The sequence below is a fragment of the Stegostoma tigrinum genome, unplaced genomic scaffold, assembly GCF_030684315.1.
Source record: "Stegostoma tigrinum isolate sSteTig4 unplaced genomic scaffold, sSteTig4.hap1 scaffold_156, whole genome shotgun sequence".
Classification (NCBI taxonomy): Eukaryota; Metazoa; Chordata; class Chondrichthyes; order Orectolobiformes; family Stegostomatidae; genus Stegostoma; species Stegostoma tigrinum.
Genome location: NW_026728097.1, coordinates 250479 through 322567, shown reverse-complemented (window position 1 = coordinate 322567; position 72089 = coordinate 250479). Strand labels below are relative to the sequence as shown.

General features: G+C 46.4%; 1 long non-coding RNA gene across 2 annotated transcripts in view; it reads left to right on the top strand.

Moving 5' to 3' along the window:
* Positions 1 to 752, top strand: part of LOC132207780 (uncharacterized) — a 10931-nt gene extending 10179 nt beyond the window's left edge. For both annotated transcript variants that reach the window (XR_009443812.1, XR_009443811.1), the window contains exon 2: positions 1 to 752. This exon is cut by the window's left edge. This is a non-coding gene — a long non-coding RNA (uncharacterized LOC132207780).
* Positions 753 to 72089: the final 71337 nt, after the last annotated feature.

Below are 72089 nucleotides of genomic sequence, written 5' to 3'. Positions count from 1 at the left end.
TGACTTTAGGTTACAAAGTTGAGCAAGTGGTTGAAGTTTCAGTGGGATAGCATTTTGCAGGTAGTTATTATAACTATTCGATTCAGGATTTGTATGGAAAAGGACAAGGATGGGTCTAAAGTCCTAAACTGATGCTGAAGTTATGAAGAAAGTAAATGGAATTTTGGCCTTAACTGCGAGGTGTTAGTGTTTTGAGGATCGGGACATCTTGTAACAACTGTATTGGATGTTGGTGAAGCCATATTGGTTTAGCTACTCGTATTTAAGAAAGGATATGCTGGCGTTGAATGCGGTGCAAAAGAGATTCGCTAAGCTGATTCATGGGATGTAAGGGTCATCAAGAATAGCTGGAGGAAGGGAATTTGCAAAGGGAAAATACTAAATAAACAGGTGGTGCCCAGTGTTGGGCTCATACTCACAACTCTGCACTTAAACAGCGTATGTTCCAACAACTGAGTTAACTTGGCCTTCCACAGTCAATGTTCAAATCCTGCTTTATAAGGTTACAAATGGGTTTTTCACTGACGCCGCTGCAGTCCAAGGAAGTAAAAGGTAACTGCTTTAGAAAATCCCAAGGTTCCAATGTATTCTTCTCATTCACATTGCAATCCATTTTCAGTACTTGCTCCAGGATTTAACATTCAAAATTAATTTCGTGATGTTGTTGCCCTCATCTTTAAGTGCCCTGTATAACTCCAGTCACTCGGTCGAATGGTGAAAAAGTCTGTTTCAATAAACCAATTTTTTTCAGCTACAGTCTAAGAAATGTTCCTTTATTTGCTGAATCTCACACAACATTTTCTTTCTTCTGTGTGTCAACAACTTTTGCCAATTCTCATGTTACGGACTACATTTTCAGAATCTTTTTAACCAGAGGTTTCTGGTGCAGTTGTAAGACTTCATATTAAATGGTACAAAAAACCAAACGGGCTTAAAAGATGAGAAAGGAAATACATTTTTGTATTTTTGCGTGAAGACGGTTCAGTTACTGTGTGCTTGTTTCATATAAAATGGATGATTGAAGTGTTCACAGTGCACTATTTAAATAGCAGATACGAAGACCTTGTGAGCAAGCATTTAAGACATTTGACACATTGAGGGAATTAATTTAGAAACCCAAAATGTCCAGAAAATGTGCTGGATAAATTCAGCAGGTCTGTTATTTTCGCTCTTTTCGATTCAGGATGGGTATGGAAAAGGACAGAAATGGGTCTAAAGTCCTCTGCGGGTGCTGCAAATGATTAAGAGAGAAGATCGAATTTTAGCTTTAATTGCTACATAGTTGTTACAATTTTTAACAATTATGTAGGATGTTAGTGAAGCCATTCCTGCGGAGAGAAAGAAATAGTGCAAATATCTTGAAACTAACATGATTTCACTTGTCTCATTGCCAGACCTCCTATGTTTCTTTCACACTTTCTGTTAAACAGCAAGAAGTTCTTTTCTTGAGAAGAGAAAAGCATGAGAGGTAACCTGAGAGAAATTGGAGACTCTGCAGGGATTTGAGGCAAAAATGGTGTTGAGGTTGAGGTTGTTAGAGATTTAAGAAATGGTAATGCAGTCTCGAGGCCTCTCCTGCTCCATGACTAAAATTTGGTGCAGCGACATCATCATTGAAGACAATAAGGATGACCACGACTTGTCAGTTACTGTGGCTGAACAGTCTTAAGGTGCTGAATTAAGACTCCAGTCTTTTCATTGATGTGGGTTTGAATCCCACTGTTGCGAATGTTCCTTCAGCAACTGGCATTTTCTTCTCAGCAGGATTTTGCGAGTGCAAGAAAAGAGGAGACAATACACATATGACTTGCTGCATGAAGAAAAAAAATATATACTTGAAGTTTTATTAAAGTTATCTTTTCAAGGAGCTACACAGACATGTTTGAGTGTACAGGAGACATAGAAACAAAATGGTACAACAGGGATGAGGAAGAACAGTGCGAGAGAGGGAGGGGAAAACCTATGTTAGCTCATCCTCAGCGTTTATCCAGAACAGCATTCGGTGAGAGTAACTACTGTACAGTCCTGTGGAAAGTAGGTCCCATTCTCACTTTGAGAAAAACTTATCATGCTGTATGGTACTATCACGATGCTAAATTGGATAGTCTTTTAACAGATCTGTTGATGTATCTTTTTAGCACCTTGGATGCACTTTGGGCCAATAACACTAGAAATGAGACAGCAGAGATTTGAATCACTCCAACATTACAGGAAGGTTGAATGTGGGGGACCGGTCTGTGTTAGAGTAGTTAAATCTAGAAGTAACAAAGAATGGATAGGGTTTCAGCAGCAGATGAGCTGAGATGTGGATGGAGTCAGGTGATGTTACTGAGATAGAAACAGTTAGTTTGGTGATGATGCAGGAGAAAGCTCATCTTAGTGTGAAGTATTTCATCAGAGTTGTGAACAGTCTGGTTCAGCTTCACACAGTTACTAGACAGAAGGTTGCAGTCAGTGTAGAAGCTGTCTCAGTGTTTAATTGGAGGAAATTGCTGTTCATCCTGCACTGGATTCAAACAAGTCAGGATGATGTGTGACTTGGAGGGGGTCCTCACCGTGATGGTGTTCCATAGATCTTCCACACTGGACATTCACAACAGTGAAGATTAAGGGTTTGTGACATGATGTCAAAGTCCTGATTGAGATGTGGATTTAGTCAATACCTGTATTTCACCTCTTTCTCAACATTCTTTGTCTGTCCACTCACAAAGACGCCAGAGTCTTGTATAAGTCCAGACCAGGTGGCAGCTTCTGTTCCCTGATCGACATTAGTGAATCACTGGCTTTTGTGGTCACTTTTTTTTAAATAGTGTGTCATTAATCCTACGGGGTGGCACGGTGGCTCAGTAGTTAGCACTGCAGCCTCACAGTGCCAGGGACCCGGGTTCGATTCCAGCTTCGGGCAACTGTCTGAGCGGAGTTTGCACATTCTCTCCATGGCTGTGTGGGTTTACTCCAGGTGTTCCGGTTTCCTCCCACAGTCCAAAGATGTGCAGGCTAGGTGGATTGGTGGATTAGCCATGCTAATTTGCCCGGAGTGTTCAGGGGTGTGTGGGTGATAGGGGGATGGGTCTGGGTCCGATGCTTCAAGGGGCAGTGTGGGCTTGTTGGGCCAAAGGGCCTGTTTCCACACTGTAGGGAGTCTAATCTAATCAAACTACCAGATTCATTACGAGCTGATTGCATAGGCAGCCTGGTGTTTGTGTGGACTCTCTCTTCATTGCATTGTTCTGTTTTAAATTGATTTCACAGTGTACTCAAAGGGAAACTGACATCAGGCATAATCCCAGGGTCTTATGGACACCTCAGTTTATTGTAAACAGAACATTATCAGATTTTGAACATGTAAGGAGAAAGCATACACGTATTGTGTGTGTGGACACGGTTTTAGTTAATTACCAGGACTGGCACAATGCAAGCCTTGATTGTGGGGAGGGATTCACTTGGTGAACCACAGTCCTGGCATACAAGCTGCTCACACTGACGAGAGACCTTTTAAATGTCCAAACTGTGGGAAGTGCTTTAAATGTTCTGGGCAACTGATGAATCATCAATATGTTCACACTGCTGAGAGACTATTTGTGTGTTTTTTGCAGACATATGTTCAGGTGATCAACTAGCCTCAATATACGCCAGCGAGTTCACGCTGGAGAGAGGCCATTCGTCTGCTCTGAGGGTGGGAAGGGATTCACTCATTTATCTCATTTGCTGACACAGAAGTGAGTTTGTAGGTAGCTATTGGATGTTTGGATTTTGCTTTCAATCACAGTCAGTACTGAACCATTTCAATGGAATCTGTTTCCACTGGTTTATAACTCCAGTTCTCAGTCTTTATATTTAGCATAAGAGCCAAATCAGCTTTCTGTGTGACCTGCAGTATGTTTATTTTTTAATGATATCTCTAATACAAGTTTGTTCTCATTGAACATTTCTTCCCCCTCCCCCATGTATCCTCCATCCTCACCTACAACAACAACTGAGGAGCTCAAAAAGCTTCATTGTCTCACTCATGGTGGCAATCGATCCACTGCCTCTGCTGCTTCCGATAAGGCCAAGGGGCTCCTAAATTTTGCCCTGTGTCTGAGCCCAGAATCTGCATGTTTCTCTCCTACATTGTTACAGCCAGTGTGTTACCAGCGCCTCTCAACTGGCTGCCAACCTTTTCTCCTAACTGTCTCCCTTCCTTGTGTGCTTTTTCATCTGCTTGCCCCAACTTCTGGACCTTCTGTATTCCTTGTGACTGTCAATTTGGACTTTTCTCCTTGACACCTATAATAAGTGTTTTTTTTAAATCTTATCTTAAATTCTAATTGTCATACAAGCAGCCCTGAATGTTTGCACTTCCTTTCCTTTTTGAGTGTACTTGAGCCATCTTCTCTTTGAAAGTAGCCCTTATTATTATTTATACTTTGTCCCATCAACCTGTCACTCCAGTCATTGCTGTCCAGCTTTGACCTTGCCCTTGAAGACAACTTTCCATCAATTGAGTTTTCTCATTCTGAATTAATGCTGGTTATTATCTGACATTATTCTGTACTTTCCTACACGTGATCATGGTCTCCTGAATGGTCTGACACTGACACTTGATCTACTTGGCTCCCATCATTCCCAAGAAGTAGGACCAAACGAGCGCTCTTTCTTTTTGAACTGAATGCACTGTTTTCGGAAATTTATCGTGCATACAATCCAGGAAAACTTACCCTTGCTGCCTCTTACTCTACCAATATTCCAGTCTGTATTTGAAAAACTGAGGTCTCAAATAACACTACAGAACAGGAATAGTCCCTTTAGCCCACAAGCCTCCATTAACGCATGATTTTCTAATCATGAAATCTCTTTCTTTCCCCTGCACAGTTTGTATCTCTCTATTCCCTGCCAATTCACAAATCCATCAAGATGTCTTTTAAGCATTGTGATTGTACCTGCTTATCCCACTTCCTCTGGCAATGCATTCTAGGCACATACTGTCCTGTGTGTAAAAACTTACTTTTCACACTTCCTTTACATTTTTCCCTATTACTTTAAACTTATGTCCCCTACACAAACTGTCATTTCTACTCTAGACTCCAACTATCCATGTCTCTCCCAGTTTTGTAAATTTCTACCGGGTTGCCCCTCAGCCTCTGATGTTCAAAAGAAAATAAACCAATTTTATCCAACATCTCCTCATAACTAATATCCTCCAAACAAGGTGACATCCTGGTAACCTGTTTCTGTACCCTTTGCAAAGCTGATCATCCTTGTGGTGGTTTGGTGAGCAGAATTGTACACAACATTGCAGATGTAGCCTCACTGAAGTTCTCGCGAGCTGCAACATGACCAGTTTTTATACACTTTGCCCTGACCATCTTCTCCACTAGACTTGTCATTTTCAGGGAACTGTGAACCTGTAGACCTAGATACTGCTCTATGATTGTGCTTCTCAGAATTCTACCATTTACTGTGCACTTCCCTCCTTCATTAGACCTTCCAAAATGTATCACCTCACATTTGTCTGGATTAAATGCCACCTGCCATTTTTCCATACAAGCCTCCAGTCAATCTATATCCTGCTGTATCGTCTAGCATTCCTCCTCACTACTCACAGCTCCACAGATCTGTTATTCACATATTTACTAATTTGATCACCTATGTTCTCCTCCAAATATTTTTTATAATAAATATGTTAACGACAGCGGTCTGATTCCTACAGAAAAGCACTGGTTTCAGATCTATAGCTACTCTTCATCTTCTATGACAAAGCCAGTTCTGTACCCAACTCATGGTGTAACCAAGGTCACTTCGACTTCTGTATCAGCCTGCCACGAGGAACCTTGTCAAAGGCCTTGCTAAAGTTCATGTGGATAACATGCAACGTGGCTTCCTGCAGAAGAGGTCATGTCTCACAAACTGGCTTGTGTTTTTTTTTGTTTTTTTTGAAGTCAAGAGGCTGATTGAAGGCAGCGCAGTGGATGTTGTCTGCATGTACTCTACGGAAATATTTGACAAGCTCCCTCATTGTAGGTGGTTCCAGTAGATTACGTCACATGAGATTGATCCATGGTGCGTTGGTAAATTGGATTGGGTTAGAGGACAGAGGGTGGGTGGCGATGGTGTTTTTTGACTGGAGATCTGTAACCAGGGGTGTTCCACAAGGTTTGTTATTTTTATAAAAGATTTGGATGAAAATCTAAGTTGGTTTGCTAATGCTGTGAAAATTGGTGCAGCTGAGGATAGTGAGTTAGGGTGTCTAAGGACACAGCAGGATGTAGATCAATCGGAAAGTTGGATGGAGAAATGGCAGACGGACTTTAATTCAGAGAAAATTGAGGTAATGCAGTTTGGGAGGCTAAATGCAAGAGGAAAGTATACAGTAAGTGGCAGGGCCATTAGGATCATTGGTATAAAGGGGGATCTTGGGGCCTAATTCCAGATAGCTCCCTGAACACAGTTGGATAAGGTGGTAAAGAAGAAAGTTGAGTGCACCAGTGCACTGTCATCAGTGTAGGGTAGAGGCTTAAAGACAAGCTTTATTTTTGTCTTTGTTTTCGGTCTGGATTGAGAGTCAGGCTTGCTGCCTGACCAGGTATACAGGTAAACTTCTTCATTTCAGAGGGGAATGTCAAGGCCAAGAGAAAGAAGAAGAAAATGTGAAACAAAGTTAAGGTTATGACAATAGCCCAGTTTCACTTCATTCTTTACCCTGGCCCTATCAGATGTGACGCTGTTAATCTGTACAATACAGGGCAGTGAAAGGAGCAGTTGGCCCTGCAAGCATTGATGAACAAAACTTGTTTGGTCATCTCCTTTGTCAGCTTTCTTTCTATAAATTGATTTTTATGTTTTCCCTTTCACAAGGCATCTGCTTCTTTCTCCAAACACAAATCTTGAATTCAGAATGACCGTTGGTGCTTTTAAAAAGGGACACTTGTCCAAACCATCAGCAATATATCCAGATTACCAAACTGCAGCCAATTATAGTTGTGTTTACATCAGTTGAAACAGATCTAATATTGTCAGACTTAATTTTGGTAGCAGAATTCAATTCTTTCTTAAAATACGGAAATCTCTTGCTGGGCCATCATTAGTCACCCTGGAGAAGATGCTGGTGAGTTTCCTCCTTGAACTACTGCAGTATAAACGTATTCAGGTTCACTTATTTATCTCTAGTTGAAGGACTGAGTGAATCGCTTCCCACAAATGGAGCAGGTGAATGGCCTTCTCTCGTGTGAACTTGCTGATGAGCAGAGCGAAGATGAACACCTGAAACTACTCCCACAGGAAGTGCAGCTGAACAGCTTTTCTCTGGGATAAACTCGCTGGTGTCTCAGCAAACTGGATGATTGACTGCAGCCCTTCCCACATACAGAGCAGGCGAATGGTTTTCTCCCCCCCCCGCCTTGGCGTGAACTCGCTGGTGTCCAATGAGGGCAGATGCGTGTCTGAACTTCATTCCATAGGAGGTGCAGCCAAATAGTTTCTGCTCAGTATGAATTTGCTGGTGTGATTGAAGGCTGGATGAATGAGGGAATTTCTTCCCATGCACCGAACAATTGAATGGCTTCTCCCCTCCTCGGTGCAAATCCACTGATGTCACATGAGCCAGGATGTCTGTAAATCTCTTCCCGCGCTCTGAACAGGTGAACGGTCTCTCCCCAGTGTGAATTCTCTGATGTGACATGAGTTTGGTTGTTTGATTAAATTCCTTCCCACACACAGAACAGGTAAGTGGCTTCTTCCTGATGTGAATTCATTGATGGATTTCCAGCTGGGATGGGTAATTGAATCTTTTTACTATAGTTCTCACATTTCCATGGTTTCTGCACAGTACTGTCACCTTTGTATCACTTCAGAATGGTTGATCAACTGAAGCCTTGACAGCACATTGCTCGAGCAGAGTATCTCCCCACTGTGAATGGTGTAAATGTTTTCCCAACCTTCTTGATTGATTGGTTCAATTTCTCTCCACAAGAAATATGCTGGAATGCTCCCACATTGGATGTGTAACAGGGTAAATCTTTTATGCAGTCTCCTCACTGCAATATTGTCAGCTGAATATTGTCTGTATCACCTACATACAGGTCAAACATTTCTCCTTCCACATTCAGAGGCTGAAGGGACTCAGCTCCTCATAAATTGCATGAGTCAACCATTCACAGCAGGAAATTTGATTTGTGTTTAATATCTGCAAATACTTCTCTTCTAATATCCTGCAAAAGGAGTTTACAAAAGTCATTTACTGTCATTGCAGGAAAAAATTCAGAACAGACATGTCCAGATCCTAAGGAACATTATTCTTCTCTCTTATTTCTCAATTCTGTAAACTCCTGGCTCTACCCTCCTTCCTCTTTCGACTGAAATCCAGAACTATCCCCCTATCTCTGTCCTCCTCTTCCAGTTTTCTCCCTTTCTCCGTCCTCTTCTCTCTGGATCAAGTTCCCAACTCCGGTCGGCTGACTGAAAATCAAATCAGTGAGTCTGATTCGGGGTTTGAGTCTCCAGTGGCTGTTTGGTGAATCCTCCCCATACACCTCTAGGATTTCCTTCTTAGTTACAGCCTCATCGATTTCTGCCCAAGTGAGACACGGCTTCCCTTTCCGAAAATGGCGGCCAAGTATCTGGGGAGAATTCCCGTCCCCGACCTAACCAAGGTGGCGGTTAGTAATCCTTGGCCTGATACATGGGGGCCCCAGGCCTCCCCTACGAGATTATAAACTGCCCAGGCCATCACCTCCCGCGGTTTCCATTCCTACCCCGTCTCACAAACTCCTGCCTCGAGAGCAGGACAGGGATTTTGTTGCTTGAGCCTGGAGAGCTTCTCAAATTGAGTCCCCTCCTCCAACCTGGCACCACCTGCAGCCTGCTGCAATGCCTGCACTGCGCACTGGGCCTGTGTGATTGGCCTGGAGCTGCCGTCAATGTGAATGTTTGGGGGGGGGGGGGGGTGCAGATATGAGTGGCCAACAAAACACGGGCGATTGTCCAACCAATCGGAGTGAATGACGGGCAAGAATATATGTAGCTCTCGCTCATTGGCTGAAACTCATACCAAGCGTCATAGTTCCGGGGCGGACACGACATATCATACACCCAGTGAACTGAACAACACTGCATGACACCAGGGCAACTGCACCCGGAGTATTCCGTTCAGTATTGTTCTCCTTATCTAAAGAATGATAGTCTGTCTTTGTAGTCACAGTGCTATGGAGATATACCAGACTGATTCCGGGAAGGGGGTTTCTTCATTCAGAGAGGAGTAAATCTGTGGACTTCAACTACCAAAGAAAGTGGTTTAGCAAAATATTGAACGTTGTGAAGAAGGTTTAGATTATTGTTCAGAGGGATAAAGGGATCAAAGGGTGTTGAAAGTGAGAAAGTACTGAATTGGTGATCAGCAATATCAGCATGAATGGCAGAACAGTCTCAAGGGCGAAAGAGCAATCTGTTCATGAAGAAGGTCTGAGGCTCCGAAAGCTTGTGTTTTCAAATAAACCTGTTGGACTAATAAGCTGGTGTTGTGTGATTTCTGACCTTGTCCACCCTAGTCCAACACCAGCACGTCATGTTCTTATTTTCTAAGACTCTAGATCACTATTCTTAATTTCCCTCCTAGTCATGGATAGGCCACATTTCTCATTTTATTTTTGTGCCAGATAGGAATGAACAACTGTTGCAGTTCTCCAATATTTTCTTTAAGTGTTTTCACTTGCCTATCCAATTCTATCTCCTTAAGTTATGCTCCCCAATTTATTATGGCCAGCTTGTGTGCCATGCCATTCACGGCTTCCTCTTTTTAAATTCAGGATCTTAGTCTCAGAAGCAACTCTGCCACTCTCCAACTTAGAGCCACAGAGTTGTACAGCATGGAAACAGAATCTTTGGTCCAATGCGTCCAAGCTAACCAGGTATCCTAATTAATGTGGTCCCATTTAATACCATTTGGCCCATACCCCTGCAAACTCTTCCTGTTCACGCACCCATCTAGATACCTTTTAAATGTTGTAATTGTACCAGCCTCTACCACTTCCTGTGGTAGCTCATTCCATACATGTACCACCCTCGACATGAAAAGAAAATGCCCCTTAGGTTCCTTTTACATCTTTCTGCTATCAACTTAAAGCTATGTGCTCCAGTTTTGGACTTCTAGCCTGGGAAAATGACGTTGACTACTCACCTTTGCCACGTCTCTCACGATTTTATAAACATTTACAAGGCCACCCCTCAGCCTCCAATATTTCAGGGAAAATAGCCCCAGCTTATTCAGCCTCTCCCTGTAGCCCAAACCCTCCAACTCCAGTGAAATCCTTTTAAATCTTTTCTGAACCACTTCAAGTGTCTTTACTGACAGCAACATTCCAAAATTGGCCTAACCAATATCCTGTATAGTCACAATATGACACTTCAACACCTATAATGCATTGACCAACAAATGCAAGAATACCAAAGTCTTCCTTCACTGTCCTATCTAACTCTGGTTCCACCTTAAAGGAACTCTTGAACCTGCACCCCAAAGTCTTTGTTCAGCAATGTTTTCCAGGACCTTACCATTAAGTGCATGACTCCTGTCCTGGTGTGCCTTCCCAAAATGCAACACCTCACATTTATCCAAACTTAACTCCACCTGTTACTCCTCAGCCTGTTGGCCAATCTGATAAAGGCCCTGCTGTACTCTGAGATAACATTCTCACTGCGCACTGCACCAGAAATTTTGGTGTCATCCACAAACTTAATAACCATGCCTCCTATGTTCACATCCAAATCATTTACATAAATGACATCAAAGGATGATGTGACTGCACAAGTGCAGAGATCCAGCAGGATGTTGCTTGGGCTGGAGTGATGGGGTTATGAAGAAAAAGTAGAGAGGCTGTGTTGTTTTCCTGGTGGAAGAGGAGGCTGGGTGGGGACCTGATTGAAGTGAACAAAGCTCTGGAAGGCATAGATTGCTTAGATAGGGATAATCATCTCCCCCTAGTACAGAAATCAATAACCGGGGCGGGGGAAACACTTTTAAAATAAGTAGTTGGAGGTTTTAAGTGGATTTGAGGGAAAACAAATTCTTCCAAAAGGAGGTGAGTGACTATCTGTAAGTTACAGCCTGAAAGTGTCAGAGGGAGGGTTCTGGAGTACTGACCACTTACACGTTAGCACTATCCCATCACCTCCTTTCCATTTACCCATTGCCATGTAGTTACAATTTTAATTTTAGATGGGTACCGCTCGAGACTTATTTAAAATAAGTTAACAAAATTGTCTTATTTATAGATTCAGACTTGAAAGATGGAAAAAGTAAATATATATACATTGTCTATGAATAGGAAGGGAATAGAGGGATGTAGATCTTGTAGAGAAGACAGTTTTAATATGGAAGGGCAAAATCTGTCAGCGCAAGCTTGGAGGGCTGAAGTGCCTGCGTCTGTGCTGTATTGTTGTTTTGTACTGCACCCTTCTCCAACTGCCGCATCACAGTAAAATTTTTATTGATTGAGGGTTTTCAATGTCACGGCCGTTACCCAGCAGTCCCCGCGCTGGTAAAGGTCCCTGATTAACATTATAGGCGAGCACTGCGCAGGCGTCGTGCCGTTGAGTTCTTTGGAATGTATGCGCTGAGAGTGACGGCGACGGGGGAAGATGCTCTGCTCGTTTGTCACATTCGCAGTCAGTAAAGATTGAAAGTGCGAAGGGAGCGATGGAAACCACTGTGGCCTGAGAGGGGTTTCTAAACACCTCTGGAAGGCAATGAAAACTAAAAATGAATCTACAGGCCTTTGACCCGGAGATAATGGGAACTGCAGGTGCTGGAGAATCCAAGATAACAAAATGTGAGGCTGGATGAACACAGCAGGCCAAGCAGCATCTCAGGAGCACAAAAGCTGACGTTTCGGGCCTAGACCCGTCATCAGAGAGGGGGATGGGGAGAGGGTTCTGGAATAAATAGGGAGAGAGGGGGAGGCGGGCCGAAGATGGAGAGAAAAGAAGATAGGTGGAGAGAGTATAGGTGGGGAGGTAGGGAGGGGATAAGTCAGTCCAGGGAAGACGGACAGTCATGGAGGTGGGATGAGGTTAGTAGGTAGATGGGGGTGCGGCTTGGGGTGGGAGGAAGGGATGGGTGAGAGGAAGAACAGGTTAGGGAGGCAGAGACAGGCTGAACTGGTTTTGGGATGCAGTGGGTGGAGGGAAAGAGCTGGGCTGGTTGTGTGGTGCAGTGGGGGGAGGGGACGAACTGGGCTGGTTTGGGGATGCAGTTGGGGAAGGGGAGATTTTGAAACTGGTGAAGTCCACATTGAAACCATTAGGCTGCAGGGTTCCCAGGCAGAATATGAGTTGCTGTTCCTGCAACCTTCGGGTGGCATCATTGTGGCACTGCAGGAGGCCCATGATGGACATGTCATCTAAAGAATGGGAGGGGGAGTGGAAATGGTATGCGACTGGGAGGTGCAGTAGTTTGTTGCGAACTGAGCAGAGGTGTTCTGCAAAGCGGTCTCCAAGCCTCCACTTGGTTTCCCCAATGTAGAGGTAGCCACACCGGGTACAGTGGATGCAGTATACCACATTGGCAGATGTGCAGGTGAACCTCTGCTTAATATGGAAAGTCAACTTGGGGCCTGGGATAGGGGTGAGGGAGGAGGTGTGGGGGCAAGTGTAGCATTTCCTGTAGTTGCAGCGGAAGGTGCCGGGTGTGGTGGGGTTGGAGGGGCGTGTGGAGCGAACAAGGGAGTCATGGAGAGAGTGGTCTCTCCAGAATGCAGACAAGGGTGGGGATGGAAAAATGTGATACTGGTGGTGGGGTTGGATTGTAGATGGCGGACGTGTCGGAGGATGATGCGTTGTATGCCGTGGTCGACCCATTGACTCAACGTGTTCCTGCCCCACCGAACTCATCTCCACCTATCTGGACTCCATTTTTTCGCCTTTGGTCGAGGAACTCCCTCCCTACATCTGTGACACCACCCACGCCCTCCACCTCCTCCAGAACTTCCAATTCCCTGGCCCCCAACACCTCATTTTCAGCATGGCCGTCCAGTCCCTATACACCTGTATTCCGCATGCAGATGGCCTCAAGGCCCTCCGCTTCTACTGCCCCACAGGCCCAACCAGTCCTCCTCGACTGACACCTTCATCAGCCTAGCCAAACTCGCCCTCAACCTCAACAACTTCTCTTTCGATTCCTCCCACTTCCTACAGACAAAGTGGGTGGCCATGGGCACCCGCATGGGCCCCAGCTATGCCTGCCTCTTTGTAGGTTACGTGGAACAGTCCCTCTTCCGAACCTACACAGGCCCCAAACCCCACCTCTTCATCCGGTACATTGATGACTGTATCGGCGCCGCCTCTTGCTCCCCAGAGGAGCTCGAACAGTTCATCCACTTCACCAACACCTTCCACCCCAACCTTCAGTTCACCTGGGCCATCTCAATCACATCCCTCACCTTCCTGGACCTCTCAGTCTCCATCTCAGGCAACCAGCTAGTAACAGATGTCCATTTCAAGCCTACTGACTCCCACAGCTACCTAGAAGACACCTCCTCCCACCCACCCTCCTGCAAAAATTCCATCCCCTATTCCCAATTCCTCCGCCCCCGCCGCATCTGCTCCCACGATAAGACATTCCACACCCGCACATCCCAGATGTCCAAGTTCTTCAAGGACCGCAACTTTCCCCCCAAAGTGGTCGAGAACGCCCTTGACCGCGTCTCCCGCATTTCCCACAACACATCCCTCACACCCCGCCCCCGCCACAACCGCCCCAAGAGGATCCCCCTCGTTCTCACACACCACCCCACCAACGTCTGGATACAACGCATCATCCTCCGACACGTCTGCCACCTACAATCCGACCCCACCACCCAAGACATTTTTCCATCCCCACCCTTGTCTGCTTTCCGGAGAGACCACTCTCTCCGTGACTCCCTTGCTCGCTCCACACTGCCCTCCAACCCCACCACACCCGGCACCTTCCCCTGCAACTGCAGGAAATGCTACACTTGCCCCCACACCTCCTCCCTCACCCCTATCCCAAGCCTCAAGATGACTTTCCATATTAAGCAGATGTTCACCTGCACATCTGCCAATGTGGTATACTGTATCCATTGTACCCGGTGTGGCTTCCTGTACATTGGGGAAACCAAGCGGAGGCTTGAGGACCACTTTGCAGAACACCTCCGCTCGATTCGCAATAAACAACTGCACCTCCCAGTCGCGAACCATTTCAACTCCCCCTCCCATTCTTTAGAATGCATGTCCATCATGGGCCTCCTGCAGTGCCACAATGATGCCACACGAAGGTTGCAGGAACAGCAACTCATATTGCGCTTGGGAACCCTGCAGCCCAATGGTATCAATGTGGACATCACCAGCTTCAAAATCTCCCCTTCCCCCACCGCATCCCAAAACCAGCCCAGTTCGACTCCTCCCGCCACTGCACCATGCAACCAGCCCAGCTCTTCCCCTCCACCCTCTGCATCCCAAAACCAGCCCAGCCTGTCTCTGCCTCCCTAACCTGTTCTTCCTCTCACCCATCCCTTCCTCCCACCCCAAGCCACACCTCTAGTTACTACCTACTAACCTCATCCCACCTCCTTGACCTGTCCCCTCACTACCACCCCACCTGTACTCTCCTCTCCACCTATCTTTTCTCTCCAGCTTCGGTCCGCCTCCCCCTCTCTCCCTATTTATTCCAGAACCCTCAACCCATCCCCCTCTCTGATGAAGGGTCTAGGCCCGAAACGTCAGCTTTTGTGCTCCTGAGATGCTGCTTGGCCTGCTGTGTTCATCTAGCTTCACACTTATAATCTGTGTCAACAAAACATGGTGTGGATGAGACTTCATCTCACAACCTCGGCAATTCTTACCACGGTCTCTGCATGTCTGATTGCAATATTAACTGATCCCTTACAATATCACTTCAGGATATGTTAAGAGGAAATATTGGGGACAACAGTCAGTGGTTTGACTCAGACTCGAGCCGAAGCTCATGCTGCCACATTACAAAGAACGGGTCACGACACTGTCACAGTGCCACATAATGAAACGAGCGGGAGCAGGTAATAAGTACAGTGATAGAGGGTTTGTAAGGAGCACCATCAGACCCTCAACAGGAATACTCATCAAACAGTAAACTGTGATGAAGGAACACTGAATGAGGGCACGGAGCTACTCTGTGCCTCCAGTGATGCAATCGGTGAGCGCGCGGTCCTTCTCTGACGGTACAGAGGCGCGTGAAATGCCCAGGCTGTGAGCTCCAACCTCACCCGGGCCAGCTTTTAGTGACACGGACCAGCAGGACAAGGATAAAGAGCATTTTTCAGCATAATAGCCTCTTTTGATAAAGATTGGTTTCTGGGTTTGAGAAATGTCTGGTCCTGGGGAACTGTCCCAGTGGTCAAGGAAAACCCTGCAAATATTCAACTCGCGAAGAAGCATCTATGGAGGTAAGAATGAAGATGGCATTTGAGCGCCACGACCTTTCTCGTATGGCTGGCCCTGAACGTGGTTAAATTCAGGGCAAAGCTGTTTTGCTCATTATACTTTGCACCCACACATACAGTTCATTGCAATAGTCGAAAATGAATGAGAGTTATCTAATTTTTAACATTGTCCCGCATTTATTTCAGCTTAAAGAAAGCGCTGCTGATAAGAAGAGAGTTAAACTGCAAAACCAATGTGCCTTGTTCCTGTGTTTCTTGGGTGGAGATTACTGAGTACTAAATGGATTCTACATCTTGGTATTGATTACTGTTGCATTTTTAAGGCACTTGATTAAAGCTGGAAATGGATCTCCGAGCAACTGTTCATTCGGGAATATCTTTCCTGTACAATTTTAAATCAAGTTTGGTCAGTTGCAGTCAGAATTGATCACATGGAAATTTATGCCAGATCTTCCAAAGCCATGAGCTTCTGTTTTACTCAATCTTATACAGCGGCACACGTTCACGAAATTTCGTTACATTTCAAGTCAGAGATTGTTTCTCAACGTTTTCCCTGACCACACCCTACCCCTAATCCCTCAACCACCCACAGACTCTCTCTCTCCCTGAGAATGCACTCCTTGTGCGACTGCAAACGAGTCTTTCAAAATATTTTGGAAACGGTTTTTCGGTGTGACAGGAATTCAGCTCCTATCTTTTATTTTTCGTCAATGGTTTTGAATGTCTGACTTCCAGTTATTGGTTCACTTGAAAGAGGGAACTTCCCCCTTTTTCCTCTCTCCACAACTCAAATCATCTGCAAAATGTCCATGAGGTATTCCTTTCGTTAGTGTGAGCATTTCCAACTTTTCTAACATCCCTCGTGAATAAAATCCTGTCGCGGTAAACCCCATTGGTGTTCTCTGGAATGTTTTAACACCCAAGTAAGCTCCATCATGCCCTTCCTTTTCAAACAATAGAATCACTAGAGTGTGGAAAGTGCCGATCGAGTCTGCCCCGACCCTTGAAAGAACATCCCACCCAGACCTAGCGGCCGCCCTATCTCTGCATTAACTATGGTTTAACCTACACATCCCTGACAGCACAGAGCAATTTAGCAAGGCCAATACACCGAACCTGCCCATCCAACAGCAGTGTAACCACTGAGACACTGTACGATCCTAGTAAACCCTGTCTGTGTCATATCTGATATCTTTACAACCGTGAACCCCAGTAAGCACCATCTGTGCCCTTTCTGATATCTTTATTCCCGGTAACCCAGTTTAGTGAAAGCACGCGGGACCCACGAACCCAAATGCAGTGCAGCAAAACTCTCCTCTGTGCTGTACAATCTCATTAGCGCTGCAGGAAAGGTATTTGCTGTTACTGCACTCAAATCGGGATCGGTTTATCCAGTGCCTCCCTCGGATTTCTGCTTCCAGTAAACACTTCACTCTGGAACAAATCTATCAAATCATTTTGATTTCAACGCAGACAAAAGGCGCAGCTTGCAGAAGGCATGTGTTGGCACTTTCACTGACACTCTGTCTCCCCCGGATGTAGTCCTGCCCAGCACTGAGTCAGACAGCACCGTCCTTCCTCTGACATGTCCCATCGAGAATGGAAGGACAGATAGTAATAACCCACACCTGTAAACGGAGCAGGCAATTTCAAATTCCTAAGAGAGACACAACTCAGAGTCAGAGATCACAGAATCCCTACAATGCAGATGGAGATCTTTCAGCCCACTGCTTCTGCACCTAACACCACTCGAGCTTTCCACTTCTCCACCCTAACCCCACAAACCCACATTTACTACGACGAACCATGACAGGACAATTTACCGAAACGGCACAACTTTGGGGAGAATGCGCAAACTCCATACAGAGAGTCTCACAAAACTACAGTCGAAACTGTGTTCCCGCCACCACGAGGCAATGCTGAACCACCCTGGAATATGAGGATGGTCTCCTGTGGGGAGTTTAACGCTGCTCTCCCACGTGAGACGCAGGGATACGAACCAGTCCACTACTGCTGTCTTCCACACAGCATAAGGCCCTTCAGTCTATTGCGGCTGCACTGGACAAAACAAGCACTGAACTATCCCAATCCTATTTACCATCACTTGGCTCAGCATCTGCTGGCTGAAACAAGTCTTTCTGAGTATCTATTCAAACCGGCCTGCCTCTTACCTTAAATCTACGGCTCCATGGTGATCGATCAAAGAGAAACAGCACCTTCAGTCTCCCCTGTTCGTATGCCTCATTAGTTTGCATATCTCGATCACCTTCCCTCGCAATCACCCCTGCTCTAAGAAAACAACCCCAGTCTGTCCAATCTCTCTTCGTAACTGAAACTCTTCAGCCCGGGCAATATCCTTGTAAACCCCTTTTGCACCGTTCCCTATAGGAGCACATCTCTACAAGAGGAGAATTGCAGAACTGCACACAATGCTGTCGCTGTAAAGGAATGAACAAATGAAATAAATGATTCAAACAGCTACAGAAACTGTTCCTTTCCAATAAAGATTCTTTTGCTCAAACGTATCCTGTGTCTTTTTCCTGAACCTGATGTCCCAACAATCACTGGTCCATGTCTGTAAAAGATATTCTACTCCTAACTGCGGCAACTAAATGGATCGACTGATTTGAAGGTCCACATGGTGAGACTGGGGCACGCTCACCCAGCAGCAATGACCGCAAGAGCAGAGGCTAAATGGTGTGAATATGGCAGTGTGTGATAGATTGTGCAGTGCCTCAGCGAAGTGGGAGAAGGGACGTAAAGGAGAGTTAGTGATTGTGGGAGGGAGAAAAATCTGCGGGAAGAGATGGGTTTGTATTCTGATACATCAAACACAGACATGGGAGAGAGCGGGTGTTTGAGGGAATAAGTTCATCAACTGGGAGAATATTTTCATGCGAATCAATTAATTCCTTATCGAAGGATGATTCACAAGGAGCAACATGGGAAGAACACCCATTGCTACGGCTCAGATCAGAACTGAGGTTGCTCCGGCCACCACTCAGAGTACTCATCACTGTACAAGCAGGGCCACACAGGGAGACACTCTGGAAAAGTGTGACAAGTACAATGGCTGAGGATGTGTCAGGAACAGCTCCATAAATACAACGGGAATACTTGGCGAACAGTGGACTAACATGTGAGAACTCAGAGCGAGCCGAATCTTTAACTTCGATGCCTCCAGAATCCATTAACTGAGACGATATTATTGAAATGTAATTTCAGTAACAATGTAGTTTAACATCGGATACTTCACCAGTTCCCTCACACAAGGAAGTGACCACTGCTGCAGATGGCCATATAATCCCAGTTCCCAGGCCCAGAATCAGACCAAAACAGTGGCGCAGCAGGGGAGGTGGAACCAGAAACGGGGCTGGAAATGAACAAATAGAGAACATTCTTTCCTGCCTACTATGCCACCAATTTTGGTGTCGTTTGTGAACTTACTATCCATGCCTTCTGTCAGTTGTTTCTGGTGTAGATCAATGATTTAGGTGTAGCTGTAGTGGCTGTGATTTCGATATTTGCAGATGATGCAACAATTGGTCAGATGGTTAACCATGAGGAAGCAAGCTGTGGGCTGCACGGGGACATTAAATAATTAGGAAGAAAATAAGGAATTCAATCCAGGGAAGTGGCTGGTAATGAAACTGGGAAGGGTAAGTTATGGGAGTGCTCAAAAACAGTAAGGGCACTGAGTGGATTAAAGTAAAGAACAGAGCTTGGAGTGGGCATTCACAGATCCATGAAGGTGGTTGGATGGGAAGATCAGGTGCTTGAGAGAGGGCTTGAGGACTGGCTCTTTTGAGACCATCTAGAGGCTGAACACAAGTTTGGTCACTGCACTAAACAACTGGAAAAAGTATCATAAGGCAGAAGATGGAGGGCAGAAATAGGCCATTTGGTCCATCAAGCCGACTCCACCACTCAGTGAGATCATCCCTTATACTGCTCCAACTCAGGCTGGAATGTTCCTTACAGGGGAACTTACAGATGGAGTTGTTCTAATGCACTGTCTGCTCTTGCCCATTCAGGCGGTACAGTCCATGGGCTGCGTGACTTACTCTAGTGCATCTTGTAGATGGTGCATTCCATTGCCACTGTGCCTCGGTGTTGAAGGGAGTTGATATTGAAAGTACTGAATGCGGTGCCAGTTAAGGGGGCTGCCTTTCCTGCACTGTGTCAAGTTTCTTGAGTGTTGTTGGAGCTGAACCCATCCAAGCAAATGGACAGTATCCCATTATACTCCTGCCTTGTGCCTTGCAGGCGATACACAGGCTTCCGGGAGTCAAAATTTGATTTAATCACAAAATTTCGATTCACTTGTAGCAACAAAATTTACATGGCAGGTCCAGTTCTGTTTCTCTCCAACACTCGTCCCCAGGATGTTAGAGTGGAAAATTCAGTGAAGATAAATGAAAATAAAGTCAATGGGATATGAAATCATCAGCCAGCATTCCCACTTCTGCATTATGCAGTCAGGGTGATGAAGGGTAAGGAGTCAGCAGTGTGTAAAAGGGGAATATAAGTGTAATGGAGAGAGACACTGTAGTATATACCATACAGGAGTAAATACACATGGACAAATCACACAGGGTAGGGCTGAGTGAAATATATCTATAATAAGGACATTACTATTGTAGCTCAGGTATTTTATATTATATCCATAACAGGGAACAGTCAGCAGGCACTTCGGCTTCAGAAATCATCTGTATAATTTAAGATAGTCACATAAGTGTTACTCCTAAAAGGAAAGGCATGTGCTGAGAGCATGTGCTGTGTCACAGATAAGCTCTGAGGAAGTCGAAATTACAGAACAGCATCTTACTTATGTCAACCATTTACTACAAAAAAAGTTTATTTTTTACTTCTTCGTGAAGCAAGGGGGCAAGGGATTGGGGTGCGAGGGATGGGGTGCAAGGGATGGGGAGGGAGTGAGCAAGGGAGCAAGGGATTGGGATGGACTGAGCTACAGGGTGGGAGCAATTGGTGGGGATGGATTGAGGGACAGCAACGGAGTGAGGGATGGGGAGGGAGTGAGTGAGTGAGGGACAGAGTGAGGGAGCGAGGGATGGGGAGGAACAGACAGGGAGTGAATGAGCAAGGGCAGGGAGTGGGCCAGTCAGGGATGGATTCAGGGGATCAAGGAATGGGGAGGGAGAGACAGGGAGTGGGGGATGGGAAGCGAGGGACAGAGGAGAAAATGAGCGAGGGATGGGGAGGGAGCAAGGAAGGGAATGAGGAAAGTGGAGGCAGGGAGCGAGGGACAGAGATGGAGAGAGGGAGGGAGATAGGGACAGAGAGGGAGCAAAAGCAAGGGAGACAGGGAGGGAGGGAGCAAGGAGGGAGTGAGGGATGGGGCAGGAGGGAGGGAGGGACGGACAGGAAGGGAGAGAGCAAGGGACAGAAAGGGAGGGAGATAGGGACAGAGAGAGAGCGTGAGGGAGGGACTGAGGGACGGTGAAGGAGTGAGGTAAAGGGAGGGAGTGAGGGAGCGAGTGAGGGATGGATGGTGTGAGAGAGCGAGGGACAGAGAGGGAGAGAGTGAGGGATGAGGAGTGAGCAAGGACATGGATGGAGGGAGCAAGGGAGTAAGGGATGGGGAGGGAGGCAGCAAGGGACAGGGAAGGAGTGAGGTAGGGAGCAATGGATGTCGAGGGAGCGAGAGAGTGAGTGAGGGCGGGAAGGGCCATAGCGAGGGTTGGGAGCAAGGGAGAGAGGGACAGGAACGAGGGACAAGGGAGGAAGCCAGGGAAGGGAGCAAGGGATGGGGAGGGAGTGAGGGACATAGAGGGAGAGGGAGGGGAACAGGGAAGGAGAGGGACAGAGCTAGGGATAGGGAGGGATACAGGGAGAAGAGGGAGGGATACGGAGGGAGGGAGAGAGTGAGTGAAAGAGGGATGGCAAAGGAGCAAGGGATGGGAGGGAGGGAGCGAGGGACGGGGAGTGAAGGACCGGGAGGGAGCAATGGAGTGAGGGACGGGGACTGAGGAAGGGAATGCGGGACAGAGACCAAGCAAGGGAGGGAGCAAGGGACTGTGAGGGGAGCAAGGGACGTTGAGAGAGTGAGGGAGTTAGGGACAGCAAGGGAGCGAGGGGCAGAGAGGGAGCGAGGGACAGGGAACAAGGGAGGGAGCAATGGGTCGGAGCGAGGGACAGGGAGTGAGTGAGTGAGGTTCCGACAGGAAGGGACGGGGAGGGAGTGAGGGACGGGGAGGGAGTGAGGGAGTGTGTGAGCATAGGATGGATTGAGTGAGCGAGAGACTGAGAGAGGCAATGAGGGACAGAGAGAGGGATGGAGTCAGGGACAGAGTAAGGGAGCGAGGGACGGTGAGGGAGAGAGAGTTTGAAGGACAGGCAGTGGGAGAGCAAGCGATGGGGTGCAAGGGAACAAGGGATGGTGAGAGAGTGAGGGACTGATTGAGCAAGGGATTGAGGGACTTGGAGGAAGCGAGTGAGCAAGGGGCTGTTAAGGATGGGGAGGGAAGGATCAAGGGACAGGGAGGGAGCAAGGAGCAGTGAGGGAGTGATAGATGGGGACAGAATGAGAGATGGGGAGGGAGCGATTGAGTGATGGCCAGAGCCAGGGAGCAAGGGATGATGAGGAAGGGAGGGAGTGAGGGATGGTTAGTGGGTGGGGGTGGAACGAGGGATGGAGAGGGAGGGAGGGAGGGAACGAGACAGAGAGAAAGAGAGGCAGAGGGATCGAGTGGCAGGGAGGGAGTGAGGGATGGGGAAGCAACAAGGAAGCGAGGGACGGGGAGGGTGGAGGAAGTGAGGGAGTGAGGGATGGACCGAGAGAGCAAGGGGCAGGGAGGGAGGGACTAAGGGATGGGGAGTGAGCAAGGGGCAGGGAGGGAGGGAGGGAATGAGGTGCAGGGAATGAGTGAGGTAGGGAGTGATGGACATCGAGGGAGCGAGAGAGGGGGGTGAGGGAGGGAAGGACCATAGCAAGGGCAGGGAGGGAGGGAGAGAGGGGCAGGAGGAGGGATGGGAGAGGAATCTAGGGAAGGGAGCAATGAATGAGGTGGGAGTGAGGGACAGGGAGGGATTGAGGGACATCGAGGGAGGGGGAAGGGGACAGGGAAGGAGAGAGGCTGAGCGGGGATAGGGAGGGATACAGGGAGGGAGCGAAGGACAGGGACAGGGATGGTCGAGGCAGGGGTGGGACAGGAAGGGAGCAAAGAACAGGGAGGGATGGACTGGGAGGGTGTGAGGGATAGGGAGTGAGTGACATGGAGGGGGACCGGAAAAGTCAGGGAGAGAGCGAGGTACAGGGAGGTAGCCAACGTTGGACAGACAGAGAGGGAGCGAGCGGCAGGGAGGGAGCAAAGCACAGGGACAGGGTGGCACAAGGAGGGAGCGAGGGACAGGGACAGGGTGGCACAGGGAGGGAGCGAGGGACAGGGTGGCACAGGGAGGGAGCAAAGCACAGGGACAGGGTGGCACAGGGAGGGAGCAAGGGACAGGGACAGGGTGGCACAGGGAGGGAGCAAAGCACAGGGACAGGGTGGCACAGGGAGGGAGCGAGGGACAGGGACAGGGTGGCACAGGGAGGGAGCGAGGGACAGGCACAGGGTGGTGGGCACAGGGAGGGAGCGAGGGACAGGGACAGTGTGGCACAGGGAGGGAGCGAGGGACAGGGACAGGGTGGCACAGGGAGAGAGCGAGGGACAGGGACAGGGTGGCACAGGGAGGGAGCGAGGGACAGGGTGGCACAGGGAGGGAGCGAGGGACAGGGACAGGGTGGCACATGGAGGGAGCGAGGGACAGGGTGGCACAGGGAGGAAGCAAGGGACAGGGACAGGGTGGCACAGAGAGGAAGTGAGGGACAGGGTGGCACAGGGAGGGAGCAAGGGACAGGGAGGGAGCAAGGGAACGAGATGGGTGGGGACAGGAAAGGAACAAATGACAGGGAGGAACTGGGAGGGAACGAGGCAGCCAGGGATGTGTAGGAAGCAAGGTAGCGAGGGACAGGGAGGGAGTGAGGGATGGGGAGGGACCGGCAGGGAGGGAGCAAAGGAGAGAAGGACAGGGAGGGAGGGACTGGGAGAGAGGGAACAAGGGACGGGGAGTGAAGAAGTGAGGGAGGGGAGTGGGGTGGGACAGAAGGATGGCGATTGAGTGAGGGAAAGGTGGATGGAGTGAGGGATAAGGAGGGAGCATGTGATTGGGAGAGAGCGTGTGGGACAGGGATGGTGAAAGGGATGAGGGAGCGAGGGATATGGACTGGGAGGGACAGGGAGCGAGGGACATGGTGGGAGTGAGGGACGGGGAGGGGGTGAGGGACGGCGAGGGAGCAATGGGGAGGTAGCGAGGGTGTGAGGAATGGCGAGAGAGCAAGGGACGGGGTTGGAGCAAAGGACGATGAAGGAGCAATGGGGTGGGAACGATGGAGTGAGCGACAAGAAGGGAGGGAGTGACAGGGACGGAGGGAGAGAGCAACAGGGGAAGGGGCTAGGGTACAGGGAGACGGGGCCCAGACAGCCAGATACAGGGCGTGGAGCCAGGGGGTTACAGAGATAAGTGAGGGACTTGAAGGGAAAGAGGAGGATCAGGAAGGGGGCAGAGAGAGAGAGAAAGTGGGTCAAAGATCGAGAGTGAGAGGTGAGAGCGAGGGAGGAGGAGACAGATAAAGGGTACAGAGGGGGATGGGGACGGAGAGAGGGAAAGAGTGTGATCGGGGATGAGGAGAGGTGGGGCCAGAGGGAAAAATACTGAGTGGGAGATGGGGCTTACACATTGCAGATGGTGAGAGAAGGGGGTGTGGGCATTTGAAGAGGAGGGAGAGAGAGAGACAGGACTCAAGGAGACAGGGTGTTTTGGGGAGGGTAGGTGGAAAAAGAGAAGGAGGGGAATGGAGAGAGGGATGGGGAACAAGGGGGTAGGGAGAAATGTGGGCCGGAGAGGGAGTGAGCGGGGAGGGACTGGAGAGAAAGAGGCAGAGATATCCCAGAGGTGAACGCAAGGACAGAGTGACTTATACCAACTCCTGAGCTCAGTCCCAGAATTGTCCCATTCCCTTGGGGCCGAGTCTGTCTCTCTCCAGGTGAGCTTCTTCAACACAGAGACAAACAACAATATAGTTTGCTGAGCTGCTTGGCACTTTTTAATGAACGTTAATTGCATATTGAAGTTATGGATGCAGTCAGTGGAATGGTGCCTTTTCTCTTTGGCCTGTGAGTTGAGAGAAACATTGACATGTTTCCCTGTAAACCCCTGTGGGATAAGGTTGGATAAACCAGCACTACCCTCAGTCTGTTACCATAGCGACAGGCTGCTTCATTGCTGAAACATTGAACTGAAATGAGAAAATCCCGGATGGATTGATTAATGAGTGAATTTGATTGATTGATGAATTTGGGTAAAGGGATATTTCAGCACATTCTTCAGCTGCTGCCTGAACTTAGTCTGGGTCACGGCATAAATCGCGGTGTTTGTGCAGCAGCTGAGGAGCTGCAGCATGAAGCCCAGTTCCATCACAAAGTAATCGAGGTACACAGACCGATACCCAAACTCCCACATCCGGGACCATATATAATACACCATTAACATTGACCATAACAGGATGAAATTGGCTGAGATCACAAACAGTAAAATGATGGATTTTTTTCGATTTGTCATTTCTGTGTCACACTGACCGTCCCCATTGGTGTGAGCCCGGAGTCTCCTGCGGGCTCTGCTGGTCACTAAAATGTGTCTGACGGTGAAAACATTGAGCAGCAGAATCAGGAGAAATGGGAGAGTCGGGGTTAGAATGTGGTGGAGGAACTCGATTGTGGTCCAGGCACGAGATGATTGAACATCGATTCTTTGCCGACAAAACCAGGGGGTGTTCCCCAGCGAATAGTGACCTGAGAGCATGAAATACCAGAAAATGTTCTTTAAACAGCTCAGCACAGTCACTGTTCCCAGAACCACAGCCGCCGTTTTCTCACTGCAATATTTACTTTTCAGCTTCTGGCAACAAATGGCCACAAATCGATCAAAGGTGAAAGTGACGGTGAACCAGACAGAACAGTCAGTGGCTGCATTAAGCAGGACGGCGTGGATATTACACACGAGGATGTACTGCAGGAAATAAAACTGTTCGTAATAAACAATGGGAATGTGTCTCAATATCAGGTCGAGGATAATGACCAGTAGATCCGCCACTGCCATGGCCCCCAGGTAACGTCTGACACATGGAGACAATCCACAATCTTTATAAAGCAGGACGTAGATCGTCACTCCGTTTACTGTGAGGAAAGAAAACAAATAAATTACACATCGGTCTGGAGGCACAGTTACCAGTTTGATTGAGGACCCAGTGACATTTTCAAATGTATCGCTGATTTATTGAAAAAAAAGAAGCTGAAATAACCCGTAGTAATGTCTCAATTTGTTTTATTTTACAAAAAAAACTAACATAAAATACAAGAAACTCTCCCTCCTGAAATACACAAACACACATCCATAAGGACAGACGGCTTCTAGAACATTCCCACAGACTCATTCACTCGAGAGCAGGCACAGGTCATTTCCTTACAGTTCCTGATATAGAGGGTGAAGACGTTGCTGTCCTGAAGGATTCTCTCCCAGTTCCCTGCAGACAAACGGAGGATGGAAATTTCAGTCTTTTCGTCCACATTGTGGTCAATTTTTGTTTGTGAAGAAACATGAACACAGGGAAAATGTATTCACCCCATTAACTACCTGAGGGGAATTTGCAACAGTGTCTCCTTCTCTCTGGAATGGGATCTTTTCCCTCGGGGTCTTATCTTTTGTTCAATTAACTGGCATCCAAATGATCACAAATAATGTCGGATACAAAATGTTCCGGGGAATGTCGGTGACAGAATGTTCCAGGGAATGTCGGATACAGAATGTGATGGAGTCATAAAAGATCCACATCACAAAGGCCCTTCTGTCCATCAGTTTTGGTGAGACCCACACACCCTCGCGGTGGAAATCTCTCCCCAAACTCAACACAACTGGCAAACACAAATTAAAGGCATTGCCAGATCAGCTGAAGTGGTCAGTTATCTCACATTCTCAATCCACCTCATAGAACCAGCCCAGACACCACAAACCCAGATGGAATATCTGTTCAGCATGGAGCACTGTGCAGACCAGGCTAGTGTCCTGCTCAATACAACCCGGCAATCTGTCCAGAGTGGGACACTGTGCAGGCCTCACCAGTCAAATAGATATCAGTCCAGCACGGGGAGCTGTGCAGACCACACCAGTGCATTAATATATAAATCCGGACCAGGTATCTGTCCAGCACGGGGGACAGTGAGGTGAACACCACTGAACTGATCTGCAAACCTGGAGCAGTTACCCTCCCAGTGTGTAGATCTGTACAGACCACCCCAGTGCAGTCCCTGGTAACGCTGTGTTAAATCACCTCCCAGCCTGGGGAAACTTGCAGCCCATGCTGGAAGTGACAGGATGTGGGGCTCCCATCCATTTACAGCTCCATATCTCCAATGTGCCATGACAAGGGGTGCCATGGGTGTGAAAATCACTGCCAGAGAGAGATGGTGGGGAATCACTTTAAATACGAACAAATGGGATGGGTTGGATAAACAGACAGAGACGGGGAGATTGAGAGACTGTGTCATGGAAGGATGTGTTCACAACTTTAGAATGCTGACATGTAGACATACTCCCCAACACTGAAAACACTGCATCGATCCAACATTGTCGACTGATTCAATCCGGACACCTCACCACTTCCCCCTCACCTACACCATCACTAACAGCAGGGCCATGCACATTCACCTTCATTCCCTCCCTCCCTTTCCCTCATTCCAGGAGGAACAGCCTGGAATAGGACAGAAAAGGCCAAGCAGGGCAGTGGTGTTCCCCACATCAGTTCCCTCACCCACCTTCCCCCGCCGCATGGGGAGGGCCCTGGAATGAGCCAGAGAGAACCAGGACGACTCATGTGGAGATTCCAAAATATACACGTCCCACCAACCGAGTAAGGAGCAATGTTCAGTGAAGGGTAATTCTCACTTTAACCCCACTGTCAGTTCCATTTCCACCTGGCACAGCTTAGAAACCGTGCCCCTGATGCCATCTCTCTTTTGTATCGAGCCGGTACGAATGGAATTCCCATGGTCTCGGTGGGCAGGAGGGTGAGCTCACTGCACATCGTCTCCACCAGCTCCCAGGAAGGGAGCACGGAGTCTCCCTCCTACACCTCCTCCTTCAGACAGCTCAGATACTGAAACGAACCTATAATATTTACTAGTCTCCCAAATTGTCCTTACATCTTCAATAATCAAGCACTGAAAATCTCACAGAGTCACAGTCCCCATGGAACAACTGAAACACTGTCACACTCACTGGAGAGAGCAATAACTGATGTACTCTCATGGAGTGACTCAAATAATGAAATGCTGTCCACGGAATAACAGTAATCCCAACACACACCAAATGGAATGAATGCAGTTATTAGCAAAACACAGAACCAGGGAAATTCTGATAGGTTCCCCTTATTTGTGTAAGTATCGGTGTATTTGTGTATGTATCTGTGTGTCTCTGTGTGGGGCAGGTCTGACAGTCTCTGAGATAATGGGAACTGCAGATGCTGGAGAATCCAAGATAATAAAGTATGAAGCTGCATGAACACAGCAGGCCAAGCAGCATCTCAGGAGCACAAAAGCTGACGTTTCGGGCCTAGACCCTTCATCAGAGACGGGGATGGGGAGAGGGTTCTGGAATAAATAGGGAGAGAGGGGGAGGCGGACCGAAGATGTAGAGAAAAGAAGATAGGTGGAGAGGAGACTATCGGTGGGGAGGTTATATCGAACGTCATCTTGGGGCCTGGGATAGGGGTGAGGGAGGAGGTCTGGGGGCAAAGTGTAGCATTTCCTGCTGTTGCAGGGGAAGGTGCTGGGTGTGGTCGGGTTGGAGGGCAGTGTGGAGCGAACAAGGGAGTCACGGAGAGAGTGGTCTCTCCGGAAAGCAGACAAGGGTGGGGATGGAAAAATGCCTTGGCTGGTGGGGTCGGATTGTAGATGGCGGAAGTGTCGGAGGATGATGCGTTGTATCCGGCGGTTGGTGGGGTGGTGTGTGAGAACGAGGGGGATCCTCGTTGGGCGGTTGTGGCGGGGACAGGTTGTGAGGGATGTGTTGTGGGAAGTGCAGGAGACACGGTCAAGGGCGTTCTCGAACACTGTGGGGGGAAAGTTGTGGTCCTTGAAGAACTGGGACATTTGGGATGTGTGGGAGTGGAATGCCTCATCGTGGGAGCAGATGCAGCGGAGGTGGAGGAATTGGGAAAAGGGGATGGAATTTTTGCAGGAGGGTGGGTGGGAGGAGGTGTATTCTAGGTAGCTGTGGGAGTCGATGGGCTTGAAATGGACATCAGTTACAAGCAGGTTTGTGGACTTTGGGAAGGAGATAGAAATGGCCCATGCGGGGTTGGGGAATAATAAGGTTGGAGGCTGTGGGTGGGAGGTCCCCTGAGGTGATGAGGTCATGAATGGTGTTGGAGATGATGGTTTGTTGCTCGTTGGTGGGGTCATGATGAAGGGGGCGGTTTTAGGAGGTGTTGGAGAGTTGGCGTTCGGCCTTGGCGACGTAGAGGTCAGTGCGCCATACTACCACTGCGCCACCCTTGTCTGCGGGTTTGATGGCGAGGTTGGGGTTGGAGCAGAGGGAGCGGAGGGCTGCCCGTTCTGTAGGGGAGAGGTTGGAGTGTGTGAGAGGGGTGGAGAGGTTGAGGCGGTTAATGTCTCGATGGCAGTTGGAGACGAAGAGGTCAAGGGAGTGTAGGAGGCCTAGGGGTGGTGTTCAGGAGGAGGACTTGTGTTGGAAGCGGGTGAAGGGATCAGTGGAGGGAGGGTTAGGTTCCCGGTTGAAGAAGTAAGCGTGGAGGCGAAGGCGGTGGAAAAACTGCTCTATGTCCAAACAATCCACAAACTTGCCTGCCCTGGTCGACACATTGTCTCAGCCTGTTCCTGCCCCACCAAACTCATCGCCACCTATCTGGAATCCATTTTCTCCCCTTTGGTCCAGGAACTCCCTACCTGCGTCCGTGACACTACCCATGCCCTCTACCTCCTTCAGAACTTCCAATTCCCTGGCACCAAACACTTCATTTTCACCATGGATGTCCACTCCGTCTACACCTGTATTCTGCATGCAGATGGACTCAAGGCCCTCCGCTTCTTCCTGTCCTGCAGGCCCGACCAGTTCCCCTCCACCGACACCCTCATCGGCCTCGCTGAACTCGTCCTCACCCTCAACAACTTCTCTTTCCATTCCTCCCACTTCCGACAGACAAAGTGGGTGGCCATGGGCACCCGCATGGGCCCCAGCTATGCCTGCCTCTTTGTAGGTTACGTGGAACAGCCCCTCTTCCGCACCTACACAGGCCCCAAACCCCACCTCTTCCTCCGGCGTTACATTGATGACTGTATCGGCGCCACCTCTTGCTCCCCAGAGGAGCTCGAACAGTTCATCCATTTCACCTACACCTTCCACCCCAACCTTTAGTTCACCTGGGCCATCTCCATCACATCCCTCACCTTCCTGGGCCTCTCAGTCTCCATCTCAGCTTGTAACTGATGTCCATTTCAAGCCCACCGACTCCCACAGCTACCTAGAATACATCTCTTCCGACTCACCCTCCTGCAAAAATTCCATCCCCCATTCCCAATTCCTTCGCCACCGCCGCATCTGCTCCCACGATTAGGCTTTCCACTCCCGCACATCCCAGATGTCCAAGTTCTTCAAGGACTGCAACTTTCCCTCCACAGTGGTTGAGAACGCCCTTGACCGCATCTCCTGCATTTCCCGGGACACATCCCTCACACCCCGCCCCCGCCACAACTGCCCAACAAGGATCCCCCTCGTTCTCACACACCACCCCGCCAACCTCCGGATACAACGCATCATCCTCCGACACTTCCGCCATCTGCAATCCGACCCCACCACCCAAGACATTTTTCCATCCCGACCCTTGTCTGCTTTCTGGAGAGACCACTCTCTCTGTGACTCCCTTGTTCGCTCCGCACTCCCCTCCAACCCCAACACACCCAGCACCTTCCCCTGCAACTGCAGGAAATGCTACGCTTGCCCCCACAACTCCTCCCTCACCCATATCCCAGTCCCCAAGATGACTTTCCATATTAAGCAGAGCTTCACCTGCACATCTGCCAATGGGGTATACTGCATCCACTGTACCCGGTGCGGCTTCCTCTACATTGGGGAAACGAAGCGGGGGCATGGGGACCGCTTTGCAGAACACGTCCGCTCAGTTCACAATAAACAACTGCACCTCCCAGTCATGAACCGTTTCCACTCCCCCTCCCAATCTTTAGATGACATGTCCATCATGGGTCTCCTGCAGTGCCACAATGATGCCACCCGAAGGTTGCAGGAACAGCAACTCATATTCTGCTTGGGAACCCTGCAGCTCAATGGTATCAATGTGGACTTCACCAGCTTCAAAATCTCCCCTTTCCCCACCGCATCCAAAAACCAGCCCAGTTCGTCCCCTCCCGCCACTGCACCACACAACCAGCCCAGCTCTTCCCCTCCACCCACTGCATCCCAAAACCAGTCCAACCTGTCTCTGCCTCCCTAACCTGTTCTTCCTCTCACCCATCCCTTCCTCCCACCCCAAGCCGCACCTCCATTTCCTACCTACTAACCTCATCCCACCCCCTTGACCTGTCCATCTTCCCTGGACTGACCTAATCCCTCCATGCCTCCCCACCAAAACTCTCCTCTCCACCTATCTTCTTTTCTCTCCATCTTCGGTCCGCCTACCCCTCTCTCCCTATTTATTCCAGAACCCTCACCCCATCCCCCTCTCTGATGAAGGGTCTAGGCCCGAAACGTCAGCTTTTGTGCTCCTGAGATGCTGCTTGTCCTGCTGTGTTCATCCAGCCTCACATTTTATTATCTCTGACAGTCTCTGTGCTGTTTGATGTGATGCAATGCCTCCCTCTGCTGGCCTCACACGCCACTGCACAGGCAGCAGCAGGGGATGGGCACCATCAGGGATTTGTTCAGAGAGGGACTGGGAGGGCAGCAGCGCACGACACCATCCAAACTGATTTCTTCCTCATGTACTTATCTAAATGTCTTTTAAACGCTGTAACTGCACTCACTTCCACCATTTCCTGTGGAATTTTATCCCGTACGTGAACGACTCTCTGTAAAATAATTGCCCCCATGTCTCTTTTAAAATGTTTGATCCTCAAAATTTGAAACATCCCCACAGTCTTGAAATCCTCCATCCCCAAGAAAAGGTAACCAACATTCAACTTATTTGTGCACCTCATGATTTAAAAGCCTCAATCAGGTCACCCCTCATCCTCCTGTGCACAAGTCAGTAAAGTCCCAGCCTATCCAGCCTCTGAAAACACTCTGAAGTGGTGATGTATCCGGATTGAATCAGGCGACAGTGTTGGGCCCATGCAGTGTTTTCGGTGTAAGGGAGTATGTCTACATGTCAGCATTCTGAAACTTGCGAACACATCCTTCCATGACACTGTCTCTCTATCTGCCCCTCTCTATCTATATATCCAAACCATCCCATTTGTTCATATTTAAACCGATTCCAGACCATCTCTCTCTGGCAGTGACACCCATGGCACCCCTTGTCCTGGCACAGGCAGCACAGTGGCTCAGTGGTTAGCACTGCAGCCTCACAGCACCAGGGACCTGGGTTCAATTCCAGCCTCGGGCAACTGTCTGTGCAGAGTTTGCACGTTCTCCCCATGTCTGCGTGAGTTTCCTCCGGGTGCTTCGGTTTCCTCCCACAGTCCAAAGATGTGCAGGCTAGTTGGATTGGCCATGCTAAAATGCCCGTAGTGTTCAGGAGGGTGTGGGTTATAGGGGGATGGGTCTGGGTGTGATGCTTCAAGGGGTGGTGTGGACTGGTTGTGCCAAAGGGCCTGTTTCCACACCGTAGGGAATCTAATCTAATCCTTATATCTCAAACCATCCATTCCCACCGACATCCTGGTAAATCTCTGCTGTTCCCTCTCCAGATTAATATTATCCTTCCTATAACAGTGCGACCAGAACTGGACACAGTACATCAGAAGATGCCTCACCTACATCCTGTACAATGTGAAAATGACATCCCAACTCCCAAACTCAAAGGTCTGAGCAAAGAAGGTAACGAACTAAATGCCTTCTTAACCAGCCTGTCTATATGTGACACAGACTTCGAAGAGTTATACCTGATGGCCGAGTCTCTGTTCTGCAACACTACCAAAGGCCCTAATTTAAATTGTATAAGTCCTGCCCTTGTTTGTTTTACCAAAAGCAATGTCTTGCATTTATGCAAATTAAACACAATCTGCCACACCACAGCCCAGTGAGAGATATTCCCACCCCCCGACACAACCCTGACATGTTTTGAAAGACCCTCCCATCTCCAGAAGGCCTACAAACTCCTGCCTTTATTTTCGCAAAGACCCTGAGCTTGGTTTGCCTTGTGCGGGCAGCAGGAGGCGTGGGGTGGTGGTGGTGGGAGTGTGGATTGCAGACCAGCCTGTGATGGGGAGATTCATTTTCTTCAGGGTAGAGAGTTTGCCAATGGGCACCCAGATGGGCCCTAGTTATGCCTGTCTCTTCATTGGGTACGTGGAACATTCCTTTTCCCAGTCCTATTCTGCTACCCTCCTCCACCCACAGCTCTTTCTCCACTGTATCAAGGATATCACCGGAGATAGTAGGAACTGCAGATACTGGAGAATCTGAGATATCATCAGTACTGCTTCTCTCTCTCGTCTGGAATTGGAAAGCTTCACATATTTTGCTTCCAACTTCCACCCTGCCCTCACTTTCACCTGGTCTATTTCTGACCCCTCCCTTCCCTTCTTCAACATTTCTGTTTCCATTTCTGGGATAGACTGGCCACTGATATTCATTACAAATCCACTGTCTCCCACAGCTACCTGGGCTATATGTCCTCACACCCTCCTTCCTGTAAAATCCTGTAAATGTCTTGCATTTATGCAAATTAAACATAATCTGCCACACCACAGCCCAGCGAGTGATATTCCCACCGCACCCCCACACAACCCTGACATGTTTCGAAAGACCCTCTCAGCTCCAGAAGGCCTACAAACTCCGGTCTTTATTTTCGCAAAGACTCCCTCCATCCCATTCTCTCAGTTCCTCTGTTTCCAGCACATATGTCCAGATGAGGCTAACTTCAACAAGAGAGCCTCCGACATGTCCACCTTCCTCCTCAACCAAGGATTCCCCAGCTCCTTTGTTGACAGGGCCCTCAACCAGGTCTGATCCAATCTCGCACACTTCTGCCCTCACTCCTTCTCCTTCCTCCTGCAACAGCAAGAGGGTTCCCCGTAGCCTCACTAACCATCCCAACAGCATCCACATCCAGAAGATCATCAGACGCCATTTCTGCCACGTTCAGTGAGATGCCACCACCAGACCACCTCTCCCTTGATAACAAAGTGTGAAGCTGGATGAACACAGCAGGCCAAGCAGCATCACAGGCCTGCCTTCCGCAGGGACCGTTCTCTCTGGGACCCCCTGGTACACACTTCCTTCACCCCCAACAATTCCCCACAGCCCTATGGCCCTTCCCCTGTAACCGGTGAAGGTGCAACACCTGCCCATTTACCCCCTCACTCCCCAGTATCGCCAAATATACCTTCCAGGTGAAGCAACACTTCACTTGCACTTCCCAGAATCTGGGCGACTGCATTCGCTGCTCACAATGTGGTCTCCTCTACATTGGGAAATGAAGTGAAGACTTGGTGACCGCGAGGTAGAACATCGATGCTCAGCTTGTAAAAAAAGTCTCTAAACTGCCTGTTGCCTGCCACTTTAATGCACCACCCTGCTCCCTGGCCAACATCTCTGTCTCTGGCTTGCTGCAGTGTTACAGTGAAGCCCAAAGCAAGCTGGAGGAACAACACCTCATTTTCCACTTGGGGACCCTGCAGCCCTCCGGACTCAGTATTGAGTTCAATAATTTTAGGGCCTAAGCTCTCCCATGTCCCACACCCCACTGCACACACCAGGCCTTGTTACCACACAACCTGCCATTACACACTCCCTGTTGTTCGTCACTAACAGTCCCTATTAACAACTGCTCACCCTCCCAGCCTGATCGTTATTAACTCCTTTGTCTGTCCAACTTCTTTCTCTCTCTTTGGGCCCGAGCGTCTCGTTTACTCTCTACCCCACCCACCTCCCTATTTTCAGCATATAAACTGACATTTTCTCAGCCACCATCAATTCTGAGGAAGGGTCACTGAACCCCAAACATTGACTCTGTTTTTTTTCCTGCAAAGATGCTGCGAGATCTGCTGAGCTTTTCCAGCAACTTTGTTTTTGATCCTGGAATATAATTTGTTGCTTTGTAACATTTAATGCTTTTAGGAGGAGGGCAGGCACACCTTAGAGGTGGGAAATAGTGATCTGCAATATGATCTTTTGGGGTTGGAAATTATGCTCTTTTGTCGTGTCTGGTGTTCAGTAATGGCTGATCGAGATTCTTCAGAGTGCAGAACACGTCTGCAGAATTTCTTTCCCGAACATTGCAGTCTCCAGATATAGTAGGAACTGCTGCTGCTGGAGAATCTGAGATAACAAAGTATCGAGCTGGATGAACACAGCAGGACAAGCAGCATCAGAGGAGCAGGAAAGCTGACATTTCGGGTCTGGACCCTTCTTCAGAAATAGGGGAGTGGAAGGGGATTCTGGAATAAATAGAGAGAGAGAGAGGGGCAGGTGGATGGAAGATGGATAAATGAACAGATAGGTGGAGAGGAGACAGACAGGTCAAGGAGGCTGGGATGGAGCCAGTAAAGGTGAGTATAGGTGGGGAGTTAGGGTGGAGGTTGGTCAGTCAAGGGAAGAGGGGACAGGCCATCGAGACAGGGATGACACTGGCTGGTAGGAGGTAGGGGTGGGGGTTGAGGTGGGAGGAGTGGATCACTGGGAGAAAGGATGGACAGGTCAGGGAGGCAGGGACGAGCTGGGCTGGTTTTGAGATGCAGTGGGGGGTTGGGAGATTTTGAAGCTTGTGAAGTCCTCATTGATACCATTAGGCTGCAGGGTTCCCAAGCGGAATATGAGGTCCTGTTCCTGCAGCCTTCGGGTGGTATCATTGTGGCATTGGATGAGGCCCAGGATGGACATGTCATCCAGGGTGTGGAGCGTAGATGTTCCACAAAGCGGTTTTGAAGGCTTCGCTTGTTTTCCCCAATGAAGAGGAGGCCACATCAGGAAGAGGGGATACAATATACATCAGCAGATGTGCAGGCGAACATCTGTTTGATGTGGAAGGTTTTCCTGTGGCCTGGGATGGATGGTTCAGGGTGGTGGGGTAGGGGCACGTTCCGCACTTCTCGCAGTTGCAGGGAAAAGAACCGGGTGACATGGAGCTGGAGGGGAGTGTGGAGCGGACAAGAGATTCGTGGAGAAAGTGGTCCCTCCGGAAAGCAGGGAAGAGTGGTGAGGGAAAAATGTCGTTGGTGGTGGGGTCAGATTGCAGATGGCTCAGGTGCTGGAGGATGATGTGTTGGATCTGGAGGTTGGTGGGGGTGGTCGGGGCGGGTGGGGTATCAAAGGACAAGAAGATTCTGTTTTGGTTTTATTGAGGGGAGGGGGTGCGAGGGATGAGTTGTGGAAAACATGAGAGATGCGTTCGAGGGTATTTTCAACCACTGTGGAGGGGGAGTTGCAGCCCTTGAAAAACGAAGACATTTGGGACGTCTGAGAGTAGAATGCCTCATCTCAGGAACAGATGAAGAGGAGGTGAAGGAATTGGGAATACAGGATGACATTTTTGCAGGAAGGTGGGTGGGAAGAAGTGTATTCTAGGTAGCTGTGGGAGTTGGTAGGCTTGAAATGGATATTGTTTTCCAGGTGTTTTCCAGAGATGGAAACACAGAGGCCCAGGAAGGAGAGAGATGTATCACAAATGGTCCAGCGAAACTCAAGGTTGGGGTGGAAGGTGTTGGTGATGTGGATGAACTGTTTGAGCTCCTTGTGGGATCACGAGGCGGCATCGATACAGTTATCAATATAACGGAGGAAGAGGTGGGGTTTAGGGCCAGTGCGGCTTCGGAAAAGGGATTGTTCTATGTAACCTACAAAGAGGCAGGCATAGCTTGGGCCCATGTGGGTCCTACGGCCAACCCCTTTGTCTGTAGGAAGTGGAAGGACTTGAAGGAGAAGTTATTAATGGTGAGGACGAGTTCAGCTAAGCTGACAAGGGTGTCAGTGAAGGGAGACTGGTCGGGCCTGGGGGACAGGAAGAAGCAGAGGCCCGTTAGGTCATCTGTATGGGGATTACAAGTATACAGGGATTGGAGGTCCATGGTGAAGATGAGGTGTTGGGGACCAGGGAATTGGAAGTTCTGGAGGAGATGGAGGGCGTGGGTGGTATCATGGACATTGGTGGGGAGTTGCTGGACCAAGGGGGAGAAAATGGAGTCCTGATAGGTGGAGATAAGTTCTGTGGGACAGGAGCAGGCAGACACAATGGGTTGACTAGGGCAGGCAGGTTTGTGGATTTTGGGAAGGAGATAGAAGCGGGCGGTGCAGGATTATGGAACGATGAGGTTGGAGGCTGTGAGTGGGAGGCCACCTGAGGTGATGAGGTTGAGGATGGTCTGGGAGATGATGTATTGGTGGTCAGGGGTGGGGTCATGATCAAGGAGGCAGTAGAGGGAGGTGTCAGAGAGCTAGCATCTGGTCTCAGCAATGTCGAGGTCAGTGCGCCATTCTGCAACTGTGCTTCCCTTGTCCTCGGGTTTCATAGTGAGGTGAGGGTTGGAGACAAGGCAGCGGAGGGCTGTATGATCAGCGGGGCGAGGTTGGAGTGGGTGAGAGGGCTGGAGAGGTTGAGGCAATTGATGTCTCAATGGCAGTTGGAGATGAAGAAGTCGAGGGAGGGTAGGAGGCTTGGGGATGGTGTCCAGGAGGAGGAGGTGTGTTGGCGGTGGGAGAAGGGGTCAGTAGAGGGAGGATTTCAGATAATAACCATTTGAGCTGGAAATCATAGCCAAGCAATTAAAGATGTTAATAGTTTATCTCAATGGCACAGCACATTCCCTCAACATCCTGTAGTTGAGGCAAGTACCTTGCATTTGTTCAACACTGAAAAATCTTCCCTGTGTACTTCAGTAAATTTAACCAGAATTTGATGAATTCAAATTCAGCTGAAAGTTGGCACGTAAAATGCGACTCAAAATCTGGGCATGACTTTGGTCTTGTGTAATGGGTAGCGCCAATGCCTCTGTGCCTGTGCTCTGATTCAATTCCAATCTCTGAATCTATGATAATGTCACTAGCTCTGGACCAGAAGTTCTGGATACAACTCCTGCCAGTTGCAGAGGTGTGTCACAGCCTGTCAGAACAGATTGATGAGCAAATATACGGGACAGTCATATTGTAGATTCAGGGGCCATCCCAGCGTGGTGGCCTTCACCTTTGGACCAGAGGTCTCGATTTAAATCCCACAGCAGTGTTTCATAAAATGTCTAAACAAGTTGGTGAAATATTTTCCAGAATTGTGACTTGATTGAGAAGGACCAGTGTTGAATTTCAGAATTCAGGCCCGGGATAACAGAAAGCACAGCCGTTCATGTTGATTGGAGTAAAATGTGCACCTTATATATGTTTATAAAATCATGAAGGGCATGGTTAGGGTGAATAGTCAGGGTCTTTTTCCCAGAGTATGGGGAGTCAAACATTAGAAGGCACAGGTTTATGGAACAACGGGAAAGATTTAAAAACCATACGAATGAACTGCCAGATAAAGTGCTGGAGGCTTGTGAAAACACCATTTCAAAGGATGGGTATATGAATTGGAAGGGTCCAGAGGAATGTAGGCCAAATGCTGGCAAATGGGATGAGATTAATTTCGGATACCTGGGCAGCATGGATATGTGGACCAAAGGATTTGTTCCCATACTGTGCATCTTTATGATTCATTCATTTGCTCAGGATCTCTTTGTAATCTTGGATAACCTTGTCTGTCCATGGTTCAAATAATCTCAGTGTCATCCGTAAACTTGCTAACCTTGCCTTCTATAATTTTCATCTAAATCATTCATTTAAATGACAACCAAAAGTAAATGTAGCACCGATCCCTGTGGATCACCGCTAACCACAGGCTTCCAGTCTGAAGGACAATCCTCCATGACCACCCTGTCTCCGTCCATAAAGCAGAAACACACACACACACGCACACACATACACACACACATGCACGCACGCACATGCACACAGCCATGGAGATCGATACATTCTGATGAATAAGCAGTTCAAGGGTTATGGTGAGAAGGCGAGAGAATTGTTTTGAGAAATATGTCAAGCTTAATCGAACAGCAGAGCAGACTCGATGGGCCAGATCGCAAATTCTGCTCCAATTTCTTATCCTGTCTGGTCTGAAGGTATCGGGAATATTTCGAGGAGGTAATTTGCTGTGAGGCTAACACACTTTAAGGAGTCTCCCAATTAAGACTGAGATACGAATATATCTTTCTCTTTAACATTGTGCTGTCTGTGGTGTTCTCATCCCCAGGGGATAGTGAACACTGGGTTAGTGAAGATATTCAAGGCGGAGCTCAAAAGACATTTAATGGACAAGAGAGTCCATTATTGGGAATAAACAGGAAAAGTGTGTTCAGCCACAAACAGATCAGCCATGATCTTTCTACATTAAGCAGCAGGCTCGAGGGTCCAATTGGCCAACTGCAGCTCGTATCCTGTTTGTTGTTGTCTCACTCCTCCCTTCAAAGCTGTTGCAGAGGAAAAGGATGTCCCCATTCAAACAGTCATGGTTGTTATCATAGAGACACAGAGATATACAGCATGAAAACAGAGCTTTCGCTCCAACTCATCCACGCCATCCAGATATCCGAAATAAATCTGGACCCATTTGCCAGCATTTGGTCCATTCCTCTCTAAACCATTCCGAAACATATACCCATCATGAAGCCATTTAAATGTTGTTATTGTACCAGCCTCCACCACTTCCTCTGGCAGCTCATTCCATAAACACATCACCCTCTGCATGAAAATGTTGCCCCTTAAGTCCCTTTTAAACCTTTCCCCTCTCTCCTTAAAGCTGTGCTCTCTCGTTTTGGACTCTCCCACCCCGGGGAAAAGACCTTGGCTGTTTACACTCCTGTGTCCCTTATGACTTTGCAAACGTCTGGAAGGTCACTCATCAAAGACTTTTTATTTTATTGTGTACCAATTGTGGCAATTTTTCCACACAGCACCCACAGCCAAAAATGAAATTAACCAGAAGCTTATCTATATTTGTGATGTTCTTAAAGGGACAGATGCTAACCAGACTGATAGGAAACCTCCCCTTCTCCTCGATACATGTCCGGGGAAAATTGAGCACCTGATTGAGAGGGCAGACTAGATTTATTGCTGCATCTAAAAGACAGCATTTTTGACCTTACAGCATTTTACTCAAGTGTCAGTCTATATTCTGTGCTTGTTTTTTAAACACTCAAGGATCAGAATCATTGACAGTACAACCTCTACCTGATGATCTGAAAACAAATGCCCCTAATGGTGTGTTGCTGAGCTCAGATACTTCTCGACAACCAGCTACACACCACAGGAGAGACCCTGCAACCTTTTCCAGCTGCTACACAGCGAGTCCTGGTTAGCTAACAAGAAATGCAGAATATAGATAATTATTTAGTTTCAGGTTGGAAAGCTGAGACTAACGGAATTCCTCAAGGAATGTTGTGAGTTCATCAACAGTTTACAATCCAGATTAAAGATTTCGATGAAGGGCTGATCGGATTGGAGCTCAATGTGCGAGTACAGCATTATAGTCACCAAATAAGATGACAAGTGGAGGGAGGCGATCTACACTGGTGTGCAGACAGGGGTTGTTTGGGAGCAAACTTCGGCAACGCAAATAAAACAGTATAGTGTGGGTTGTGGGACATTTGTGTTTTGGGGAAAGGATAAAACAGCAGTAAATTATATGACTGGAGAAGTAACGCAGAGATTGGTGCTACTGAGTGATTTGTGTGTCCTGGTGCAGAAATCATATAAAGTTAGTGTGAAGATGTCGCAAGTGACTTGGAAAGTAAATGGAATAGTGCTGTTTCTTGAAAAGGGTGCTGGGTATGATGTTAGGCATGTTTCCCTGCTTCTGTACAGGGCATTGCTGAGAATCAATCTCATCCTCTGTCTGTAGGTATGATGCCCAAAACTAAAAATAATCACAATGGCCTTTGAAACTTTTCAAAGATGGTTCTCTATACACTGTCCTGTGATGAAGGCATTATGTTATGGAGGATTAACAGTTTAGTTCTGAGAATCAGAAATATTCTTGACTATATTAGAACTTAAGGAGAGTGTAAATGGTGAATACGTGACAGATAATTTGTCTCGATTGGGAGAATACAACTGGGGAAATAATTTGAAAAATAAAACAGATTCTGAGGAAGGTTCACTTGACCTGAAACATTAATTCTAATTTCTCTTCATAGATGCTGCCAGGCTGCTGACCTTTTCCACTAATTTCTGTATTTCTTTAGGAGTAAGACACATTCATTTTAATATAGATGTTGTGAAAACCACAAGACTTGTTATTTTTAAATTATGCAGGCACATATAAACATGTCTTTAAATCAAGTCGGCCCTTTTGTTGCTCAGGAAATGACTCTATGTATGACAGCAGCAATGATGCGCCAACATGGAGCAGGGAATGTGATGGAAACTAATAGCTCGGACAATGTTCAAGAGGACCTCACATGTTCATGTTTGGGGGTTGGATAGCATTATTGCGCGATTCAACTCAGAGAGGGGAAAAGAAACACAACCCACCTGAAAAGCAACAGCCTATCGCTCCCTCTCTATTTCCCTGTTCCTCATCGCATCAATGTATGAGAGCTGAAAACGCACCAATCATCTTTACCACTCATAGAGGATTCATGATGAGGATTAATTGGAATCTCCCACTGCCTGTAGCAAAGGGAATTCAGCCAAATCTATCAGTTCCAGGAAATAATCCCATTGTCAACAACTTGTCCAAGCAGAATAAATTTGGAAGCAGAATAACCTTTGGGACAATCTCTCACATTTTTCCTTTTATCATGAGTTCAACTGTTGCGTGGACAAAGTTCTTTCAAATTAATATTTCAGCTTGTCATCAAATATACGTGTGTGTGTGCGTGTGTGTGTGTGTGTGTGTCTGTGTGTGTGTGTGTGTGTGTGTGTGTGTGTGTTTCTTCTTTGCATCATAGTTTGAGTAAAATTGGTTTGGTCATAAATGTGTCATTTTAGCAGATTCAAGAAAACTGTCTGACTCTTTCCTTACACTGACCCTGACCCAGTCTGAGACCTATATTATCAGCCACATCACCAACCTGGCTGCATTTAAAATTTGTAGTGATCAGGGGAGAGGTGGGACTAGAAAAGGAAACAGTGACCCGGCAAGCCAGTGTGCCAGAGACCAGTGAGCCTGACATGAGAGCTGGATAAGTTGTGGGAGGGGATTCTGAGGGATAGGATTTACATACATTTGGAAAGGCAAGAAGTGAATAGGGATAGTAAACATTGCTTTGTGCAGTGTAAATCACGTCTCACTAACTTGATTATTTTGAAGAGGTGATAAAGAAGGTTGATGAAGGCAGTGTGGCAGACACTTTCCAAATCGGCTTCAGGAAGGTGTTACATAACATTCCGAATGGTAGACAGATTAGTCATGGGTAATCACATGGGATCCAGGGGGAGCAAGCCAATTGAATTCAAAATTGGCTTGAAGGCAGGGGATTGTTTTACAGACTGGAGACCAGTGACCAGCCGTGTGCTGCAAGTATCAGTGCTGAGTTCCCTGCTTTCCATCATTAATATAAAGGGTTTGGATGTGAATATCAGAGACATGGTTAGTAAGTTTACAGATGACATCAAAAAGTGGTGCCGTGGACAGTGGTGAAGTTTATCTCAGAGTGCAAAGGGACATTGATCAGATGGGCCAATGGGCCAAGGAGTGGCTGATGGAGTTTAATTTAGGTAAATGAGAGGTTTTGCGTTTGGTAGAGTAAAGCAGGGCAAGACTTTGTGCCCCACACCTCAGGAAGGACATACTAGCCCTGGAGCATGTCCAGCGGAGATTCACACAGATGATCCCTGGAATGGTACGTTTAACGTATGATGAACGGCTAAGGATCCTGGGATTGTACTCATCAGAGTTCAGAAGGTTGAGGGGAGACCCAATAGAAACTTACAAAATAATGGATGGCTTAGAAGGGGTGCACGCTAGGAAGTTGTTTCTGTTAGGCAGGAGACTAGGGGAGACTAAGTTGTTTGTGTTAGGCGGGAGGAGAGCGAGAGCCAGACAGAGAGAGCGCCAGGAGGCTGTCGGGAAGGTAACATTTTTTATTCCCACTTTAAAAAGCTTACCTCGAGCGTGGGCCGTCTTCATGTCCTTGGGCAGGAAAAAGAGTGGAAGGGCGATAGTCATTGGGGATTCAATTGTAAGGGGAATAGATAGGCGGTTCTGCGGTGGAAAACGGGACTCCCGAATGGTATGTTGCCTCCCAGGTGCACGGGTCAGGGATGTCTCCGGTCGGCTGCAGAACATTCTGAAGGGGGAGGGTGAACAGCCAGTTGTCGTGTTGCATATAGGCACCAACGATATAGGCAGAAAACGGGATGAGGTCCTACAAGCAGAATTTAGGGAGTTAAGAGCCAAGTTAAAAAGTAGGACCTCAAAGGTAGTAATCTCAGGATTGCTACCAGTGCCATGTGCTAGTCAGTGCAGAAATGAAAGAACAGCTAGGATGGATGCATGGCTTGAGAGATGGTGTAGGAGGGAGGGGTTCAGATTTTTGGGACTTTGGAACCGGTTCTGGAAAACGTTGAACTATTACAAATTGGATGGTCTACAGCTGAGCCATACTGGAACCAATGTCTTTGGGGGTACTTTTGCTAATGCTGTGGGGGAGGGTTTAAACTAATGTGGCAGGGGGATGGGAACCAAATATTGGACAGAAAAGAGGTAGGAACGAAAGCCTGTAGGGAACTAGTTAATGGAGTCAGTGTGACTAAAGGGAACAGTTGTCGGGGAGCAGATGATGAACACAAAGGGACAGGTGGTCTGAGGTGCATTTGTTTTAATGCGAAAGGTGTAGTTGATAAGGCAGATGAGCCTAGGGCTTGGATCAGTACCTGGGAGTATGATGTTATTGCTGTTACTGAGGCTTGGTTGAGGGAAGAATATGATTGGCAACTAGTTGTCCCAGGATATCGATGCTTCAGTGGGGTTAGAGAGGGAGGAAAAAGGGGTGGACGAATTGCAGTACTTGTCAAAGACGATAACACAGCCGTACTGAAGGAAGGCCCCATGGAGGACTCAAGCAATGAAGCAATATGGGTAGAACTCAGAAATAGGAAGGATGCAGTAACAAAATTGGGGCTGTACTACAGGCCTCCCAACAGCGAGCATGAGATAGAGGTACAAATATGTAAACAGATAATGGAAAGTTGGAGGAGAAACAGGCTGGTGGTGATGGGAGATTTTAATTTTCCCAACATTGACTGGGATTCACTCAGTGTTAGGGGTCAAGATGGAGCAGAATTTGTAAGGTGTGTCCAGGAGGGTTTTCTCGAGGAGTATGTATGTAGTCCAACTCGGGAAGGTGCCATACTGGACCTGGTGCTGGGGAATGAACCTGGCCAGGTGGTTGATATTACAGTAGGGGACTACTTTGGAAATAGTGACCACAATTCCGTAAGTTTTACAATACGCATGGACAAGGATGGGAGTGGTCCTAAATGAAGAGTACTAAACTGGGAGAAGGCTGACTATACCAAGTTTCCGGAGGATGTGAGGAATGTAGATTGGGAGAAACTGTTTGAAGGTAAATCCCCATTTGGTGTGTGGGAGGCTTTTAAGGAGAGGTTGATTAGCATGCAGGAGAGACATGTTCCTGTGAAAATGAGGAATAGAAAAGGCAAGATTAGGGAACCATGGATGACAGTTGAAATTGTGAGACTAGCCAAGAGTAAAAAAGGAAGCATACATGAGGTCTAGGCAACTGAAGACTGGCGAAGCTTTACAAGAATATCGGGAATGCAGAGCGAATCTGAAACGAAGGATTAAGAGGGCTAAGAGAGGTCATGAGATATTGCTGGCAAACATGGTTAAGGAAAATCCCAAAGCCTTTTATTCATATATAAAGAGCAAGAGGGTAACTAGAGAGAGGATTTGACCGCTTAAGGACAAAGAAGGAAAGTTATGTGCTGATTCAGAGAAAATGGGTGACACTCTTAACGAGTATTTTGCCTTGGTATTCACCAAGGAGAGGGACATGACAGATGTTGAGGTTAGGGATAGATATTTGCTTACTCTAGGTCAAGTTGACATCAGGAAGGAGGAAGTGTTGGGTATCCTAAAATTCATTAAGCTGGAGAAGTCCCCTGGTCTGGATGGTATCTATCCCAGGTTGCTGAGGAAAGCGAGAGAGGAAATAGCCCGGGCCTTAACAAATATCTTTGCAGCATCTTTAGACACAGGTGAGGTCCCGAGGGCTGGAGACGTGGTAATGTTGTCCACTTGTTTAAGAAGGGCAGCAAGGATAATCCAGGAAATTATTGACTGGTGAGCCTGACATCAGTGGAAGGGAAGCTGCTGGAGAAGATACTGAGGGATAGGATCTATTCCCATTTGGAAGAAAATGGGCATATCAGTGACAGGCAACATGGTTTTGTGCAGGGAACATCATGTCTTACCAACTTAATAGTATTCTTTGAGGACGTGACAAAGTTGATTGGTGAGGGAAAGGCTGTAGATGTCATATACATGGACTTCAGTAAGGCGTTTGATAAGGTTCCCCATGGCAGGCTGATGGAGAACGTGAAGTCACATGGGGTCCAGGGGGTGCTAGCTAGATGGATAAAAAACTGGCTAGGCAACGGGAGACAGAGAGTTGTAGTGGAAGGGCGTTTCTCAAACTGGAGACCTGTGACCAGTAGTGTTCCACAGGGATCTGTGCTGGGACCACTGCTGTTTGTGATATATTTAAATGACTTGGAGGAAGGTGTAGGTGGTCTGATCAGCAAGTTTGCAGATGACACTAAGATTGGTGGAGTAGCAGATAGTGAAGGGGACTGTCAGAGATTACAGCAGAATATAGATAGACTGGAGAGTTGGGCAGATAAATGGCAGATGGAGTTCAATCTGGGTAAATGCAAGGTGATGCATTTTGAAAGATCAAATTCAAGTGCGAACTATACAGTAAATGGAAAAGTCCGAGGGAAAATTGATGAACAGAGAGATCTGGGTGTTTCAGTCCATTGTTCCCTGAAAGTGGCAACACAGGTCAATAGGGTGGACAAGAAGGCATATGGCATGCTTTCCTTCATTGGACGGGGTAATGAGTGCAAGAGTTGGCAGGTCATGTTGCAGTTGTATAGGACTTTGGTTTGGCCACATTTGGAGTACTGTGTACAGCTCTGTTTGCCATATTACCAAACGAATGTGAATGCTTTGGAGAAGGTGCAGAGGAGGTTCACCAGGAAGTTGCCTGGTATGAAGGGTGCTAGCTATGAAGAGAGGTTGAGTAGATTAGGATTATTTTCATCAGAAAGACAGAGATTGAGGCGGGACCTGATTGAGGTCTACAAAGTCATGAGGGGTATAGACAGGGTGGGTAGCAAAAAGCTTTTTTCCCAGAATGGGGGACTCAATTACTAGGGGTCATGAGTTCAAAGTGAGAGGAGGAAAGTTTTAGGGAGATATGCGTGGAAAGTTCTTTGCACAGAGGGTGGTGGGTGCTTTAAATGCGTTGCCAGCGGAGGTGGTAGACGCAGACACGTTAGCGTCCTTTAAGATATATTTGGACAGGCATATGGATGGGCAGGGAGAAAATGGACCCAGACCGTTAGAAAATAGATGACATGTTAGACAGAGGATCTTCTGGATGTGAGTGTGCTCGCTGAGCTGGAAGGTTAGTTTTCAGACGTTTCATCGCTATTCTAGGTAACATCATCAGTGAGCCTCCGATGAAGCGCTGGTGTTATGTTCCACTTTCTTTTGATCTGTTTCGGTTTCTTTGGGTTGGTGATGTCATTTCCTGTGTTGGTGATGTCATTTCCCGTTCGTTTCCTCAGAGGATGGTACATTGGCTCCAAATCAATGTGTTTGTTGATGGAGTTCCGGTTGGAATGCCATGCTTCTAGAAATTCTCGTGCGTGTCTCTGTTTGGTTTGACCCAGGATGGATGTGTTGTCCAAATCAAACAGGACAATTGGACAATCAAATGGACAAACAGGCAGAAAGCTAGCCACCAGGGTACATGAACATCAACTAGCCACAAAACGACATGACCCACTATCACTAGTATTCTTACATACCGATGAGGAAGGACACCACTTTGATTGGGACAACACATCCATCCTAGGACAAGCCAAACAGAGACATGCACGAGAATTCCTCGAAGCATGGCATTCCAACTGGAACTCCATCAACAAACACATTGATTTGGAGCCCATCTACCATCCTCTGAGAAAAAGAACAGGAAATGACATCACCAACACAAGGAAACCTAAACAGATAAATAGAAAGCGGGACATAACACCAGTGCTTCATCGGAGACTCACTGATGATGTTACCTAGAATGGTGACGAAACGTCTGAAAACTAACCTTCCAGGTCAGCGAGCAAAGTCACATCCAGAAACTCAACTTGAGCTACAAATCTTCTCAAAACTCGCTAACAGATGATCTTGATTGGCGTAGGCTTGGAGGGCCGGAGGGCCTGTTCCTGTGCTGTAATTTTCTTTGTTCTTTGTTCTTTGACCCATGGGCACTGCCTTAAAATTAGAGGCGACAAATTTTAAACTGAAATGAGATGAAATTTCTTCAGCCAGCGAGTGGTGGGCTTGTGGAATTCATTGCCACTGAGTGCAGTGGAGGCCAGGACGTTGGATGCCTTCAAGGCAGAGATCGACAAATTCTTGATCTCACAAGGAATCAAGGGCTACAGGGAGCGTGCAGGGAAGTGGAGTTGAAATGCCCATCAGCCATGATTTAAAAGGCAGAGTGGACTTGATGGGCCAAATGGCCTTACTTCCACTCCTATGTCTTATAGACTTCTGGTCTTATACAGTTAATGTTGGGGCCCTGGGGACTGTTGCTGAATAAAGAGACCTTGGCTGCACTCACATAGTTCCTTCAAAGTGGAGTAGCATGTGAGACAGGGTAGGGAAGGACACATTTGCCATGATTGCCCTAATCAGTCAGGGCATTGGGTATAGGGGTTGGGATGGCATGTTGCTCCTGTACAAGACATTGATGAGGTCACTTTAAGAATACTGCACACATATCGATTGGCTCTGCTAAAGGAAGAAAGTTGTTATTTTTGAGAGGGCGCAGAAAAAAGATTTACAAGGATGTTCCTCGACTGGAGGGTTTGAACTGTAGGGAGAGGCCGAATAGTTTGAAAGGTTTTCCCCTGGAGTGTCAAAGCCTGAGGGCTGACATGACAGATTTTTTATAAAATTTCAATTCCATGAATATTCTGAATAACCAAGGTCCATTTCTCAGGGGGAGGGGTGGCCAAAAGTCAAGTGCTAAGTTCAAAGCTGAGAGGGGAACAACTTCGAAGTGAACTTACAAAGATCAAAAAACAAAGAAAATTCAGCCCTCCAAGCCTGGTCAAGCCCAGGCAGGTGGGACTAGGATAGTTTGGGATTATGTTTGATATGGACTGGTTGGACTGAAGAGCTGTCTGACCCTGTAATTCTTTCACTAGCTCTATTCCCACCTCCATGTATTCTCTGGGGCATACCAGAGCAAAGTACCAAACTTCAGATCAATTAGTTTTGAGCAATTCCTCTTTATTAATTCTAATCTCGCACAGTTTCTCATTTTCACAGTCACTGTCCTGTAGAATTTCTGGAAGGTTTTCTGTATCATCTTCTGTGGAGACAGAATTAATGTATTTCACTCAACAGTGGGTCAGTGGGGTTGGGGTGAAGAGAGACGGCCTCTGTCACCAAGTGAATACATCGGAGCACTGCACTTAGGAGATGATGGACATGGCACCCACTCCTGCTCGGAGAGTTCTAGAATCTAAACAGTTCAGTGAAACTGTCATTTGATGACCATCGATGGGTTATGCTGAAACCAGTGACACAAAGCCGTGACCACCTCATTTTCGAATCAATCTGTCTTCACACTTTGCAACTGGCATAGGTCCAGGTAGAGACAAGAATCAGTCTCCAGTCAAAATTTTAGTAACTGCAAGTGTGTCCAGAAGAGAACTGCAACTGGAAAGGAGCAGATTATGATTTATTTATAAACAGCACTGAGGCAGAAGTGAAGACTGGGGATATTATTGGTGATAAAGTGAATATTATGATACAGATCAGCACAGGGCAAAATGGGCCAAAGGTGGCTATGAATACTTTTCTTCATCCTCAGATGTTTGGAAGTGAAGCCATGGCATTAGAATTGAGTTTGTGACTGATAGTGAATACAATAGTTTCCATCTTTGTCAAATACAGAAAATAGAAGTCGAGGTGCTGTTCACAAAGTCTTACAGAATTAATAAATGGAAAGACACAGAGAAACTTACCAGGAACACCAACAAAAGTGAGAATGAGACAGTAACCTGCTTGAATAATTATCAGGACAGCTTCTATTCGCAATGTTAATCGTATCCAATTGAATGTAAGCCAGTCAAGGCCATCAGATAAACTCCTGTCCATTATTGGAATATTCCAATCTATTCCTCTCAAATTCTGGTGCGTTGTCGTAACTTTCCACTCCATTGTTCTCACATTCTGATCCAATATTGGAACATCCCAATCTGCTGGTCACAGATTCTGATCTCGCTCCTCTCTGGAACTGCTGATCACAATCGTATTGAGGATGACACAGCCACTGATACTATTTGATAACACATTGAAAGAAACCACTTATTAATAGAAGCGGGAAACCCTCCAGTGACACAGTCAGTATCCATGGGGACAGACATTAATTTGATTCACGGAACAAACAGTTCCAGTTAACCCCTTTCACTACAACACTTTAAATGTAACATAAATACCTGTTCTGGGTGGGAAGTTGACATTGCCTGCTATTGGTCTTTGTGCTCATCTCCAATTACTCTCACACTATTAGACATAAAGGGGAAAGGTGAAGATTTCTTTTCACAGGCTCGATGACTCTACTGTGTTATCCACATGAGGCGTTCGGTGCAACCACATTCCTAAGAGCCATTCAAGAGGTTGTCACTGCGCTGAAGCCTCCTCCACTATAAGTGCCAATGTAAGCCCTGTCTCTGGACACAATTGCCCTGAAGAAAGACAGGAAATGCTGAACTTTCCTCTCATTTCCCTGGTAAGGCAACATTTTATCTTTAACACAATACATTCAATAATTTGCCTCTAAAGTTGCAATCATTTTTTCACGGTTTATACACATTTTCTTTCCCGTTTCCTTTGGCCTTAGCTTAAAAGTTAGCATTACATTTCCAATTGCTGTATTTATTGGGATTAAAGAGTCAGAGACAGCATCTATGTGACTGGTTAGCAACCAGAAAGGAATTGGAGAATAGGAAATGCAGACTGGGCAGGAGTAAAGCGATATCCCCCAGACACCAATATCTTCTTATAGTCAGAATAAAATAAAGTGCAGAGAAGGAAAAAGAATATCCTTGTCTAAAGGAATGGCGAGTGACGATGTAAACAAAACACAATAGTTTGGAATAGAGGAGAAATGATTTGATATGTACTCGGTCAGTGTGTGCAGATAGAAAAGACTGTTCAGGTATGCACAAGACATGCAGAGTTAATAATTGAGACATAGTTCACAAAATATGATGCAGACGATGTACGAAATTTATAAAACATTTAAACATTGTTTGATTGTCAGCTGATGTGTTCTGTTCCCATTCTCTCAAGAATTTCCCCTCTCTGGGTTTCCATGCTCTCCTCTCTCATTCTTATCAGTTTGTCTGTTATAAATTCCTGCTGCGTGTGTCCCACCTTATTTCAATTAATTAACACACGACACGGAAACAAATATACTGACCTGCTGGGTTCTGTCAATGGCTGGCGTCTGTCATATTAGTGTAGATAAAAGTTCTGGCATCAGACAGAGAATGCGAACATATCACTCTGTTGCACATTCGTTATACTGAGCAACACAGCACACAGAAATTGCCAGAGTAGCGAAGTACATTTACTTCTGTCAACAATCTATTTTTCTCTATTTTTACACCTCTTAATCCATACTCCCTCTCTGTTTCAGTCTCCCTCTCTATTTATATCTTGTTAATAAATCCTCCAATAGTGCCCGGTATCACATCTCTCAAACCTCCCTCTTTCAGTTAGATCTGTTGCTCATTTGTGATTATAATTGAGGAACATCACCACAAAGGAGGAAGGAAGTTGCCAGAGTTGATAGGAAGGGAAGCCGAGCAGGGAAAACAGTGGAGCAGCAATGGCAGGAGTTTCTTGGGATAATTCGAAGGCACATTTTAAATTCCTCCCAAGGGAGAAGAAGCATACTCAGGGAGGACAAGGCAGCTGTCGGTAATACAGGAAGTCAGGGACAGCATAAGAGCAAAAGAGAAAGCGTTCAAGTGGTGAAGACTATTGGAAATCCAAAGGATTAGTAAGACTTGAAACTCCATCTTAGGGGAAATGATAAAAACAATAGGGAGGAGAAGATGAAATATGATGGCAAGCTTGTTAATAATATAAAAGAAGATTGCAAGAGGTCTTTAGATATATAACAAGGAAGAGAGGGAAACATGACCAAACACGGGACTGCTGGAAATGAGGCTGGAGTAGTTATGGGAAACATAGAAATGGTGGTGTATCTGAAGAGGGACTTTGCATCAGTCTTCAGGGTGGAAGACACCAGCAGCCAGCCAGAACATAAAGCGAATCAGAGGCAGAGGTAAATGAGGTGACCATCAGTAAGGAGAAGGTGCTGGGGAAGCTGAAAGATTTGAAGGTAGATAAATTAACCAGATCAGATGGACTGTGCGCCATAGTTCTAAGGAGATAGCAGACAAGTTTGTTTGGCTTTGCTGGTGATCTTTCAGGAATCGCTGGAGTCAGAGAGGGTCCCAGAAGACTGGCAAATATCACCCCGCTGTTTAAAGAGAGAGAGACACAGAAATCAGGAAATTATAGGTGATGGGGCAATGAAAAATATTTTGAATAAGGCTGAGTGGATCCTTAGTTTTATGAGTAGAGATCCAGAGTATAAAAGCAGGGAAGTGGTGGAGTATATTGAAACAATATTTGATTAAGCTACAGCATGACAAGGGTTAAATTTATAAATCGTATTACAAACAGAAGACTTGAAAGTGCAGTTGAAATGAAGGAAATCGGTTTAAAGCATACAGGAGCGCACATGACAAACAAATTGTTGCCCAGACCCTGTCGCTAAGGATGTCAGGAACTGCCTGTGAGTAAATTGAGTTTAAAAAAGTCTGAAAAGCACAATGAAAGCTGTTGCTGCAGAGGTCCCGATGTACAACAATGTCATCAATATTGAAGATGAAATAAAGCCGGTTATTTGAAAAGATCGCACTTATTCCTCCTTCCTCAGCAACCCAAAACACACCTTCCAGGAGAACCAGCATTTCACTTGCACTCTTTCAATCCAGTCTACTGTCATTGCTGCTCACAATGCTGCCTGCTTTACACTGGCAAGACCAAAGAGAGACTGCTTTGCCAAACACTTCCACTCTGTCTGTAGGAATAAACCTAACCTTCTTGTTGCTTCCAATTTCGATACTATACCTTGTTCTCATGCTAACGTTTCGATCCTGGGTTCCTGCAAAGCTTCAACGCAGGGCATCCCAAGCTCGAGTTACACCTCATTTTACGCTTTGAGCTTTCTAGCTTGTAGGCTTTAATATTCAATTCCATAACTTCACAGCCTGACACCATTGGGAATGTTCTCCATTTTTTGTACGTTCTCCCTCCCGGCGTCCGTGTGACCTTGTCATGTTTGTTTAACTTGCACTCAATGGAAAGAAACCATCTTCCCCCATTCACACCTGCATTTACTCCCATTTTGCATCTGTTTCTCTTTCACCACAACTAAATGTCCATTTGTCTTTTGCACTGTACACCACACCCTCTGTTTTCTGTCACTCCTCCTGCACATCTGTCAAGGTACTTTTTCAATCCTTTTCAGTTCTGAAAAAGGCTCACGCTGGACTTGAAATCTTAATTCTGTTTCTCCATCTCCACAGATGCATCCAGACTTGCTGAGTTTCTCCAGAAATGAATCAGCACAAAATAAATTTTCAACAAAACATAGAACTGTGGACACTGGAAATCTGAAACAAAAACAAAAATTGCTGATGAAACTGAGAGCTTTGAAGAAGTGTCACCGGATCTGACAGATTAACTTTGCTTTCAATCCACAGATGCTGCCAGACCTGCTTAGTTTCTTCGGCAATTTCTATTTTCAAATAAATTCCAACAGTGTGTGTCAAAGCTGCACAAACGCCCTGTCCAACATGGAGCATCATACACTGGGAAGTGAATGGCACAGCAAGGTGCACTAATTCATTGGTTAAGGCTGGCATCACTGGCACTACAGAGCACTTCATCATGGTCAGGCAGATAAACAGGGAGAAGCACATTCACTTTAAAAACAGAAGATTTCACTGGGGCAAGCGAAAAGATTCAGATGAATATGTTAAATGTGCTTTGAGGAATGTGACAAATTGGAGGCGTGACATCACTCTGAGAAGAATAAGAACATTAAAATAGAAGTGTTACCACATCAGAACCCACAGTAGGTCACTGAGTACAGGAGCGATGGGGACTCGGACTGAACTGGGGGACAGGCAGTACAATTACATTGCACATATTGCAGCTCAAACCTGGGCATTCATGTGGTGATGTAAACCACAGCAACAGCAGCAGCAGAATTGTGTTCAACCACAATCTGGAACTTTTTGTCCCAGAGAATCCCTCAGTCTATGGTTACCATGAAGCTGATCAATGGTTCAGTGACAAATGCAGGCAAACACGCCAGGGTCAGAACCATCTGAACCTAAACTGATGCCAGCCCATTATAAATGCCAGATTTGGCTGCTTGCATTCCAAACAGCAGAACTAACCCATTACAGACAGGGCAAAGTGATTGCATGACCAACAGACCAGAAGTCCTGCCACAACCAGTCATAAATGGTGATTGACAGTTAAACAACTCCCTGGAGGAGAGGGCTCCACAAATATCCCCATCCGAAACAATGGAACAGCCCTCCACATCAGTACAAAAGTCAAGGATGTAGTATCTGCGCCATCCTCAGCCAGAAGTATTGAGTGGATGACTTAGCTCACCCTCGTCATGATCTCCTACAAAATCACAGATGCCAGTCTTCAACAAATTCAATTCACTGCACATGATACCAAGAAAAAGATGATAAACTAAAGACACGAAGAAGATAACTGGCCCTGTCATGATCCCCTACAAAATCATAGATGCCAGTCTTCAACCAATTCAATTCACTCCACATGATACCAAGAAAAAGATGATAAACTAAAGACACGAAGAAGATAACTGGCCCTGTCGCCGTTCCTGCAATGGGACTGAAGGCTTGTGCTGCACAACAAGCCGTGCCCCTGGGGAAGCTGTTTCATTCCAGCCACAACTCTGACACCTACCTGGCAATGTGGACAATTACTCAGCTGAGCCCAGTCCCCTAAGAGGAGAATAGTTACAATCTGACCAACTGCCACACCCTCAGTCTCATCAAGATCGTCGAATTGTTGGAAGTTGTTTTTGACAGAGCTGTCAAGCAGCACAGAAATAACCTGCTCAGTGTGGTTTTTGATGGGTCCCCATGTGGAGATGTTGCTGTTGTGGATATATCATTAGATTACTAATCCCGACCAGGCTAATGCTTTGGCAGCCAAGGAATGTTAAGACAATGAACAAAAGACCAAAATTTCAAATCTGATGTCAGTAAAAGTGGGCCTTGAAACCAATATCGATTGTAAAAACCAATGTGCTTTAACAATGTACTTTCAGAATGCAAATCTACTGTGCTTTCCTGGTATGTCCTAAAAGTGACTCCAGACCAGTGTTGAACTCTTCAATGGTCTCTGAGACAGGACAGGCTGCAACATTACCTGCCAATTTTTATACTCAATGCCTAGGCCAATGATGGTTGGCATGTCGTATGCCTTGTTGACGACCTTTTCTACCTGCGTAGCCACTTTCAGTGACCTGTGTACCTGGACACCCAGATCCCACTGCCCATGAGTGCTCTTCAGGGTTCTGCCATTTACTGGATATTTTCCAGCTGGATTAGACCTTCCAAAATGCATTACCTCACATGTTTCCACATTGAACTCCATCTGCCATCTCTCTGCCCAAGTCACCAAGCTATCGATATTCAGCTTTGTCCTTTGACAGTGCTCATCGCTGTCCGCAATTTCAACAATCTTTGTGTCATCAGCAAACTTACTAATCAGACCAGTTATATTCTCCTCCAAATCATTTATATATATATATATATATATATATATATAGCAAAGGTCCTAATACTGATTCCTGAGGAATGCCACACTTTTGATCTCAATATGACCCAAACTATCTACACACCCTTCCCCAGACTCATCATCCACCACATCGTTCTCTATGGTAAATACTGACACAAAGTTCTCATTTAATACCTCGCCATATTCCTCTGGCTCCGCATGTAAATTCCCTTCCCTGTCCTTGAGTGGGCCATCCCTCTGCCTGGCTACCCTCTTGCTCTTTGTATGTATATATGGGATTTTCTGTAATCTTGTTGGTCAATGACTTTTCATGACCACTTTATAGCCGCCCTGTCTCCTCGCTTAAATTTCTTTAATCTTTCCTTATATTCCACCCTCGAGTCATATATTCCCAGCCTCCTAGCCTCAATAAATACTTTCTCTTTCTTTCTAATTAAGCTCACAATATCTCCCATTATTCAAGATTCCCAAAACTTGGCGTACTTTCCCTCATCCTTACAGTAATGTACTTGTCCTGAGTTCCCAGCAACTTACACTTGAAAGCCTCCCACATACCAGATGTGAAATTGCCCTCAAACATCTGTCCCAATCTACATTCTTCAGTTTCGGCCTAATATTGTTATAATTAGCCTTTCCCCACTTTAGCACCTTCACTCGATAACTACAACTATCATTATCCATCAGGACCCTTAAACTTACTGAATTGTGATCACAGTCTTTGAGCTATTCCCTCATTGAGACATCGACCACCTGGGCAGGTTCATTCCCAATACTAGGTCCAGTACGGCCCCTTTCCAAGATGGACTGTCTACATTGTGTTTCAAAAAGCCCTCCTGGATTCTCTTGACAAACTCTGCCCCATCCGAGCCCCAAGCACTAAGTGAGTCCCAGTCAATGTATGGGAAGCTAAAATTACCCACAATAGCAACGTTGTACTTTTACATCTTGCCAAAGTCTGGCTACAAACCTGTTCTTCTATCTCCTGCTGACTGTATGAAGGCCTATAGTAAACCCCAAACATTGTGATTGCACCCTTCCTGTTCCTGAGTTCTACCCGTATTGCCTCGCTGTATGAGCCATCCGAGGTGTCCTCCCATGGTACAGCTGTGATGTTCACCTTAGCAAGTAGTGCAACTCACCCAACCATTATCTACCTGCCTCAATCCTGCCTGAAACACCTGTATCCTGGAACGTTAAGCGATCAATCCTGCCCCTCCCTTAACCAAGTCTCTGTAATAGCAACAAAATCACAGTTCTCAGTACTAATCCCAGCTCTAAGTTCTCCTGCCCTACCTGTTACACTTCTTGCATTGAAACAGGTGAACTTCAGTCTACTAGATCCGCTTTGATTAGCAACTACACCCAGTTTGTTCTTTCTCTGAGTCTTACTGGCCCTATTTCTCTAGTTCCCTTTCAGTCCATTCACTTTGCATTGATTCCCACACCCCCGCCAAGCTAATTTCAATCCTCCTGAGTGACACCAGCAAACCTCCCAGCCAGAATATACACCTATCCTTTTCAAATCCCAAAACATCAACTTTCCTGAACCTTTGATACTGCCTGGCCTGTTGTGATCATCCAACTCTACACCTTGTTATCTCAGATTGCAGCATCGGCAGTTCCTACTATCTCTGAGGAAGTTCTGGAATGAAACCAGTTCACTTGATGGCCATTGTCAGTACTGGCCTCTCCCTAGTGCATACAGGGCGCACTCTCTCAGTGTTGAAAATGCCTTCCTCTCCTTAGTTTATTTTTCTGGCTGATAAACCGTTATATCTCTGTACGGTCACAATGAACTGAAATTTTAATGTGCCCACACTGAATAGAAGCAGTTGACAATGTAATTGCACAATTTTCTGTACCACAGTCACAGTAACAGCAACACCACTATTGCTGCTGGAGTTGACAGGGGATGTTGGGGATGAGATGGCCTTGTGGAATTATTTCTGAATACTAATCCAAGGATCCAGGTAATGACCCACACCCCAATTCAAATCCCGCCACAGCAGATTGTGGAATTTGAATTCATTGAAATACCTGGAATGATGAAACTATTAAGCCATCATTGATCATTGGGAAAAAAAAAACACCTGGCTCACTAATGGCTTTCAGGGAAGGAAATCTGCCATCCTTACCTGGCCTGGCCTACATGTGACTCCAGACCAACAGCAATGTGGTGAACTCTCAACTGCTATTTGGAATGACCAAACCAGCCACTCAGTTATATCAAGCACCACAAAGCCTCACAGAAATGACACAGCACAGACCTATTTACAGCAATATACAGCATGTGTACGGTAGAGATGCAAGAAAAAAGCTCACAAACACCTTCTCAAGGGCAACGAGGAAAGGGAAGTAAATGCTGGCCCAGCCAGTCACACCCACAAACCATTAATGCATAAAGAAGATGACCACATTCAGGAAAGACAGACTGAGGTGACACAGCTTACTTTCAGCAGGGACTTAGAAGTACATCGACATGGGCATGGTATTCAGGAATATGGGAAAAGGCAAAAAAAGTAATTAATTCCACATTTTATTTCCATCCGACCTGATCATCAACAATCCCCTTTTTTGCTTGTATTTTTCTCTCGCTGTCTCTTTCTCAATTTATTCAACTCATTCCTTCCCCCTTCAAAACAAATATCCCTGTCACCAGCATAAATCACAATCTCTGCCAGCAGATTTCAGTTCTGATGTTTGTTCAGTCGACTTGAAATGTTAACTCCATTTTTATTTCATCAGAGACTGCCAAACTGTTCACTTTCCTCAGCACTGTTCACTTCCTCAGTTTTATTTTTGTTTCAGACCTCTGACATATTTCTTTCTTTGGTTTTACTGTTTTTTTTCAAATAAATTTCATGGTATGACAAAATCATTGGCAAAAGAAGCATTTAATGCCCATCATTAATTACCTTCAGCTGTGACCATTCTACACGACAGTCTGAAGCCAGAAACGTTTTGTGGGTCTGAATTCACACTTAATTCACCCCGGGTAATAACGTTAGATTTCTTTACCAAAGGAGATCAGTGAAATGAGATAGGTTTTTTGACAAATTGCTGCTGGTTTTATGGTTGCTATTAGTTAAATTGGCCATGGTTGCAATTCTTATCATTAGAATGAAAGTCCTACCACCAATTGTGGTAGGATTTGAAACAATACCCGTAATAAACAATGTAATAACCAGTGTCTCTGCATTACCTGCTGAGTGACTTAACTACTCTAATATGGAGTCCCTATCGTTAGTTACTTTGAAAGCAAGAACAAGGGTGTGATCAAATTATTTGTAACTTGGAAGACTGGTCAGAAGACAGCTGGAAACATAAAGCCTGAATTTTACCAAGGCATAGATAATGGTTTATCCAGCCACAGCACAGAGGCAGAGCGGGAGATTGCAGATATTATGGAGCTGGTGTTGGACAAATTTGATGATGGAAACAATAGTAAGACATAAATCAAAAAAGGCCCTCAATGTTGTGAACAAGCCTTGTTCTCAGATGCTTGCGAAGGATGAGTCTGAAATTCATGGACAATGAAGCGAGGTTTTAATTGAAACTGAAGATAATTGTTTCCATCTTTTCCAAATACAGGTAACAGAAACGGCAACAAAGTTGTATATGCATTGCGGCAGTAGTGACTGGACAGAGATAGAAAGGCTTACCAGGAACACCAACAACAGCGAGAATGGGATAGTAACCAGCCTGAATAATCATCAGTACACCTTCTATTCGAAGTGGTAACGTTGACCAAGATGCAGTAAGAAAAATAAGACCCGAGGATAAACCCCTGCCCATTGTTGTAACATTCCAGTCTATTGGTCTCAGATTCTGATCCATTGTTGTAACATTACAGACTATTGTTCTGAGATTCTGATCCATTGTTGTAACATTCCAGTCTATTGCTCTCAGATTCTGATCCATTGTTGTAACATTCCAGTCTATTGTTCTGAGATTCTGATCCATTGTTGTCACATTCCAGTCTATTGTCCTCAGATTCTGATCTCTCCACCCCCTCTTTCTGCAGCTGCCGATCCCTGTTAGGGCTGTCACTGATGCTCCCGCTTATACTATGGGATAAGACATAGAACAGAGCGCCTTAGTTATAGGAGAGGGAAAGCTTTCTGTGACGCAGTTAGAATCCATAGAGACTGACATCAATCATAGTCACTGAACAAATAGTTCCAGTTAACCCCTTTCTTTACACTTTCAGTGAACCTTTGGTTCACAGTTGAAACTGGGCTGGATTGGATGTTCACATCATTGTCTATTTGTTGTATATTCCATCACCAATTGCTCTAAAGATGTATGTGGTGAGGGAGAATGATGGATGTTTTCATTTTTCAGGTTAAGTGGCTCTCCCTTGTTGTCCACGTGCAATGCTGTAACCACCTGCATCAATACACTATCCCCCCCCCCCAGCAAAAAAAGACAAGCAAAATGTCATTACTGTGCTGATTGTACAAAAAAAATGCTGAGCAAAATTGGGTTGGCCTTCTCACTCCTGCAATAAAACAACATTGTATGTTGAAGATACAAAGTTCTTCATTGCGGTTTATGTGCTTTAAAGCAGTAACATTTACATTTCTTGATTCAATTGACTAAAACTAAAATCAAATGTGGTGCGTACAATGATGCTGTTCATGAAAGCCCATGGACTAAAGAGCCAGGGACAGAATGAATGTGACATTGGTTCAGAGACAGAGAGGAATGGGGGCAGTGGCTGTAGTGACTGGACGGGAGCACAGTGATATCCCAATGTCACCAGTATTTGGCTAGCACTTATTCTGACAGATGGAAAAAAATGTAATGCAGAGCAAGGAAAGAGATTATATTTGGGAGATGGAATGCCAAACAACAATATGAACACACCATGATAATTTTAAATGTAATAGGAAACTATATTTGATGTAAACACTGTTTAATCATGGTGTATGCAGAATGATAAAATTGTTCATATACGCACAGGATATTCAGAAATAAAAGCAGACAAAGATTTCAAAATAACAAGCTTTAGAGCTGGATGAACACAACAGGCCAAGCAGCATCTTAGGAGCAGAAAAGCTGACATTTTGGGATTTCAAAATGTTAGGTGTATAGGGATTTTACAGGATAATGATAGTAGGGATATAGTTCACTGCCAGCTGGTGTAGAGATGATGGGCTGAGTGACCTCCATCTTGCTGTAATTATTCTGAGATTTGTATGAAAAGGCTTCAGAGCCTAAGGGGAAACACTTTCAGTGACGGGCACAGATTGTGCCATCATGAGTAACCTATTTCTGTTGTCTCATGAAGTGCAGCTGCCTTGGAAATTTACTTTCAATCAAAATCAATTTCCTGAAATTCCTGCATTGAGGATGATATTCACAGAATATTTTTAATAAAGAAACAGACACTGGTGTAATACACCTGTTGTCAGCCCAATGGCTCTCACGGAATCAGGGATGGACGATATTGTCCAAATATAACCAAGTTCAACATCTGGACCTATCAAGAAAAGCAAAATTCTGGAGATTAAGGAAACCTGAAATAGAAGTTAGTGGAGAAACACAATATATGAGGTAACATCTGGAGACAGGTTTTGAGTTAACAGATCTGGTCTGTAATGAATCTATTCTGAAAAAGTCATATTGCAGATGCTGCTAGACATGATAATTTTTATTCCAACATTTCTTTTCTTTCTTTTGGACTGTCACAATTTGTCTGATCTGAATCACAACAGTGAAGCTGCCATTTGAGTTGACCTTCAAGTATTTGTGAAAGGTCATTAAAGGAGACATTGCAAAGTTTCTTTAATAAAGATCCCAAGTTTCGATGGCATGTTACATTGAGATAAACTGCCATGAAAAGTTTGAACTCAGTGGCACTGATATCGCACAATCAGTCCTCTTATTGAAAACGATGTGGATCCTTAACTCAATGTCATACCGTGCTCCTGATTTCGCTGGGGTTACACTCATCCAGCAAAGTCTTACCTTTCTGAGACTTTGGGCTCAACTTTGAAAACATAAAATATCCTGATATTTTTAATAGGACGCACTCAACCATGGGTTTTAGCAGGCACTAGCAAAGGCTGAGTTTATTTGTCATCACCAATAGCTCTGGAGAAAGTAACAGTGAGCTGCCTTCCTGAAACACTTCCAATCCAAATGCTGCAGACATGCACACAGAGCTGTTTGTTAGGGATTCCAGGATTTTTTTTTCAATACATTATAGTCAAGGAACAGCAATTTAGTGCCTATGCAGGACGACAAGTGACTTGAATGACTACTTTCAGAGACTGATTTCCCCATTGTCGAGTCGAGGACATTACCAGTGCAGGATTGTCTCCAATTTGCATTGATCACATTTTTGTTCAGGGTCCACAATGCCACAATGAGTGAAGTAACATGGGTGGCATGGCAAGTTACTCTGATCTCACTTCAAATGATGTTGGAACATGAGCTAAAACACGAATGAGTGAAAGTACAGAACACTGTGCTCATTGTTCTCACAATATTCCAAAGCTTTTTTTTCGGTGCGGACTTCCGATTCTGTCAGCAGATGTTTGTCCTATTTGTGACGAGGCTAGTTGGTGTCTGGATTGCACTGCTTAGGAGCGTGGTTGAGGCAGGTAACATCCCAAACTTTAAAAGCATTTGGATCAGCATCTGGTGGTGTAATCTCAATGGGCCTTTTCTCAATTGTATGGTTCTGTGTGGGAGCAGCCATGAAAGGTCTGATGTATTCTGAAGTACTGGCCAATGGTACTTGTTTGTCTGTTCCATCAACTGTGCTCAGAATGTGTTTCAAAACAGCATCACTCAGACAGTATCAGCACTTACTCAGCCGAGGACAGCCCAGCTATCTCTGAAGACATACAGGATTTTTCAAATGGTCAGTGCAAGATTATTCCAGCTGTTTATCGCCATTATTTTAACGAAACCAATAAAATGGACACAGCTTTCCCTTCATTAGAATAAAATATTTTAGCTGTTATGGCGTCATTCCTAAAAGATGAATAAACTCCTTCTTCCCATGCACACACTTTGAGAATGTATTTGTTTTCCTGCCGGTTTTTAATCCCCACTCCACTCCACTGCTGTTTCCATGATCTGGTTCCATGTTCGTGCCACTCGAATATGCATTTCCAAAGAGAATGTTTCTGTTTGAGCCAAGATTGTGAATGCTTACAAACTAACAGATCATATTCCTCAGCACCGCTTCACAGTCCTCAGTTCCTGCAGTAGTCTATGTCGTTATTCCAAAATATGTGGCACCATTCAGGTTTAGCTGATGAATGGCTAACACGAACAGTTCTTCAGTGTTGCCGGTTAGGAATTATCTCCAACAGGAGGCAATCCAAAAGCACCACCTTGATATTCAATGAGATAATCAACTTCCAGTGACAAATATCCTGTGTGTAACTATTCATCAGAAATTCACCAAATCATAGAGTCAGAAAGTTGTGAAGAATGGAAACAGAGGCTTCAGTTCTCTTCATCCATACCAATTACATATCCCCAATAAATCTTGTCCTATTTGCTAGCTTTTGACACATATCCTTCTAAACCTTTCCTAATCACAGACCCATCTTTTCAAATGTTGTAATTGTACCAAACTCCATTACTTCTCCTTGCATCTCATTCCACACACTCACCTCCCTCTGTGTGAAAAAGTTACCCCTGAGATTCCTTCTAAATCTTTACCAGCTCACCTTAAACTCGCACCCTCTAATTTTGGACTCCCCCATCATGCTGAAAACACCTTGTCTAGATACCCTATCTATTCTCCTCCTGACTTTATAAATCTCAGTAAGGTCACCCCTCAGCCTTCGAATCTCCAGGCAAAAGCCTCTTCAGTTTCTCCCTGCAGCTCAAACCTTCCAACCCAGGCAACATTCTTATCAATCTTTTCTGAACCTTTTCAGTTTTCACAAAATCCTTCCAATAGCAGGGAGACGAGAATTGCATGCAATATTCCAAAAGTGGCCTAACCAGTGTACAGCCGCAACAGGACCTCCCAACAACTACACGCAATGCACTGGCCAATAAAGGCAAGTTGTACCAAATGCAACAGGAGTAGATTCCCAACTTTAAGGGCATTTAAATGGTCATTGGATAAACATATGGATGATAATGGAACAGTGTAGTTTAGATGGACTTCAGATTGTTTCACATTTCGGCACAACATCGAGGGCCGAAGGGCCTGTACTATTCTATGTTCTGTGTTAAATGCTTTCTTTACTATCCTATCTATCTCTGAATCAACTTTCAAGGAACCAAGTGCCTGCACACCAGGACTCATTGCTCAGCAATACTCCCCAGGGCCTTACCATTTAGAGCACAAGTGCTGCCCCAATTTGATTTCCAAAATGCAACATGTCAGATTTATTCAAATTAAATCTACCTACCATTCCTTGGTCCATTGTCCCATCTGATCAAGATCCCATTGTACTCTGAAGTAACCTTTTTCAGTGTCCACCACATTTCCAATTTGGCGAACTTCTAGCTGGAAGTTTTCAAGGTCAATTAATGCCGGTCTAGCTACACTAAAATCCCAAATGAATTAAAAAGGTCTGATTTTCCAGAAAAAATATTGATCTATAGAGCTAATTGCTGTCTTTGAGGTTGTGGGATATATTTGCAAAATGCAGTTCATGCATAATGTGAAAGAAATAGACAAATCACAGCTCAGGTGACAGATAATTAAAGATAACGCAGCATTTTTTGAAGCAGCTGGAAAGCACTCAAAATGCCACGCCTAGTGGGTGTTGACTTCAAGATAAGTGTGATTAATGTAGTTTTGTTTTTTTGATTGGAATAGACATGTTGATGTGAAGGTCCTGTTTTTATGCTGAATGGCTCTCTGACCTTAATTTTTGAAAACAGAAAAAGCAGTCTCACAATTTCCATAATACGTCAGCTTTTGTGCTCCTGAGATGCTACTTGGCCTCCTGTGTTCATCGAGCTTCACACTTTCTTATTTGGATTCTCCAGCATCTGCAGTTCCCATTATCTCTGATCACAATTTCCATATGTTGTGAGCATCAAGTGGTGAGGATTACAATCTCCAAGACCACACAGCATCCTGGCTTGAATCTATATCATTGTCCATTCACTGACACTTCTTCAGAATCCTGAAAGTCTCCATGAAACATATGTTAGTGTCCCTGGGTTTCACCATCATATTCTGAATGGAAATTAGACAGAGGCAATAAATGCTGGTCTTGCCAACAAAAGTCATCTCAACACTCCAAATAAAAGTAATCTGTACTATTAAAGACATATATTCAGCCCAATCTGTTTACTAAAGAAGTTTTATTGAGATTTTAACTTTGTTCTGTCTCTCTGATCTTGCTGAAAAACCATGAAGCTTTCCTGAGTATTTTCATAGTGTCGTTTAAAAATCATATTTGGAAGTTGTACCCATCATTCTGAAAGGCAGAGCCTTCGTGGCCATGTGAAAACTTGGATCAGGAGTAAGTGATTAGAAAAATCAAACCAAGTCCTCCATGCGGTGAGCTCTTGAATGATGTGGCCTCAAATAAACGTTCCTCTCCACCCCTTATAACATTGGTGTGTTATTCTCAGTCAAGAATCTGTCTGCCTCTCCCTTAGGAATATTCAATGATTTATCCTCCATCTCTCTCTGGAAAGATTTCCATAAACACACAATCCTTTGAAAGGGTAAAAGAAATAAGTCAACATTGTCTCAATGAAATATTCTCCAGTTTACAGTCCATCCACTGGTGGTAATCTCGTGCACAAATGGAAATAATGTTTCAGCATTCAACTTGAAAAGACTGCTTGGAATATTTTGCGTTTAAACAAGATGGTGTGTCATTCGCCTAAAGTCCAATAAATCCAGGGCCAGTCTGGTCATGATTTCCTCTGAAGATAAATACTTCTCACAGGAATCAGTTCGGTGAATCATCCCCGGATGGCTTCTGATTTCATCATGCACACAGCCTCATGCAGTCTCACCATTACCCTGGAAAAGTGGCCAAAAAGTGTCCTCTTCGGCCTTGAAACTGCTCGACCATGCCCTGCAGCAAACCAGGTACGACAGCCACATCACCTTCCTTAGTACCTGCCTACGGAACCAGATCATCCCCATTGGACTACAGTCCACATTCAAGCCTTCCCAACTTGGCCCCAAATGTGACAATGTCTACATCCAGAACATTAAGACACTTCAGAAGCATCTTTCCCTGTGACTCCTGAAACACACACTCGCAGAAATGCGATGGCAACTCCAGGCACTGCAATCCAGCCTACCCCAGCTCAGAGCCTCCCTCTCTCAGACCTGCAAAGGACCTCTCCTGTTTTTTTATTCTTCGTAGGATCCAGAACCTGAACTCACAATTCTACTCAGCTTCAGTGGAGACAAAAAACCGTAAGTACAGTAAACTTCCTGGTGCCTACCATCCAAAACGGGCAACCTACACCTCCCAAATCCCCAACCCGACACAAGAACTCGCCCAAAATGTGCCCGCCAGCTTTGGCCATGTGGCCACTCTCGGAGCAACTGGGGATGACGTCACATCCTCCGCCGCAGGATACACCGTTCCCGGGACAGCGAATGCCACCACCTCCATTTCCATGTCCAACACCATAGACACTGAGGACACACCTACCGTCAACGCAGCTGCCTCCTCCTACCCTGCTCCTCCCACCACCAGCGCAAACGGCACTCCGCCCACCACCGATCCAACTCCGCCCATGCCCATGCAACTCCACCCACAACCATCTCCGATGTCACTCCACCCACAGCCTCCACAGCTAGCAGCTCCAGAGGAGACAGAAACACTGAGCCCTGTCGAGTCTTCACCATCCCCACAGACCTCCCCCTTACTGAGGACAAACGATCAGTCCTCAGTAAGGGGCTCACCTTTGTCTCCCTTCACCCACACATCAATCAATACCGGTCACGCTTGGACATTGAGTAGGTTTTCCGCCGCCTCTGCCTCCATGCTTACTTCTCTAACCGTGAGCCTAACCCTCCCTCTACTGACTTCTTCATTCACCTCCAATGCACCCCCTCCTCCTGGGCACCATCCGAAGGTCCTCTACCCTCCCTCGACCTCTTCATCACCAACTGCCACCGTGACATCAAATGCCTCAACCTCTCCACCCCTCGCACTCACTCCAACCTCTTCCCTGCAGAACGTACAGCCCTCTGCTCCAATCCCAACTTCACCATAAAACCCATGGACAAGGAAGGCACAGTTGTGGTATGGTGCACTGACCTCTACATCGCTGAGGTTATACGCCAACTCTCCAACACCACCTCCTACTGCCCCCTTAATCATGACCCCACGCCCGACTACCAAACCATCATGTCCCAAACCATCCACAACCTCATCACCTCAGATGACCTCCCACCCACAGCCTCCAACCTCATCATTCCCCAACCCTGCAACGGCCACTTCTATCTCCTTCCCAAAATCCACAAACCTGCCTGCCCTGGTTGACCCATTATCTCTGCCTGCTCCTGCCCCACTGAACTTATCTCCACCTAACTGGAATTCATTTTTTCACCCTTAGCCCAGGAACTCCCTACCTACGTCTGTGACACCACCCACACTCTCCATCTCCTACAAAACTTACAATTCCCCAGTCTCCAACACTTCATCTTTACCATGGACGTCCAGTTCCTTTCCACCCGCATTCCCCATGCTTCTTCCTATCCCGCAGGCCCAACCAGTGCCCCAACGCTGACACCCTCATCCGCCTAGCCAAACTCGTCCTCACCCTCAACAACTTCTCTTTCAATTCCTCCCACTACCTACAAAAGGGGTGGCCATGGGTACCTACATGGACCCAAGCTGTGCCTGCCTCTTTGTAGGTTATGTGGAACAATCCCTCTTCCATACTTGCACAGGCCCTAAACTCCACCTCTTCCTCCATTACAGTGATGACGACATCCACGCCACCTCATGCATCCACGAGGAGCTCAAACAGTTCATTCACTTCACTGACACCTTCCACCACACCCTTAAGTTCACCTGGACCATCTCTAATGCCTCTCCCTCCTTCCTGAATCTCTCTGTCTCCATCTCTGGCAACCACCCAGAAACCAATATCCATTTCAAGCGCACTGACTCCCACAGCTACCTGTAATACACCTCCTCCCACCCACCTTCCTGCAAAAATGCCATCCCCTATTCCCAATTCTGCCGCAACTGCTCCCAGGTTGATGAGTTCCACCCCTGTACATCTCAGATGTCCTCGTTTTTCAAGGACGGCAACCTCCCCCCACTCAGTGGTTGAGAACTCCCTCGACCGCGTCTCCCACATTTTGAACAACTCATCCCTCACACCCCGTCCCCACCCTTGTCTGCTTTCCGGATGGACTACTCTCTCCGTGACTCTCTTGTCCGCTCCACACTCTCCTCCAGCCCCAACACACCCGGCACTTTTCCCTGCAACCGCAGGAAGTGCTCCAGCTGCCCCTACCCCTCCCCCCTCACCTCGATCCCAGGCCGCACATCTGATAATGTGCCAGACTGCATCCGCTGTTCCCATTGTGGCTCCGCTACATCGGAGAAACCAAGCGGAGGCGTGGGGACAACTTTGCAGATCACCCATGCTCGGTTCGAACTAAACAACTCCCCCTCCCATTCTACAAATGGCATGTCCATCCTGGGCCTCCTGCAGCACCACAATGATGCTACCTGAAGGTGACAGAACAGCAACTCATATTCCACTTGGGAACCCTGCAGCCCAATGGTATCAATGTGGATTTCACAAGCTCCAAAATCTCCCCTCCCCCACTGCATCCCAAACCAGCCCAGCTCGTCCCCACCTCTCTAACCTGTTCTTCCACTCACCTGTCCCCTCCTCCCACCTTAAGCCACACCCCCATTTCTTACCTACAAACCTCATCCTGACCGCTTGACCTGTCGTCCTTCCCGGACTGACCTATCCCCTACCTACCTCCCCACCTACACTCACCTTTACTGGCTCCATCCCTGCCTCTTTGACCTGCCTGCCTCCTCTCCACCTATCTTCTCCTACGCAGCAGCAGCTACGCACTGATGATGGCTTCTCGACTGGAGACGAAACGTTTGCAATTCATTTGCCAAACTCGGCGAACAAACCAACAGCCAACTACCTTCTCCTCTCTCCATCTTCGGTCCGCCTCCCCACTCTCTCCCTATTTATTCCAGAACCCTCTCCCCATCCCCCTTTTCTGAAGAAGGGTCTAGGCCCGAAACACCAGCTTTTGTGCCCCTGAGATGCTGCTTGTCCTGCTGTGTCCATCCAGCCCCACAGCTTGTTATCTCACACTCTCCAGCATCCGCAGTTCCCATTATCTCAAACCGGCGTATTCAGCTATGAAGCATGCGCACAGCTCATTGTGACTGTGAGCATGCGTACTGGGAGAGATATCCGGAATGAAATGGTCCTCCATGAGAGCCACAAGTGGTGAGTACAGGTTAAAGGGGAGGGCAGCTTCGGTGCTGTATTCCAGCAAGAGGGCTGCGTGATTGCTCAGTTTAGGTCTCAGGTCCCAAACAGGGGTCTTCCAGTACCGCGTTTAGTTTGCAGAGAGCCTCAGGCTTCCTCCCTGAAACAGGCCTAGACTGTCCTGTGAGCGGGAAAGTCCTGTCAGCTTTTACCCTGTCAAGCCACTTCAGAATGTGATTACAGCAATGAGAGGTGTTCTCAGTAAAGCAGAACTCCAATGTGCACTCACTGGTTCGAGGTCTTTCCATTGCGTATTGTGTTAGCACCCTCGCTGACTTTTGTTTTGAGTTTTTAAAAAGTCATTTTTGACTTGAATCTGAGAGTTGAACGGTGACGTCTGGACTGTGAGCAGCTATTGTGCTCCAAAAAATGCAAAATCAATTATTGGCTTCTGAGGCCAGGCCTGGAAGTCGATTGCAGGTTGTTTCTTATTGGAAAACTGTGTGGACTCTTTTGGCCATTAATAAGGTCCGCATCTGGGAACTGGTGCCAGCAAGTCTGGGAGAGAATGTTGTCAAACAGAAGGACTTTAAAACTGGGCCAAATGCACATCTTTGATGCTGAGCTAGCTGCTGGTGTGACAGAGGCTCAGAGAAAGACCACAGAGTGGAGGGAGAGAGCTGAACAGGGTGGGTCCGTGTGGTTTGGATATTGGGGTTATTCTTCACCCATCACCCCCCGACAAAATCCAGCCAGTTGTTTCTCTCATTGTCCCTCTTCCCCCACTTTACCCACTTCTGTACCTCCAGCCCCTATCCCACCCCTTGCTTCCCCCAGTATCAGCAAACTTCCAAAGATATTTCTGACATACTCTGTTACTTTTCTCAGGGCATTCAACAACTTGAAAACTGGATTGAAAATGAGAGACAGAGCAGCCACTGCAGAAGCTTCCAAAATCACACTGCACTTTCTTGAACTGCTGCAATCCACGTGGTGATGTAGCTCCCATGTTGCAAATTGGAAAGGAGTTGTAGGATTTTCATCCAGTGGTGATAAGGTCGTGCTGTTTTTTGTGTCTGTTGTTGTCATTTTGTTCTTATATTCCACCTTCAACAGAATAGAAACATAGAAAATAGGAGCAGGCGCAGGCCATTGTAGCTTTCGATCCTTCTCCGCTAGTCACTTTGATCATGGCTGATCATTCTACTCAGCCTCCTCCCACTTTAGAGCCAGTTCTTTTGATCCCTTAAGCCCCGACAACTATACATGTTATCGTCTTCTTGGAAACATCCAGTGTTCGGCCTTAACTGCTTTCTGTGGCAGCAAATTTCACAGGGTCACCAGTCTCTGTATTTTTTTAAAATTTCCTCATTTCAATTCTTCACAGCCGAGTCCATGCCCCTAAGCTCCAACTCCCTGGTCATTGATAACATCCTTCCTGTATTTACCTAGAATTTTTTTGGTTTCTGTGAAATCTTTCATCGTTCTTCTAAACTCCAGTGAATTTCATCCTAACCAATCCATCCTATCCTTATATGTAAGTCTTGCCATCCCAGGAATCAGTCTGATCAACTGTTGTGAACAGCCTCTGTAGCCAGAAATTCCTTCCACAGATAAAAATTCCAAATTTACACATACCATCCCAGGTGTGGTCTCACCAAGATCCTGTACAATTTCAGTAAGACATCCCTGCTCCTGTACTCAAACGCTCTAACTCTGCAGGTCAAAATACCATTTGCCTTCTTCACCCCCTGCTACACCTGCATGCTGACTGTCAGTGACTTGTGTTTTCCTAGTTTTGTAATCCAACTGGATAATCTCGAACTGAGACGCATTTCTCATTTAAATGATAAATTGATTGTATGAATACCTGGGATCCACCATGGACCACAGTTCCACACTGGGCACTGGTTGGCATACAAGAAATGACTGTTTATTCTGACTGTTTCTGTGTGCCAAACAGTTCTGTATCCCTGTGAATACCCAATCTCTCATGCTTTAAATTTACGTGCTAATCTCTTATGTGGGGAGTTTGAATGCCTTCTCAAAGCCTACATAAGCCACATCCACTGCCTTTTCAACTCTAAATGTTGCATTTTTGAAACATTCCGGCAGTTTTGTCCAACATGATTTCCCTTTCATAAATCCACACCAACCTAATTCTGTCACTGTTTTCCAGTGTTAGGCTAAGGTTCATAGTTCTCAGGCTTCTCCCACATCCCTTCTAAAACAAAGGGATAATATCAGCCACTCTCCAGTCATGTCACACCCACCCATATTTATAGATGATACGAATATTTCTGCAACCTCCTCCCTTACTTCCCACAATATCCTCAGATACACGAGATCAGGTACTGGAGATTTATCAATCTTTATATTTTCTGAGACATTTAGCACTTCATCTCCTGTAATGTGAACTATTTTCAAAATATCAAAAAAATTTCTGCGTTCTCTAGCCTCCTTCATTACAACTTGTCCATGCTGACCAGGCTTCCCAAACTGAACGAGTCCCACTTGCTTGAGTTGGGTCCATATCCCTCTAAAGCTTTCCCATTCATGTACCTGTACAAATGTCTTTTAAATGTTGGAAGTGTACCTGCATCTTTCACTTCCTTTGGCAGTTCATTCCACATAGAAACGACCCTCTGTTTGAAACAGTTCCCCTTTACTGCCCTTCAAATTTTTCTCCTCTCCCGTTAAAAAAATACCCTCTAGTTTTGGACTCCCCTATCCAAGGGAGAAGGCCCTTGCTGTTCACATTATACCCCTCACGATTTAATAAACCTCTCAAAAGTCACTGCTCAACCTCCTATTTTCCAGTGAAGCCCCAGTCTCTCCACATAACTCATACCCTCCAGTACTGGTAACCTATAGACTGTAAGTGTAGCATGAAGCCACACAGAGTAGAAAGCTAATCCAGCCACGAGAAGCATCACCTAACCTCCATCTGTTTGGCCCTTCGTCAAATAGTCTGGCAATAAGAACTGTCCAGATTCAGGCATGAACCGGGAACGTTTCAGTTTGCTTCGTCCAGCTCCCTTGTCTTGAATTTCCCCTCCCAAATGAAAAGGGATCTCCCATTCACTTTAGGTGTACTCTTCATGATTATATAAACATATAAATCACCCCTCCATTCTGAGACTGCAATGGAAAAATGCCTCAACCAATCAAGCCTCTCCTTATGATTCTCAACCTCCACTCCTGGCAACTTCCTGCTAAATCTTTGCTGAATCCTCCCCAGGTTGATGATATCCTTTGAAGAACAGGAGATCTGAAGTGGACACATTACTCCAGAAGAGGCCTCACTGATGTTCTGCACAATTTCAACATGACGTCCCACCTCCTGTACTCAAAAGGTCTGAGCAGTGAAGGCAAGCAGGCTAAACACCGACTTAACCACCCTTTCTACATGTGATGCCAACCTCACAGAATTAAGGGCCTGAGCCCTGAGGTCTCTCTGTTCGACAACACTAACCCCAAGGCCCTACATTTAATTGTACAAATACTGATCTTGTTTGTTTTACCAAAATGAAATACCTCGCCTTTATCCAAATTAAACACCACCTGCCATTCCTCAGCCTCTTAACCCTGTAAATCAAGATCTCTTTGTAATCCTGGACAGCCTACGTCACTGTCCACTATCCTGCCTATTTTGGAGTCATCTGCAAACTTACTGACCATGTCTCCACTATTTTAATCTAAATCGCTTTTTTTATGTAAGGTCAAACAAAATTGGAGCGAGCACTGACTCCTGTGGAACACTTCTGGGAACAGGCCTCCGGTCTGATAAACAACCCTCCACCACCAGTCCCTGT